The sequence below is a fragment of the Hibiscus syriacus genome, unplaced genomic scaffold (assembly GCF_006381635.1).
Source record: "Hibiscus syriacus cultivar Baekdansim isolate YM2019G1 unplaced genomic scaffold, ASM638163v2 tig00113724_pilon, whole genome shotgun sequence".
Classification (NCBI taxonomy): domain Eukaryota; kingdom Viridiplantae; phylum Streptophyta; class Magnoliopsida; order Malvales; family Malvaceae; genus Hibiscus; species Hibiscus syriacus.
Window position 1 is genome coordinate 1753295 of NW_024063470.1, and position 72089 is coordinate 1825383.

Here is a 72089-nt window from a genome sequence, read left to right on the forward strand (position 1 = left end):
CTTGTTTAGTAATCTGTGGTATTCAAATGGGTATTTTAGCTGACTGGTTTTTGTCGGTCCATGACAGGAAACTGGAGAGCCTTGAAGTAAGACTCCTTACTACACACATTCTTCAATATATTCTGCTTCAAGTGAAGAGTATAGCCTTATTACTCTTCTATCGTTATAATTTTTTTGTTCTTGTTATTTTAAATATAGGCACTGAGAAAACCTTCAAGAAATTGGACCATGATTTAAACATACAAGACTTTCTAGGTGCAACGTATGTGATATTTATTTCATTTTCTTCCAGATAATATGTTTCTTTTTAAGTAAGAGATTGGGAGGAATCTAATCTCTCTCTCTTTTTTTTCTTTTTTTTTAACCGTTGCAGCAGTCAATCTGTTGAGGTATGAAGTTTGCTTGCAACCTTTGTCCCATTTTATCTTAGGTTTTCTTGTAATTCTTATTTTTTTTAGGCTTCTTGGATATTGCTATTTTCAGGAAATGACTAATGAAGTATCAATGTTGCAAGCTCGGCTTAACGAAGTACATAAGAGACTGAGGTGCACCTTTGGAGCTTTTGGTTGTTAAAGTATTGCTTTTTCTTTTTGTTCCTGCTTATAAAATGTTTGAATGAGATAAGAAGAAGATTCACCATTTATAGTTTTATAGTAAATTATATTCTTAAACTCTAATGTACTGCAAGATATGCTAGCTTTGTCTATTAGAACATCCTCTAAACTGATCTTTAGACCCTGATTAACTACTTTTTCTGAGTTTGGTGTTTTAGGTTAATGTTTTCCTGAGGATAGAAAATACAAGATGCATTTTGAGGCCATTATGAAGTTTCAGCATTTGCTACATTAGCATTTTATGTGGCAAGTTTATTGCCAGTTTGATTGGAATTAAGATAGGGTGGGTGTAGGGGTGGAAGGAACTTGATTCATAGGTTTAATGTTGTTATATATTATCATATAGAGATATTATAATGAAAGATTATAATTTAAGGGATTGGCTTGTAGATAAATGCTAGATCATCCAGAATAATATAAGCTTACATTTTTAAGAAAATTATAATGCAACTGCATGAAAAGGAATAGTGCCTCTGGTGGTCAACTCATTCAGCTGTTAGTTTCTGATGTAACTCAAACTCTGTTAATAGCTCGCCTCTAACCTTTGGACGATAGCAATTTAAGTTGTTGTTTTGCGTTCTCTCTCTTTATTTTGGTTGTGTTCATGATTATTTGTTTTATGGAGTAATTTTAGGAATTCTTATGTTATCATGTGATGGTTTCAGCTACTGGAGTAATCCGGATAAAATTGACAACATAGAACATCTTAGGCAGATGGAAGATTCACTTAGAGAATCCATTGAGCGTATACGGATACACAAGGTACATTGTTTTCTTTCGAAGTTAAGACAAAAAGAGAAATGCATACAGACATGCATATATGTATTTGTTATGTATATGTTCCACATATAGAGTATAATCAAGTATCAACACATTGTACGTATTTGCTTGGTTCAAATGATAGTGTTTAACTCTGTTGTTCCGACTCTTCATTTTTCTTTAAGTATCCATGTATAGTACTCGTGTCCGGCACATAGATATGGAGATATGACCTCCAAGGATCCTCCAAATACATGGAAACATTTAGAAAATCTGACCCTAGCCGCTTTTGAAACATACTCGTATCCAACAATCACACCCAAGTTTGAGTCACATAGGTTTAACTACAATAAAGTTTAGCCGTACCAGATCCTGATGAAAACTGCTTGGTTATTTAGCCTCTTTGTACTTATAAGGTTACCAATTTAATAGAATCCGAGCCATAATTACGTATAAATTACTTACCCGTGCTACTATCTTGGCAGGAAAACTATGGAAAGCACCATCTTCTACCACTAGAATCCACTAGCCAGGTAGCAAAATATATAATCTCTTCCATCTCTCTTTCGTTTGGGGGGAATATCTTACAACTTATTTGGCTTACAGTTTCAGAATGCGATGCCTTTTCCCGTGATGATGGGTGGGGTGCAAGAAGGCCAACCTGTTACATGGCTTCCAAACAATGACAATCAGCAAATGTTATTGCAAAATGATCCAAATTTTCTCCCTAATCTGTAAGACCTTTATGGATATTTTCCTTCAAATTCCATTCCTATTAGTCTTCTTTGACATTCAACCTTATGAATAGAAATTTCTCTCGAAGCCAACTGGCCGACTTAATCTCAATATGAATTTTTGGTGTTCCTTTAATCCAGAGATACGGAGTGCCCTGCAGATGGATCCCTTGCCAGTTATTCTGGTTTCTTTGCCTCTGGTAAACAAACCGATATCGGCAGTTCAGTACAAGTTGATAATAATACTGTACAGGAAAGTAATGGCCTGAATGAGTTAGGGAGTAACTCGTACTTAAATTCCCAACTAAATAAGCAATTCTTGTACCCGCAATATAGTGCTGCAAACTTGCTAGAGGATGAGAAGTTGAAGCCTGAGATGGCAAGGAACTTTCAAGGAAATCCAGGAGTTTACCAAGTTATTACTGACTTCGAAGCCCCGAGACCAATGTCTAATAGTGGTCATCAATCTTGGATATCTTCCTCTGGCCCTTGTGGCATCGCCATTTTTGATGGGAATTCTTACCATCAGGTGAGGAAACATAATTTCTCTTGCTCTACTTACATCCTACTAAGTTAATGGATTCTTTATATTTGTATAGTCGAACTTGTTTTACTTCGATATAGTTTAAAGTCATTGATTTGGATCGTTGTTTATCGCAGCAAACGAAACCTACTTTCATGAATCAAACGCCTCCATCGGGACAATGCCATAATTCGTAGATGAAGTGACTCACAGATACGCACCCGAATCCGAACATTTCCTGTTTGACCTTTCTTCTGATAGAACTGAACTGATGCAACAATAGAGGTTTTATGATGGAATCTGATATCTGGCCATTGTTTCCTGCTGAACATGATTATTGACATCTGTATATGAACTTCCTTTTTCATTTCTTTGTTTTTTTTTTTGTTTAAGCACAGTTTTAATGGGGATGTGTTTGGAAAATATTTCCATAATCCCCCAAGTTGTACACTAAAAATACTCCTGTAGAAAAATTAAGATGAGCATTTTCTTTTTGTTCATAAACAAAATATGAATAAAATTAGATATGCAATATGAAATTCTGTTGTAAATTGAAGCATTTTTGTTTGCAATAGAACGTGCTTGGAAATCTTGACTCAAGCAAAAGGAAACTCGAACTCAAATTGAATTTACTAACCCCTGAATGTGTTGTGCCATGGGTCAAAAGTTCAATTTTAATTATCCCAATTTGGAGTAAAGCTATGGGTCAAAAATCAAAGGGTTAAAATTCAATTATTAAAATTGATCAAAGGGTTTAGTTAATTATTATAAATAAATAAAAGTCAAATATACAGTGGTAAATTATTTTTCTTATAAGAAACAAGTGTAATTTGTAGATAATTTGAAGTTGAAGTGATACACACACACACACACCAGAAGGGTATGGAAAAAAGAAAAGAAGCTTAATTTGGAGAGCAGAAACTTGTTTCCAACACTTTTAAAAATTCATTGAAATCAATTTGACCATCGAAATTATCATCAAACCCTTTAATCATCCTTTTACAGTCATCTTCCGAAGCCTCCTTGATGAACCCCAACGAAAACAAAGCATTCCTCAACTCCTTTGCATCGATGAATCCATTCTTGTTTTCGTCGAACACATCGAAAGCTTCTTTCACTTCCGTCAAACTCGGTTCTTCTTCCTCGAACAGCCAATCTATTGGAGCTATCCCCTCGTTCTCGATCACCGTTTTTAATTCCGAAAACGACAGGTTTATATGATGGTCGCTTGTCGTTTGGTCTGCCGCGGGTGCATTAGAAGTTCTCTCGCTGTTTGTGCAGATTTTCTTTGTTGTTGCAGAGGGAGAGACGCGGGTGCAAGAAATGATTACTAGGATAAGTTTGAATATACCGATGATGAAACAAATGCACGAATAGAAATCATGCAGTATGATCTCGAAGTTGAGAAAGATCAGAGATACAATGATTCCCCATAGCGGAATCATCTCGTTCGATGACGACGGTGATTTCTGCATTTTTTTGTTTATGAAGTTGAAGAAGAAGAAGAAGGTGGAAACAAGAAATCGCTGTGTAATGTATTAAAATTTGCAGAGAAATGGATGGAGTGTGGATGCCACACTGCTTTGACATATATATTTGAAGAGTCCACGAGGAAAATCCCAGGAAAAACAATGCGTTCATATTATATGCATTCACGTTGACTATTATTACCTTGTATAGTGTATGAACACTTTAATTATACCTTCCTTAAGGCCAAAGGGTGGAAGTTTGCAACTACTTACCACTTTCTTGGGTTTTGTGAATAAATGTATATGGAACATGTAGTTGTTCTTATAGAATAAGTTCATGGAAATTTCTATGAGGAATCACTTCACTACTTTTCATCACCTTGCAAATAAGTTCCTGCAAATGCATGTGAAAAACTATATTTTTGACTGCTCGGTTTAAAGCTAAGGATAAACTTGAAATCGAAGCTTATTAGAAGAAAAAGGTGAAAATTATTTGAAAGAAATTTAAAGGTGAATTTGATATTTTGTATATTCTTTTTTACGTAAATAGAACCAGCTAGTTTTACTAAAAAAGAAAATTTTAAAATTATAATAATAGTTTATCATCATAAGGGTAAAATAAACCCATAATTAAGATCAGGTGCAGAGGCAAGATTTTATATTAGGAGAGGCGAATTTGAATTTATAAAATTTCAGGGTGAGCTTGATTATAAAAGTCCTAGGACGAAAACATATTTTCAATAAAAAAAATACATAGGGGCAACTGCACCCACCCCCACCAGTCCATCCTTGGTTAAGACATTTCTTATAATCATTGACATGGAAATATCCGCTTAAGATCATATAAGAACCATATAAGGAAAATATTAAAAATTCATCCAAAAGAAAATTGAACGAAATAAAGATGTAAATAGATTTGATTACATCAGCAAATGAACCACAAAACAGGATCAAGCTACTAAAAAACCACAGAAAATCACGAATCAGTGTTGAGCATCGTGAAAAAACTATCTTTGAACGCAAATCGTATATCCCCAAATTCATCTGAGGGTCCAAAACAAGACAAATCACCAAGATAACAAACCAGAGTCATCTTGATCAATCGATGTGATGTTAAATCTAACCTTGAGAAAATTAAATAATAAAATCGACAAAACAATCAATAAAAAGATCAGAACGTGCCAAAAGGCAAACAAAAACGTGTCACGAAAGCAAAAAAATGCCATAAAGATAGAGTTATTAGAAATTTAAAAAAAAAATCAAATTTGTGACAGATTAATAATTTTGTTAAAGTATCACATCATCAATGTAATAAAATTTAACGATTCAATAATTAAATTAAAATATATTAATAACACAAGTGATTGAAATATAACTTTTCTTTAATTTCTATCAAAATATGACAAAACTCAAATAGAAATGACATTCCTCATAATTTACCCTAATTTTTATATATCATGTGTCCGTATTAAATTTGTACATAACTGACCCAAACTTATGGCTCGAATCGGCACATCCTGAAATCCCACAACCTTGTACGAGGATGTAAAAAATTGATTCGACCTGATTGAAATCGATTTGATTTAAAATTGATTGTAACCTGAGGTGGTAGTAATTTGACATCGATTCGAGTTTGAACTGGTGTTGACATGAACTTGAGTTGGACCTAAAAATTAGGAATTTGAACCTGACATGAGAAAGACCTAAACCGAATTGAACAGACAATATGATAATCGAACCCGAGTTACATCTGACTGATATCAACCTAAATCCCATATTAACTTAGTAAATAATTGATATTACCCTACCTGTTATCAGCTTAACCTGTTATGAATTAAACTCAACTTGTAAATGATCCGATTTGTTATTGAATTGATTTAACATTTACCTAACTTGATATTTATCTGACTTATAAGTTACAATTGATGAAATTGTAAGATTTTGAATTTATAATAAACTATGATAATTAATAAGATTATTTTTAAAAGTTGAAACAAATTGTTAGTTATGATAATTATATTAATAAATTTATTTTCTATATTAATTAAAATCTTTATATTATAAAACTTAATTATAATCATTAAATAATTTATTTATTAAATATGTTTTTAATATATTATATAAAATTAATTTAAATATTTATAAGTGTAATTTATGTTTTATGTAATAATTAATTCATAATTTAATTTAATTTAAAATTTTAATATATATATAAAATATGAATTTATTTGATCTTGAAAATTTGAATAATATAAAATTTATTACATTTTAATACATTAAAATTAAAAAAAATAAATTAAACAAATTTATGTTAAAATTTAAGCTCTCATAATAAAAGTATAATACAATTCTTTTAGAGTCCATTTATATATATAAAGTCTATTAAAATAAAAAATGATAACCTATTTATAAAAGCCCTAAAAGCCCACTTGTAGCCCAATTTGCTTTTGATTTTTAAAAGTTAAAAATTTTCCTCCTAGTTTCATCATTTGCCGTTGGTTTTGGAGAAGAATAAGAGAGGTGGGCCCTTGTACTTATGATGTTAATAGTTTTAAGGATTTGCCAAGACAATTCATGTGAACCAAACCTAATTAGTTACATGGGAGCCTTACAAGAAGATTTTTTAATAATTATAATTTTTATTATTTTTACTTTTGTTTTTTTAAAATTATGACATATAAATATATATATATACATGCATTATACATATATCATACATATGTACATATATACATATACTTATATACACTTATATACATACATCATTGATCATACATAATTACATATATACTTAATTACTTATATACACACACATTTATATATATATATATATATATATATATATATATATATATATATATATAAAAGTTGTCACACCCAAAATAAGACTTAGATTTTTTTTCTTATTATTAATTCTGAGGACTAAAATGAATTTTAATTAAATTCGGGACCAAAATAAACTTTTAATTTAATTCAAATCCAAATTCAATGATAAACAAAAGCCTATAGATCCCATGCATAATTCTATCTTTTTTTCTTTTGAATAGGGTTTAAAACCCAAAAACATAAATTTTCTATTTCTCGAAACCCAAAACTTTTCTCAACTTCAACCTTCCATTTTTGGAAACTTTTGGCCAAAAATCTTCATTTGATGTTTCATCACCGACCGTTACTCTATTTTCAACATCGCACATACATTTGGATTCCTTGAGTTGTCTCGAGTCCACCGGTGTTCATCTTGTCACTATTACCACCGGCGTATAGAAGGATGAGTAATATCAAGTTTTCGATGTATCGTAATTGAGTTCTCTGTCGTTCACTGTTGCGAACCTAGCTAGATAAGTGTCTCCAAACCCCTTAAAATTAGTTTAGAAATTTTTTTCGTTGCCAAACTAAATCGTACACGCCACCAGGCGTCGCCCATGCTCGTGGGGCTTGTCCACCGCCCGGTGGAGCTCCTAGAAGTGGGTCAACTCGACCCGCTAACCTGTACCCAACCCGATCGCCCGATCTAACTCGTTTGACCCATTCGTCCCAAATCCAAACTAGTCTAACCAAATCGGCCCATTTTTTAACCGAATTAAACTAGCCCCGTCAAAACGAACCGAACTGTTGACCATTGATCGTCGTCATTGGTCGATGTTGCCTTTAACCGTTGATCGGGTTGACTTTTTTCAAAATCCTCCCTTTTGACACTTTTTGATTTCCTAAGATTGATTTTGTGGTTTTTTTCACCAAATTCTAATCCGAAAGCCCTGAATCGAGCATGTTAAACAAAACAATTCTTAGTATTTTTAGCATTTTGACATTTTATTTGGGGTTTGATTATAAAATTGATTTGTGATTATATTTTTATGAAGGTGCTTATGATTCCCTTTACCGAGAGTCAACTAGGTCCGATGCTCCCCGTCCAGTAGATCCTTACGGTCCACGTTCTTCGAGAGCTACTCGTAGGTTTCTGTAAATAATTGAATTAAAGGTTATTATTTATTATGTTAGGATTTTGATATAGTTCCATCGATTCGTATGATCTAACACTGTCGTCGGTCGTGATAGGAAAACCTAAGAGTAGGTTACCATATCCAACTTCTCAGATTGATATATGTATGTTTCTATTGGTGTTATAGTACTGTGTTGAACTATCAGTCTGAACTGTTTTAAAATTATGATTATATTAAATATTCGGATTGTATAATATCTGATTTACGGTATATTTTCAACATGATCTCTGGTTATCGTATTTTCGTATCTGATTTTGGAATATGGCATGTTTTAATGTTTTAATAAATTAAACTACTATTTTTACGCAATTACATGCACATTTACTATCATTGGGGGTATGATTTGAGGAAGTATCTCGGGCCTAGTTTATGACTTATAAGACCTTACCGCAGGCTCCTCCGCTTTGTGTACAAGGTAAGTCCTTACCGTAGGCCCTTATGCTATCAATATAAGGTTTTTACCAGGTGTATGGTTCAGGGGAACCTACACATTTCGGTGATTGGATGAGGTTAGTGTTCATATTTTCAAAATCTATTATATAAATCAACTTTTACTGAAATATTTCATCTATATGTTTTTATACACCGTAAGGAGCACACTGAGATTTTTAGCTTATTCTTTATTTTTTACTTTTAGATAGTACCATACAATAGGCTAGCAAACTTGGCATCATAAGGATCGATCTCTCCTTACTTTTATACCACTATATATTTTTATGCCCTTTTTGTTATACTTTGTGACACGTGTTTTTACTAATGTTTTCACGTATCTGTATTATCGATATTTTGTTTTTGAGCATGTTTTATATGTTTTCTGGTGATGGTATATGCATATATTTACCGTATGAACTTTACCGTTGTGCATTTTCATATTTTGTTGTTATACAAATTTTATTCACTGAAAAATGATTTTTGTATATGACATATATCCATGTAGATCCTGTTGTAACGTCCATACCTGGTTTAGGGGGTTACATTTGGTAGTATCAGAGCCTTTAGTTTAAACACTGGAACTGTGAATGAGTCCTAAATATCGTATTTTCAAAATATATTTTCTGATGTTTTCAAACATCGTGTTATACTGCTTAACAAGTTTTAAATATATTTGATATTTCTGATGCCAGTCTAACTTAGGTTTAAATTATTCCTAAAAAGCCTTGTAGATCTATCAAATGAATGTTTGAGGTCGTAGGCCAGGTCGTGGACTTGGGATTGGATGAACGACTTGACCTTATATTTTTATTAACTATCCAACGCTAAAGCGAGATCGTTATACTGTGCGTGTTCATCTATCTACTTCCTGATATGATCCGATTACGCCCGCAAGATATCCTCCTATCACAAAGGATAAGTATACTGAAATGAATGAGAGTGCCTTTGATAGAACTGTCTATCGCATGTTTCGAAGGGCGACTAGAGCTTATATGAATATGTCTATTGTAGACATATCATCATCTCTTGTGGCTTCTGGAGTAGTTTCTTTTGAGGGTATTACTAGGGGACCTCCGACTGATGCTGAGTATTGGTTGAAGGATATTGTGAAGATTATGGATAAGATAGAGTTGAGACCTTAGTAGAAGTTGAAATGAGTACTAGCCTTGCTTTTGAATGAATGATTTAGATGCTGGAATTCGAATTCCAAGAGTAGCCTTGCTCTTTTATGTAGCATTTTCGAAGTTGCTACATAGAAGAGAGATACATACAAAAGTGACATCAGGAGTTTCAAAGTTTGAAGTATGGTGACATGTTTATCATGAATTATGAGGTTGAATTTATCAGGTTGAGTCGATATGCTACTGGGCTTGTGGACACTAAGTTGGATTGGTGCTTGATATTCGAGAATAGACTCAGTTTTGAGATCAAGAGTCGAGTTGCTATCCATATGGAGAGAAATATTGAAGCTTTGGTTGAGATAGCTAAAACTATTGAGGAGATTGAACGAGTGAGTTTAGAGTAGGAGAGGTTGAGATAGATATAGAGACCGATTCAAAGGACCTTTTGGTTTCAGTGACACTTTTGCGCGTCCCAACAAGTGAAGTAGGGGCGAGATTTTTTGGAGGGGTGATATGAGTTCTAGGCCTACGACATTAGCCATATTGACAGTTCCAGCTTCTAGTCATGGTGGTTTTTCTAAAGTATTGATATTTTCCACCTATGAGCATTGTGAGAGATGTCATTTTGGTGAGTGCTAGAAGAAGATACATACTTGTTTTAGATGTGGATTTAGATACCATTTCTTGAGAGATTGTCCTGAACCAACTCATACTGGTTAGGTACAAATTCAGAGTCCTGCTCGTACTCAAAGTATTGTTCAAACTCTAACTAGGGTCATAGTTAGCCAATAACATCTGGGTCTACTAGTAAAGGTCGACCTTTACAGAGTAAGGGCACAACTCAGACTGAGGCCAGATAACCTAGGTTAGTTTATGTTGCTAGACGTCGATATGATCGTTGAGTCTGATGTGATTGCAAGTACTATTACCATTTATTCAATTCCTTATTTTACTTTATTTGATCCTGAATTTACTCATTCCTATGTATCGTGTTCTGTATCTAGGGGTCTTAACATCACTATTAAGAATACCGAGAGTCATGTGACAGTTAAGAGTCATGTAGGTCAGTTCATTGACTTGGACCAAATTTTTAGAGGGTATCCTATAGAGATTCATAGGGATATCTTATTGGTTGATCTAATAGAGTTTCCTTTATAAGAGTTTGACTTGATTATTGGCATGGATTGGTTGGAAAAACATCGAGTTAGTCTTAATTGTGAGACTAAGAGAGTTGTTCTGAATACTCATGATGAAAGAAAAATAGTGATGATCGAAGAACATTGTGAGTTCTTAATGAATGTTGTGTCCGCTTTGGTAGCTGAAAGGATGATCAAGAAGGGTTCTAAGGCGTTTCTCACTTATATTCTAGATACGAGGGGTTCCTGATCTAATATAGAGAGAATTTAAATTGTTAAAGAATTTTCCCGATGTATTTCCTGAATAATTGCCTGGTTTACCATCGAATAGAAAAGTTGAGTTTGAGATTGAAGTCTATTCTGGTTCAACTCCAGTTTCAATGGATCATTACCATATGACCCCTAAAAAGCTTAAGAAACTAAAGGTTCAACTCCAGGAGTTGCTGGATAGGGGATTAATTCGACCAAGTATTTTACCGTGGGGGTGTTACAATTCTCTTTGTCAAAAAGAATGATGGGACATTGTGACTCTATATTGATTACAAGAAGTTGAATTAGCTCACGTTTAAAAGTAAATATCCACTGTCCAAGATCGATGATCTGTTTGGCCAGTTCTGAGGGGTTACCATATTTTCGAAGATAGACTTAAGATCTGGTTATTACCAACTCAAGGTGAAAGATTTTGACGTCCCAAAGACTTCATTCCATACTTGATATGGGCATTACAAGTTTTTAGTGATGTTATTCGAGTTAACCAATGCCCTTGATGCCTTTATGGATGTGGTGAATTGAGTATTTCAACCTTATCTGGAACAGTTTATGGTCATTTTTATAGACGACATATTAGTATATTCCCGTATTAAAGTAGAATACGATAAGCATTTGAAGACCATTTTGCAGACTTTAAGGGAGCATAAGATGTTTGCCAAGTTGAGCAATTGTAAGTTTTGGCTAAGTGAGGTGGTTTTCTTGGGATATATCGTATCTGATGAGGGTATTCGGGTGTATCCGAGTAAAGTAGATATTATTCTGAATTAGAAGCAACCTAAGAATGTCTCAGAGATCCGTAGTTTCTTAGGCTTGGCCGGTTATTATCGTCATTTTATTGAAGGTTTCTCTATCCTTACAGTTTCTTTGACGAAGCTTTTGAGGAATGTCGCTCTTTTTGTCTGGTCCGAAGCTCAACAATCTAGATTTTAGAAATTGAAGATAATTCTGACTGAAGCCCTTGTGTTTATTCAACCAGAGTTTGGGAAGAATTTTTTAGTTTACAACGATGTTTCTCACTCTGGGCTAGGATGTGTTCTGATGTAAGATGAGAAGGTTGTAGCTTATACGTCCCGTCAGTTAAAGCCTCATGAGCACAATTACCCCATCCACGATCTAGAGTTAGTTGGAGTGATCTTTTCTCTAAAGACCTGAAGATATTATCTCTATGGAGAGAAATATATGCTTACTCAAAGGAGCTAAATCTAAGGCAACGTCGTTGGTTGAAGCTTTTAAAGGATTATGATTGTAAGATAGAGTACCATCCGGGCAAGGCCAATGTGGTGGCTGGTGCCTTGAGCCATAAAACAACATATGCTTTGAGAGACTTTTTTTCCAGGTTGAGCTTTATGATGATAACAACTATTAGCAAAGTTACAGGTTAAACCGACATTAGCCGAGAAGATTAAGGCTAAGCAGGTTCTATATAGCTCGTTGCTTTCCGTTATTGAGAAAATTGAGCAGGGATCGAATTTGGATCATACTATTGATCAGAATGGTGTCCTATGTTTCCAAGACCATTATTGTGTTCTTAGAGATGGTGAGTTGAGGTAGACCATTCTTCAGGAGGCCCATAATAATCCTTACGATATGTATCTCGGTGGAGATAAGATGTACAAGAATCTCAATAAGCGTTACTATTGGGTTGGAATGAAGAAAGACATTTCTGATTACGTGGCGAGGTGCCTGACTTCTTAACAAGTCAAGGTAGAGCATCAACCCATTATGATTCCAGAGTGGAAATAGGAGAGCATCACGATGGATTTTGTGACTGGATTACCTCTAACTCCTTCTAGAAAGGATTTTTTTCTAGGTGATTGTTGATCAACTCGCTAAATTTGCTAACTTTATTTATGTTCGAGTTAATTATTCGGTGGACAAGCTGACTAGATTACATATCAATGAGATTGTTAGACTCATGGTGTTCCGTTGTCTATCATTTCTGACCGAGATCCGAGGTTCACTTCTAGATTCTGAAAATATCTACATGAGGTTATGGGTAATAGTCTAAACTTCAATACAACTTTTCAACTCCAGACTGATGGTTTGTCCGAGAGAGTGATACAAGTTCTGGAGGATATGCTACGGGGTTGTGTGATTGACTTCTGTGGTAGTTGGGAGGACTTTTTTCTGTTAGCTGAGTTTGCTTACAATAACAACTACCAAGCTAGTATCTGTATGGTACCATATGAGGCTCTATATGGATGTATATGTCATACTCCTATATGTTGGATTGATTTACATGATAGGAGGACGTTGGGTTCAGAGTTAGTCCATTAGACAGAGATATTGTCAGATTGATCTGTGATCGTTCGAGAGAGGCCTTTGATAAACAAAAATCTTATGCTGATCAGAGGATGAAAGATATCAAGTTTGAGGTTAGAAATAAGGTTTTTTTTAAGGTATCTCCATGAAAGAAGGTGTTGAGTTTTGGACGCAAGAGTAAGTTTAGTCCAAGATTTATTGGGTCATATCGTATTATGAAGAGAGTCGGGCATGTTGCTTATCAACTTGAGTTGCCTCCCCAGCTTAGCTATATTTATCATGCATTCCATGTATTTATGTTGAGACGATACCGTCCGGATTCAGGTCACGTTATTTAGATCGAAGATATAGAGTTGATACCTGATTTGTCTTATGAGGAGTAGCATGTTCAAATTTTAGACTAGGATGAGAGAGTTCTTCAGAATAGGCGTATCTCGATGGTAAAAGTTTAGTGGAGTAACCGTGGTCCAACAAAGGCTACCTAGTAGACGTTGGAGTCGACGGAGGCTCAGTTCCCACATCTGTTCGAACTAGGTAAATTTCAAGGACGGTATTTCTTTTAACTGGGGAGAATTGTCACTCCCCAAAGTAGGGCTTAGATTTTTTTTCTTAATATTAATTCTAAGGAATAAAATAAATTTTAATTAAATTCTAGGACCAAAATAAAATTTTAATTTAATTCAAATCCAAATTCGATGATAAGAAAAAGCCTAAGGACTCCATGCATAATTCTACCTTTTTCATTTGGATAAGGTTTTATAAAGTTTCCATTTCTAGAAACCCAAAACCGTTCTCAAACTTCAACCTTCCCTTTTTGGAAACTTTTGGAAAAAACCTTCAATCGATGTTTCATTGCCAACCGTTGCTCTGTTTTCGACACCAACCATACCTTTGGATTCCTTATGTCATCCTGAGTACACCGATGTTTGTCTTATCACCTTATCGTCGGTGCGTAGAGAAGTGAGCGATAATAAGTTTATGACATAGCGCAATTGAACTTCTCACCGTTCATTGTTGTGAACTGAGCTAGGTAAATGTCTCAAAACTCCTTAAAATTATTTTAGAAAATTTTTTGTAATTTTTTCGTCACCAAACTCCACTGCACGCGCCACCACACATCACCCATATGCGTGGGGCTTGTCCATCGCTTGGTGGAGCTTCTAGAAGCGAGTCAACCCAACCCACTGACCCGATCGCCCGATTCAAATTTTCTGGCCCATTCGGTCCAAATCCAAACTAGTTCAACCAGACCGACCCATTTCTGAATCGAATCGAACTGGTTCAACTGAACAGGACCAAACTGATTCAACCAAACCGAACTGAACTGTTGAAAATTGACCATTGAATGACGTTGACGTTTTTTTGAAAACTTCCCACTTGATGTTTTTCGACGTCCTTAGTCTAATTTTATGATTCATTTCACCAAATTCTGAATCGAAAGCCCCAAATCAAGCTACTTGTAGATCTGTACGGTCCACGTTCTTCGAGAGCTACTCGTAGGTTTCTGTAAATAATTGAATTAAAGTTTATTATTTATTATGTTAGGATTTTGATATAGTTCATTTGATTCGTAGGATCTAACACTACCGTCGATCGTGATAGACAGACCCAAGAGTAGGCTATCATATCCGACTTCTCAGACCGATACAATTATGTTCCTATTGGTTTTACAATATTGTGTTGAATTATCTGTCTGAACTATTTTTAAATTATAATTATATTAAATATTCAGACTGCATGATATATGATTTACCATATATTTTCTACATGATCTTTGATTATTGTATTTTTGTATCTGATTTTGGAATGTGTCATGTTTTAATAAATTAAACTACTGTTTTCACTCAAATACATACACATTTACTATAATTGGGGGTATGATTTGAGGAAGTATCTCGAGCCTAGTCTATGACTTGTAAGACCTTACCGTATGCTCTTCTGTTTTGTGCACATGGTAAGTCCTTACCGTAGACACTTATGCTATCAATATAAGGTCCTTACCGGGTGTATAGGTGGGTGTATGGTTTAAGGGAATCTACACATTTTGGTGATTGGATGGGAGTAATGTTCATGTTTTCAAAACCTATTTTATAAATCAACTTTTACCGAAGTATTTCATTTATATGTTTTTATACACCGCAAGGAGCACACTAGGTTTTTTAGCTCATTCTTTATTTTTAACCTTTCAGATAGTACCACACAGTAGGCTAGCGGACTTGACATCATAAAGATTGATCTCTCCTCACTTTTATATCACTGCATATTTTTGTATGCCCTTTTTGTTATACTTTGGCAACACATTTTTTTACTATTGTCTTCATGTATTTGTATTATTTGTATTTTATTTTTAGCATATTTTATACGTTTTTTTGGTGATGGTATATGTATATGTATATGTTTAGCGTATAAACTTTATCATCGCATATTTCCGTATTTTTACCGTTATACGAATTTTATTCACTGAAAAAGATTTTTTGTATACGACATGTGATCGCCTAAATTCGGTTGTAACGTCCAGGCCGGGTTTAGGGGTTACATAAGTTTGTGTATATATAAACACATATATATTACAAGTATAATGAATGTATAAGTGTAATATTATATATAGATAATTTGATTCTTGCATGTTATTTATTTACTTAAATTATAGTGTGTAATTTTATGTTTAATCAATTTAGTTCTTAAAATTATATTATAATATCTAAAACCTTATAAAATTTTGTTCCTAAACTTTTGAAATGAATGTGATTCAGTATATTTTTATATTAATTTTAGTTTCATTTTTTACAATTATTTCGATTTGATCCCCATGTGTTGTTTAATTTATTTAAATCTTAACTTGAAATTTAATATTTGTTCAATTTAATGCTTAAAATTATATTTTGTATATGAAATTGACTTATACTTATTTATATTTTTATAATTTACCTCAAACCCAATAAATCACATAATAAACTTCATTTCAAACTTTATAAATTATATCATAATCTCCAAACCATATAAACTTTTGTTCACCAACTTTTTAAATGGATTCAATTTAGTCTGTTTTTATATTAATTTCAACTTAACGTTTATAATTATTTCAATTTGATCCATCATCCATGTGTGTTGTTTAATTTATTTAAATTCCAATTTGTAATTTAATGTTTGTTTAATTTAGTCTTTAAAATTATATTTTTATTAAAATTGACCCGTAATTATTTATATTTTTTTTTAATTTACTCCAAATCATATACAATTACAAATTACAATTCATCATTCATGAAAGGAGAAAAATAATTAACCCAAAAATGACCCGACTTGAAGTCAATCCGTACCCGATAATATCCGACCTAAATTTTTACTTTCAATGATGTGACTCGATCTGAACGAGATCCAACCCGAGGTCCATTTGAACATGAATTAACATGGTATTTAACTAATTCAGACTTGAATCATTTTGACCTAAATTGACATCGATTCGAACTGAAATTAACCCGATCTGAATCTGAACTGAATCTGATGTCAAATCAACCTGAAAATAACTCGAACTGATTCGACCTGGATCTGACCTGATCTAGTCAAACCATCAAATTGACCCAGTACGATCTGTATCAGATTTGACCAAACCTAGAAGGATCCGACCGAAACCTAAACAGTTACCTGATTTCACATCCTTAACCCTAGACCCAAACCAATACAGACTTAAAAGTTGAGGAATCATATTGAAAAATGTTAAAGTTGAGTGATAAAAATGCGTAGTTTAACCTTATCTGGATTGGAAGAATTTAAGTGAGGTTCCCTCCTAACACCAACCAAATCCACAGAGACAAAAAAAGAAAAAATGATAATAGATGGCAAAGATTCCAAGCCCAAGGCACAATCAAAGTCCCGCCCATCTTCCCCGCGTCGTTCGCGTACATCAAAGTTTACGCCACCGTCGGCCTCTTTGGTCGACGGTGAATTCGCGGTGACGGAGCGAGAAGGGAGCCCTGCAATCACCGGTCTCTTTGAAGATCTCCAAATTTCACAGGATTCAAGCCCTAATCCCAGGAGCTTTCCTTACAGCGTCAAACAACAATGCTGGGAAAAAGCCGAGAAGGTCAAGGGACGAGACCCAACTCGCTGGCGGCGTGACGCTGTTCGTAACATTGTTTTCAGGAAGCTTGTTGGTTGTCCTGGTTGCTTGTGCCATGACTATGACCATATCATCCCTTACTCCAAGGTATGCTTTTGTTTTTCCCACTTGAATTGAAAGTTTCTGTTGTTTCTATGAACATGAATTTGGATTTAATTTGTTCTATGATTTGTGAATTGAAATGCATTAATTTTGTCTAAATTAATTGAGGTTCCATATTATCATATATTTTTTAAATCAAAAATATGAATTCTCAACTTCACAAGTATGTTTATGAATTTCACACTATTACTGAATAGGCACCCGATTTAATGAATATGAGAAGTCGTCATTACATTTGTATGTGTTTCATCACAAAAGTCACTTTTTTTTTAAACCCTGATCAATCTTTCGAAATCTAAGTTTCCAAAAGCTACCTTAAATTTTTGTTTTATCCTGTTTATTGAAGCTGTTTTCTGAAGTGGGTTTGGGTATCGTAGGTTTGTTCTGGCTTCATTTTGTACTTCCTGAGCATTTTTGTTATTATAATTATCTACTCGTAATCATGGAGAAATAGCTTTGAATTAGGTGGTTATTAGCTTGTATGATGCTAAGTTTTCGTGTTGTTTAGACCAATGGTACTCGGACTCAGGTTGTGTGTCAAATATATAGATATATCGGACTCAGGTTGTGTTGTTCTTTTGAAGTTTTTTCCATGTATTAGAAGGTTCTTTGAGAGTAATATCTTCATACTTGTATCCTGTTAATATTCATAAGATGTGTGTCAGGTACTTCAAGAAAAATAATTCGAGCAACATACTTTATACTATTTTGAAGGCACATCTTTCATTTCCTCTAAAATTATGGATAATTGTGTGAAAGTGCTCCTGCATAGTGTTATTTCTGATATGATTTTAGGTCATGCACCTTAGAATTTATTTCCAGAAAAAAAATGATTCTTGATCCATTATAGTTAAAGCAGATATTATAAAAAAAAGAAGAGAGAAAACAAGATTGAAGATTAAAGTTGATTTGTTGCTCCATTTCTTGTGTGAAAATATACCTCTGCTAATTGGTTGTTAGACTACAATGGAATTTGGGAATTTGATCACTAAATTGCAAAGAATTCCATTGCTATATTCTGTAGACTACGATGTTCAGACTTTGAATCTGCAGGGACCAAAATTGATCAGATCCCTTAGTGAAAGATATAATTCTAGTTCCGCACTGGTCATGACTTTTCCATTTCATAGTGGAAATGTTTTGTAGAACTATAGAGAAGTTCCATTTTAGATGAATAATTTATTCTTAATTACTCTAAATAAAGCAAAGCTTGAAGTGCTAGCGCTACTTATGGGAGGCAAAGAAATTCAATCTCTGTTGGGCGGGAATCATTTGGTAGAAGAATCTGGCTGTCATGATGTGTAGCAGTACTAATAAAACTCTAAAAGTAACAATAAGCGAAGATCAAAAGTTGGCCATAAGGTGGTAGAAAGCCATAGTAGTTGATGGGTCTGGAGGCAGCATGTGAAAGGTTCCCTGTTAAGCTGGACTGGTTCGTTTAATTGATGTTCACATTCAACATTTTTCACATACGAGATTATATAAGTTTCTAAGGAGGACCTTCTGAGCCCTGGGAACTTGAGGCTAATCTCACGCTGTAGGGTCATATGCTCAAAACGTTTAAATTTGTAGGGTCAAAGCATCATGTATTCACAGGACGCCTTCTAGCTTACTATAGAGTATAGACAAAGTTGATTTCTTTCCAAGATAGTCTCGTTGTTATTCAAGCTCTCAAAGACCGTCCCTGAACTTTCCAGCTCTTTTGAATATTGTGTAGTATTATAATATGCATGAAATCATGTATCTTTGTTCTGGAAATATAGAGCCTGACTCTTGATTAATATTCTTTTCATGAATTTCAGGGAGGAAAAAGCACGCTAGAAAACTGTCAGGTTTTACAGGTATGAGATTTTCCCTCTTATGGCATATTCAACATTAATTTTTCTTTCTGTTTTTCTAAATTTCCTAATGTCTTTTCAGGAAAAAAAACTAATATGCTTCTGTTTTTAAAATTTCATGCATCCTGCCAATATATATATATATATATATATATATATATATATATATATATATATTGTAATGCAGTAAGGCATGTCGGGCCAAGACCGATAGTGATATCAGTCTACTAAAAGTTGTTGATGTTTTCATGCATTTAGATAGCTAACAGGATTGACAGCTACTTTCCTTGAGTTTTTAATACACTTTGTTGACATGAATGATAGTAATGTTGCAATTTGAGGTCCGAGAATCATCTCTCTGGGCTCACATTTTCCTCTCATTGAACTGATTGCAAAGGTCTATTGAGTCGCAACTAGTCCACCTTGATTTGCCTTACCGTAGTGAAGCCATTATAAATTCCCCATAAGAAAAAGGATAGAAAAAGAAAAGAGCCAAGTATCAAGCTTGGTAATGGAACTTTTTAACTAAACATATTGAAGGATCCTAATCATTTTTACGTATTTTTTAGATGAATCTACATAATATGTTTTTGAATATAATCTTTCCTTTGGATACTATCTTAATTCTTGGTTTTGCGTCTCGCGCCAAAAAAAATCACCCGCCTGGGTCTGGGCGAAGCGGCATACGAGAGGCTCCTCGCCTCCGAGTTTGGCGGCGGGACCAGCGCTTGTGCGCTTTTGGAAGAAAACGTAGAGTAGATAAAAGAAGAAGATAGGAGAATAGCGGCAGAAGAACAGTGGTGAAGAACGGCTAGGGCAGACTCATTTTTCTCACTATCTTAACCCTAATACATAAAGTTACTTAACCTATTAATCAATCAGCCCAAGCCCATTATAACTTTTTCACATTTTGCCTGCTTTTAATCAAAAGCACTCTACTGCCGTCTATGCCCTCTCACCTTTTTTATTCTTTCTTTATACTAATAAAAAATAAGATCTATTATAATAAACTAATGTAATAAATATTATGCTACCGCCTATGCCCATCACCCTTCTTTATATAAAAAAATTATCTAATATATAAATAAATAAATAATAATTAATTAATTTTATAATTATAATAATTTTCTATAATTGAAATATAATATAATTATAATAGCAATGTTACCTTAGGATAGGTGTTATTGTTCATTTGTTAATTTGTGTGGAAAAATTATTGTTTCACCTAGTTGAAACATGCAACCATTAGTTTGTTATAGTGCAAGTGTGTAACCCTAATTGTTTTGAAATGTTTTGGAAGGTAAAGTTTTGTAAATGGTAGAAATAGGGCTGGACTCTTGAGGAGGGAATAAACAATAGTAAAGGAACATAGTGTGGGAAGGAAATTAAATGTTTTGGGAGTAAACCAGGAGTTAATAGACGTGGATCTGTTCTAAATTAATTTATAAAAAAATTTTACACAAAAAGTGTGCCTTGCATACGAAAGGCGCAAGCCTGCGCCTAGGCTCCGGAGACCTTTTGCGTCTCGGTGCACCTTGCTCTTTAAAAACCAAGTCTTAATTATGTTTGCATGGTATGAGTAGCCATAGAACAGTTGAAATTGCCATTATGAGTAGCCAAGAACAGTTGAAATTGCCATTCTCTGGCCTGATACCAGCCAGTGGTGAAACCAAAAGTTTAAGTTAGTGGGGGCAAAAGAATGTTAATTGTAATATTTTTACTAGTATTTGGTTAACTAAGAATTTTATTAAGGTCTCAATGGTATTATGGCACGTCTTTCTTAACATACAATAGACCAAGCAGACTTTCATCCACTAGTATTAGGTTAACTAAGAATTTGGTTAACTAGTAATATTTTTACTAGTATTTGGTTAACAATCTTCATTGCTGAAAATCTCATAATTGGTATTCCAACTGGTAAAAGTGAGTTAAATATCAGCTACATAAGATGATAAGTTGTGTCATTTGTTCTTTTCTAATAAAATGAAGGGTAGGCTACACATTTAGTACCTAAATTATCATTTTGGCCTGTTTTTAGTATGCAAACTTTCAATTTTTTCAAAATCATACCTAACATTTAGTTTTTGTTTCATTTTAGTACCCGCCGTTAAAAACTTAACACGTTTAATACCTAAACTATCAGTTTTGGTCTGTTTTAGTACCTAAACATTCAATTTTTTTCAAAATTGAACGTTAAATTTTGAACGGGTACTAAAATGAAACAAAAACTAAACTTTATGTATGATTTTGAAAAATTGAAAATTTAGGTACTAAAACGGACCAAAACTGATAGTTTAGGTACTAAACACATAATTTACCCTTAAATGAAAAAAAGAATTCCTTGCATGGAAATTGCGATCATCTACAAAGCTGCTTGCTCTGGTCTATCTTTTCTTTAGTTAGAAAGTGACTCCTGTTTTCAATGTGACATCAGTTGTCAATTTCCAATATAGAGATTTCGGGTTCAAACTCTGGGAATTGCATAATTTAGAGGATGATGGTTAAATCGGTTTCCAAAGGTTCAACCCCTAGGAAGTAAGTACATTGATTAGTAGATAACAGAGTTAAACCGGTTTCCAATAGATCTTAGGTTCAAACCTTGGGAAATGAATGGATTAGAAATGAGAGAGAACCACGTCCTGATGTGTTGTCGAAGTCTTAGTAGCACTGTTTTTTTCACCATAACATAACTAAGTGATCGTCTTCGGTGTGTCAATATTTTCTGTATTTTTAAGTGATAACTAACTCTTTCTATTAATGCAGTCAATCTTTATAGAGAAGACGACTATATAGGAAGAAGTATACAGCTAGAACTTAACCTATACTCAAGGATATAGATGAAAACCCATACATTACTAAGGATATGGATAAATGGTAGCCTATACATTCTTGTATGTGGATCTGCCTATGATGGCACTTCAAAGTGAGGACCATTTATTAGGGCTTTGGCTAACCCTCCAAATAGAGTTCATTGGGAACCTTTTTCCTCATCCAAACACAATTTTTAGAAGATATTGGTGTTTAAAGGAAATAGGGTTGTAAATGAGATGAGACAGATTGTGAGTTACTCGAGATCAACTCAGTCAAAGCTCGATAAATACTCGACTCGAATGGACTTGATTCAAGCTCGAGCTCGACTTAAGCTCTTAATGAGCCGAAATGAGCTACTTGATTCTTGACTCGAAAAGCTCGTGAGCAACTCGAAAATATAGTATATTAAGATTTTATTTTTAAAAAAATAAATTATTAATAATATTAATATTTATGTATTGATTTAAAAAAATGCAACATAACCTTTTCATGTATTTAAGGTTCGAGTTCGAGTTCGAGGCTTCAATCGAGTTAATTTTAAGATTTTTTTCATTTCGAGCTTTTATGAGGTTTTGAGTTTGAGTCAAGCTTCAAAATTTTAGGATCTTGAGTTTTCGAGTTAAGTTAAGCTCAGCAATACTCGAGTCGATTCAACTTGTTTGCAGCCCTAAACGGAAACATGTTGGTTCATATTTGAGTGCTTAATCTTTCACTATAATTCTTTGATTCCCATTTGTGAGGATCTGGGCTTCTCTTTTCCAGAATCAGCTGATTCAGAAAAAGCTGATCTAAAGTGTTCTGTATTAGTAGTACCATGGGGTTCAATAATAATTTTGAATCTGATGTTTGGGATCTTGTTTCGATAAATTTAGGCAACTGTTAATCGATCAAAGGGAAACCGGACTGAGTTGTCCAAAGCTGATCTTATTCAGAGAAGTTCTTATTGCCGGGTTTCAGGTAAATGTAATGTCGTACAATATATATTTTTTCCTGATAAGATGACTACCGAATTTTCTAATCCGTGACTTTCAACTGTTCCATCGAACTTTTAGGTCGGGACATGGATTTGATCGAACTTTCAGCTTATGGCAATGTTCACCATGGGGAGGACTCAGGTGGGTGTAGAATTCAATGATATGAATATCTGGTGTAGGAAGTTAATAATAGTGATTCCAGGATATATCTATATAGATGTACTAGTGAAATGATGATTGAGGTCAAAGATGAAATCCTGAAACAACTGTTTCTTAGTATTATGTGATTATAACGCCTCTTTGTCTCGGTATTTGTGATGAAATTGTTGAATGTTAAGAAAAAAAATTGAGATTCCAAAGTAAAAGGTGACCACTTGTAGGAGGATCGTACTGGGATAGAAAAGGGTTAAGTCTTTTTTTATATGTTGATAACATTTGTGTTCATCACTCTCTCTCACTTACACCCCCATCTTAAGCATGGCCTTTGTGGACTATCCTTGCAACCACTTCCCTAACTTTTTGGCTACTTTATAAACCAACCCAACTCAACAGATTAAGATAAGCGCATCAACCGATTCCATAAATTTTAGGGTTTTAATTAAGTTGCCATATGCTATTAAAATGTTTATTTGTTGATATTATAATTATTTAAATAAAAATATTAATATTTTTATAAAATAATACGATTATTTTTTTAACATGTTGAACGATCTCGTAATAAAAGGGAGTGTTATTCTTCATAAAAGTTTCTGGTTTAAGCAGTTATGTTTGCATGATATTTGGGTATTATCAAAAGAAAAGATTCTAAACAAGTATTATATTACCTCAAACTATTAAAAAAATACTTCTATTATTTTTATATTAAATAAATATAATTATTTATATATCGAATTTACAAATGTGAATAATTGTTGGATTAATAATAGTATTAATAATTTGTTAAGATTGAATTAAATTAATTTTTTAAATAAAAAAAATATTTCACTCTTCTTCAAAATTTACTCAATAGTTTTGAGATTTTTCTCTCTAAAATTATATTAATTTTAACTAAGACATTAGTGTTGTTTACTCGTAATCAAAAGTTGATATTATCTCTAATAATTAACAGTAAAACGTAATCATAGGTAGATGGCGTCTGAATTCCGAAAATTATTTATCTCAATTGTTAGAGATGAAAAACCAACTCTCTACATTTTGTTAATGGTGATGGACGATGAACAAGAGTCCGACAAACCCCTGTGATAGAGAACCCTTGTAAAAAAATCCAAATCAATGGCACGGCCACCACCTCCACCGGCAGAACATTGCGACTGAGCAGCCGTCACAGCCACTGCCGATGACACAAGCCTTCTCTTCTTGTAATTAGCCTTGAAAGAGGCTTGCCTGAGTCTCTTTGTATCATATCCCATATTCATGTCCGGCATCTCTTCCAGCATCTTCCTCTCCCTTTCCAATACCTCCACCGCTTCCCTCACTTTCCCTTCTCCTTCCTCCTCATCCCCCTCCCCCTCCTGCAACTCCTGCATTATCGATTCATATTTCCGGTCCATGATTTTATATTAGTAATAGTGAAAATAGATTATTAACAAAAAGTACAAAGAAAATACCTGAATGTTGTTGATAAGAGATAGGAGGCTCTTAAGTTTGCGGTGCGGCCACCGCCGGATTCCGAGCTCCCTGCACCTCTTCTTCAACAAAGTTAACCCAACGTTAAGCTCTTTGGCTGCTTGAGTTATAGGAAAGTAGAAATATTGTGAGATTACTTTCCTAGACAAATACTTTGCCCTAGTTTTGCATTGTTCTTCCCTATTATCACCAGAAACAATCTCTTTCTTCATCATTTGTTCTTCACCATTCATATCATGATTCTCGTCCACTGGCTTGTCGCATTTGCGTGGCTCGAATAAGAAACCAAGTTCATCCCAGAATCCATTCCCATTTTCTGTAACAAAATATATACATTAAGATTGATGATTGAATACATTTAATGAATTGCATTTAAGAAAAAAAGATCCAACCTTGAGATAAACTTGAACTTTGTTCAATGTCTAATGAAGCATATAAAGGATCAGGACACAAAGTGTCGGTCATCAACAATGGAACTTGATCGTAAAAACTTTGTTGCATGAAAAACTCATGGTACTGCAAATCCAGCGTATCGCAGTACACAGCACTTCCACTGCAAAATCATTTTAAACAGAAAATTCATGAGAAAGAACACAATGTTGCTTACAATCGCAGAGAAGAAGAAGATTTTACCTTGAATATTCTACTGGAAGTTGTGGTTGTAAGGGAGATGAGTGTTCTTCTTCTTTGGCGATTACTTCAGACTTCGGCATGTGATTTTCCATTTCTTTTTCTTTTTTCTTCTCTCGAGATTGAGAAGAAGAAGATTGCAGATTGAAAACGTGGCGATAAGAACAAATCAAGAGAAAATACTAGTGGAGATTATGGTTTTGGAAATCTGAAAAGGCGTTAATGGGAGTATATATAGGGCGACGAAGTGAAGCATATAATTGCATTGGAAGATGGTGCGCCGTCAATGGATATATAACTTGCCATGCACATGCATGGATCATGATGATGACCATGGCCTTGCTTATTTATTACCTGTCTTGTGTGCGCTTCTAGGTTTTATCATTTCATGGTAGCTTTCTCAAATATTGAATTTATATTGTTTTCTGTAATTTTTTAAATGTTATAATCTTATTCAAAATATTTTATTTTCATATAATTGTTTACATATATAAGTTTTAATAAATCCTGATGAACTAAAATGTTTATCATCATGATAGAAATAAAACTTTATTTTAAAATGCATAAATTTGTTCATTGACAATATATCAAATAAAAGAGAAATCTATTTAATTTATTTTTTATTTCTTCAACTTAAACAGCTCAACTTCTCTAACTTAGTCATAATCAAATTGCATTATTCTACTTATTTATACTACAGTTTCAAGTAAAATGGAAAAAAAATATTTATAACACTTTTATTAAATTTAAATAACTTTTTATTGGATAAATATAAATTTGGCACGAGTTATAAATGGGTCTAGTTCCAATGTACCTCCTATTAACATTAAAGCCTAAAAAGTGGGAAACAGAGCATATATATCATTATTATTTATTAATTCTGCAATTAATGGAATAATTTCTTTTTATCGTATGGATGAGTAGTTAATGGCATATTTAAGAGAAAAAGTGTACATCTTTGGAACGTATGTAACTGCTAATTATGAACAAATTATTTGATCTTCATATCTATTAAAATTTCTTATATGAATATATAATGAGTTGAGCCCGTAATCTAATTTTTATTGATGCGTTCCGTAGATATAATTCTAAATATATTATATTATTATTTGATTAGAAAATGCGTCAACTTCATTATTAGTTTAAGAGAGTGAAATCTAAATATACAGTAATGGGATGTGGAAGAGAACGGAGTAGAATCATTGAGAGGCAGTGTGTGTTTGTGGATGATCATGGATTTGCCTTTACGAAATGTTAAAGAAGTTTTGAGTGAGACGGATTGGATTGGATAACAATTCCCAACTCCAATTATGATCAAAGGAGACTGCTTTTTGGGATTTGGAGCTTAACCGGCACTACCACGCTTGCAATCTTCATCTTACCCATATGCAACCCACGTATCAACCATGCATGCACTCTTTTTTTCTTCTTTTGCTCAGTAATGTTTATTGTTCCATTTTAATTTTAATCGAATTAATTCATCCAACTAAAATTTAATTTGTTTAATCGATTGGTTAATGAAATGTTAGATTGATTAACAATTAAAAAAATTAATTTAGTTTGCGACTGATTAAGTAACTAAATCAATTAAAAATATTAAATATTAAATATATTATATTATATATATATTAAGCTCCAACAATGACGAAATTATGTATGGCTTAATTGGTTTTAAGTCCCCAATAGTTTTAAAATCATAACAATTAAGTTAGTGCCCCTCTCAAATTGACAAATTTAATTACATTTTAATACCTTTCAGTTCTAAAATGAAATTTTGAGTTCTAATTCTTTTTTGGTTTAGTTACATTTTAAGACTCTTTAATTTTAAAATTAGTAAAATTAAATGATAACTTCTTTAAATTTTATCATTTTTTTCAATTTCAAAGATCTTATTTATTTCAAAGTTGAACAACTTATCCCCTTATAGTTTAATCCAAACTCCGTCCCTCAATCCAAACTCGTTAAGGATTAAGATTCAACTATTATTTTAACCATTAGAGCCAAAAAAAACTTTAAAGACTGAATCAAATTTTAATCCAAATAAAAAAATCTCTATTAAACTCGAACTAATCTGACTAAAAATTTTGCAAAAAAATTCAATTAATTTGACTATTGCTAATTCGGTTCAATCGATGACTGAATTAACCATTTGAACAATCCTACTTGTTTGAGAAAAAAAAAACACTAATATTCTAATAACTGGGGTCTTTTATGGATACAAACCAACTCTCAAAATCCAAACGAATGTTAACGCTAGCCATAAAAGGAAAGCGCGATCTTAAGCTGAAACCAACCATATATCTTAAACACTTCCCAGGATTTTTAGCAAAGTGGATGAAAACACTATAGCTCGATGCACAAACATGGCAATCTGCACCCGGATTACATAGGCTCGTGGGAGGGAACGGCGGATGTTGATGAACTCATCTATGAGCTTCCAAACAACCTACCATGGATTTAGAGGAAATTGAACTCTTCCATCAATGCACCATGAAGAACATGGGGTGTGCTTATATGTTCAATTAGTACACAGTTCCCTTGTTGTGCCAAAAAAACTCTCAATGTTAAAAGTATATATAACCATGTCCAATTAGCATGAAAGAAACCCAATCAAGTATCCATAAAGGGCACAAAGTAAACGGCCAAGCATCCTGCCAAAAGGTCAACAGCATTAATACAGAAGCAATGACAATTTCTGCTGATAACGCATGAATCACAAAAATGCAAGCATTCAGACCAAAAGACCATATTTGAAAGTGTGTCAAGAAAGCACGAGAATCCTTCGAAACAAATTTCAAAAACAGCATATTAGGAAAACAAAGCCAAGTTTCACACTTCAAAGGTTAAAGAACTGAACGATAATATAGGTTCACCCTACAAAACAACGAAGATAGAACATCCAGTAAACGAGGAAAAAAAAGAAGAAGACTTCAAGCTTCACCATAAAAGCAGCAACCCTTGTTCATCTGCTGCATTCAAAGTATGCTTCCATTAGCAAAGTGATAATTAGGAAGTCTCTGAAAGTGGAAAAGAAGAGATATTAGCAAGCCAAAAGGATAAGAAAAGTGGATCCACATACGACAAAAAGTCATCTCATCCAGAACGAGGACCTCCATTTCCACGACGCTCATATGGTCCAGAACGATCACGATTATATCTTTCACTACCAGACCCCCCTCGACTACCTGCATCCCTGCTACGCCCACCAAACCGATCACCATTTCTATCAGGACCATGGCGACCACCATCACTGCCACCACCATAACGATCCCCCTTACCACCGTACTTATCCCCCCTAGCCCCATCACTAGGACACTCCCTAGCAAAATGTCCAGGTTTCCCACATTTAAAACATTCCCCGCCATTGGATCCACGACTTCTATCATAGCCACGTTTACGATCACGGTCACGGTCACGATCACGATCACGTCCATTATCACGGCTACGGTCACCATCATAATCTCTCCCTGACCCTTGTTGAGGCTTAGCTCTATCAACAGTTATATTCCGCCCATCCAAATCCATTCCATTCATTGCTTCAATAGCTTCTTCCATTGCAGCTTTCTCATCAAAAGTGACAAATCCAAATCCACGAGAACGGCCAGAAAACCTGTCAACAGCTACCTGAGTCAAACAAAAGTTTTCTGTGTCAAATCAAATTGATGATTAACTAAAACATGTAAAAATTAGTGAGAAGTGCAAGCCAAAATGTATTCGAAAAATGATGAATCACATGAGAGTGTATGATTATTCGTGCTTTAAAAAAACATGCTATTATGATTACCAGTTTGTCCCATAAAACATATTACTGTCACCTAAAGTACTTAATCATTGCAGCTTTTGAATTGCCTCCAATCTAAATTGGAGAATAAACTGACATCCAGAGGTAGAAAGAATATTTTTCATAAGGGAGATCGGTCAACAACGTGCAAACAAAGACACTAGAAAAGCTTATGAATTAAGGAAAACTACTACACTGTATAACTGCAACAATGAATAAAAATCAATGTTTGACCGGGATCAGATTTGATGGTGATAAATAGATAATCGGTAACTCCAGAATTTCATTTTATTTTAAAGAATATGAGATGCCCAGAAGAGAGGGTTTCAGGATTAATTACCTTAGCCTCAAGAAGATTTCCAAACTTGTCAAATGCATCTTTTAGGCCTCTATCAGATGTTGACCATGAAAGGTTACCAATAAAACAACGGTACTCGTCTTCCGGCATACTGTAAGCTGCATTGTAAAGCAAGGGAATACCAACAAAAAGTTAATTATCCAAAAGCAAATGCGTGCAAAATTGGTTTGAGATATCTTCTTGAAAAAACATGCCATCACTATATCGGCATTGGGGAATGGCAGAAACATGACCAAAAAATGGAATGATAGTGCGCAAGGATTAGTGTAAGCAACCAAAACAACAAAAAGAAGCTTATGACTATCAAAACTCATATGAAACGAAAAATCAATCGTAAACAAAAATGAATCAGATGAAACAAATCAGTTCATTCAATTCGCTTAAACAACTTCAATACAGAAAAGTGTAAGCACTACTAGGTTTCAATAAATGGGATACTAACTAACGGTGCCCCAAGCAAACTCTTAAAAGTAAAAATCAAGTTTTTAAGCTGTTATAGAAATTCTTGTTTTCAATTTTCAACTATTCAGAAGCATTTTTTTTGAATAGACAAACACACTTGTTGAACTTTGCTTCAAGGGAGAAACAACCACCAAAAAGCAAGCTGGGGCTACAATTGCTACAAATCTCCACAATAATCATGGTAAATAGCATTCCACAAACAGATTCTTTACTTCAAAACAAAACCCTTTCCTAAACCCCAAGTTAATAAACAGTACACGCAAATTAAAAAAGTTGCCTCAAAAATCCGGCGTTCCGGCAAAATCATAGAAACAGTACACGATAATAAGTATATATAGCGCTTAAACAATCAAATATAATTCCAGAAATTACCTAAATTTCCAATAACCCATTAAAGACAAAAGGTTACATTTAAAATCATTATAGAACAAAATCCATCATTCAGATCAGAAGGCAGAAAGAAATTAAACCTAATCGACAGAAAACAAAACTATAACATTGTATAATACAAGCAGATTTAAAGGAAAGCACGAGGAATCAACGGCAGAGAAAGAAAGAGGAAGTACCAGAGAAAAGCAGAGGCGAAAGAGAAGCAAACTCGAAAAGAGTAGTAATTTTGCTCTGTTTCCAAAGAAGCTCCAAAAAATACATAATAAAAAATAGGTTAAACTACATTCTTTAGTCCCTTTCTTTTTTCATGTATCTATTTTGGTTGCTCTTTCTTAAAACCTTTCCAATTTCATCATTAGAATTTCAAATTTCGCTTGCTTCAATCAACCACGAGGTGTTACCTAATTTGCCCCATTCTCACAGATCTCGCTTGAATTCATTTATTCTAATTTGCTTAATGAAAGTTACATAGCATTGAAAAAGAATTGACCCCAAGACACTTTGTATATTTATGGTGTATTTGGTGTTTCGGATAATCTAGTCCGATAACAAACAAGATTGATTTATCAATATCGTTACAACAAACAATCGTAGAATCATTTTTATGTATTATGGCATCTTCAATGGAGTGGAGAAAACATAATAAGTGATTGATGAATTTTTATTAGATATAATTAAAAAATTTAAGCCCTTAGACATTGTTCAAATTGTCATAGATAATGCAAGAATTACATAACTGCTAGAAAAGTAATTCGAAATGCTCATAAAACATATTCTTTGTTTTTCTTGTGTTTTTCTTATTTCAAACATGATTTTTAGAAATTTTGATCAGACTTTTCTATAGATGAAAAACATGTACGAATATAAAATATAAGTTGTGAACTTATTCACCAATCACAAATACTTATTAATATTACTTAAGGGCAAAACTGTCGAGATAATGAATGTGGAAATGTTGGGGTGTTTGTTACAGATAACATGCAAAGGTTGGGATCTCTTGGTGTCATCAGGGAAAGGGTTTAGGGTTTCTCGGCATATTCAGCTTACATTGGTTCAAAGGATCTCTCGACGTCTTCAGCATAAGAATTTCCATGCATCAAATGGATTGCTTGGCGTCTTATATGCAAATTATAGGTGGTTTGGCAGCCATGTATGTTGCACCTTGCATTCATTCAAAGGATCTCTCGGCGTCTTCAACACATAATGTCCATGCATGAAATGGATTGCTCGGCGTCTTCTATATTCGTTTAAAGGATGTCTTGGTGTCTTCAACAAAAAAATTTCTATGCATTAAAAGATCTCTCGGCGTCTTCATTGAAAAAAATTTCAATCAAACTTGGATTGCTCGGCGTCTTCTATCAAATATATGGAGTTCATACGTGGAAAGCAACGCTGCATGCATGCATGCGTTGGGTAGGGACTCACTCCTCTTCTTATTCTTTTAATAATCAGAGTTTCTTTATTGTGTGTTTTTCCTTAATTGTATCTTTTCACAAAACAGAACCCACGTGAAAAATAAGTAATCGAAGTGATCATTCGGTTGTTGGAATGGATTTTTCAATCTCATTAATTAAGTTTGGACTTTCTTGAGCGTCTATGGACCACACTACCTGATTAAATGAAACAACTATTAGAAAATATCAATAGTGTGGCTTCACTGCCCAATCCTTGTACAAAAGACGTTATAGTACTTTAAATAAGATTACAAATTTAAATTTGTACAGTGAATCAAGTAAAGTACATTATGAAAATCATCTATATGATAAAACTTTAAAATACAAGCAATGAAGTCACGTGTCCAAATTACAGGCTTCCACGTGGATATGTTAAACTTGATCCTAATTCGATTGTTCGAATCGGTTTTATCCAGTTTGATATCCGAAATAGTCTCAAAAATGATGATTAAATTTGATCCAAAACCCGAACTATACTCGACTCGAATAAAAATCGATCCAAATTGTAGTTGGACCATCTATAAACTTTTATAAAACTTATCAATATAAAATTTGAATTACATATTCTAACACGTATTATAAGATCGAGTTTGGGTTAAATTAACATCTCTAAATTATTGTTTAATTCAAAATATTAAATGATTAAAAGTTGAAATGAGCACGAATGATAAGATTGACAAACAAATAGACATATTTTTAACAATAATATATTAATAATTTTATATATACTTAGTTAGACTCATACCCGATTTAACCCTAATTGGCCGGATCTCTAAACCCTATGGCTAAACTCTAAACCCTAAACCCTATATGAACAAAATTAAATCGAATGTAATCTAGACACAAACTAAATTGATCTGAAATGATCCAACTTAAATCTAATACAAATGATCCGTTTGTCACCCCTACTTCTAATTAAACCTAAAAGCATTTTATAACATATACTCTTAATAAATAAATAAAATAATTATACGCAGAAGTAAGGGTGACAAACGGATCATTCGAATTAGATTTAAGTTGGATCATTTCAGATCAATTTAGTTTGTGTCTAGATTACATTCGATTTAATTTTGTTTATATAGGGTTTAGGGTTAAGTCAATATTAGATCAATTAATTTTTGGTTCAGGTCAATACGAATCGGTTAATTTTTTAAGGGTTGAAAACTTTCAGCAATTAAGTGGGTCACTACTCGGTAGCCTATGGGTAAAGTATAACGTATTAGCAGATTTGGTGATATCGACATTTCAGTAATTCTGTGTTTCTTCTTGTTTATTTTTTATATCTATATAAAATATAACGTGTTAATAGTTATACTTTAAAAGCCTATGGCTAAACCCTAAACTCTATATGAACAAAATTAAATCGAATGTAATCTAGACACAAACTAAATTGATCTGAAATGATCCAACTTAAATCTAATTCGAATGATCCGTTCGTCACCCCTACTTCTACGTATAATTATTTTCTTTATTTATTAAGAGTATATGTTATAAAATGCTTTTAGGTTTAAGTAGAAGTAGGGGTGACAAACAGATCATTCGTATTAGATTTAAGTTGAAACATTTCAGATCAAAGTTGAAACATTTTCAGATCAATTTACTTTGTGTCTAGATTATATTTGATTTAATTTTGTTCATATAGGGTTTAAGGTGGGTTTAAGGTTTAGAATTTAAGGTTTAAGGTTTAGCCATAGGGTTTAGCGATCGGGCCAATTTGGGTTAAATCGGGTATGAGTCTAATTAAGTTTATATAAAATTATTAATATATTATTGTTAAAAATATGTCTATTTGCTTGTATTATAAAGTTTTATCAGATAGATGATTTTCATAATGTACTTTACTTGATTCACTATACAAATTTAAATTTTTAATCTTATTTAAAGTACTATAACGTCTTTTGTACAAGGATTGGGCAGTGAGGCCACACTGTTGATATTTTCTAATAGTTGTTTCATTTAATCAGGTACTGTGACGCTCAAGAAAGTCCAAACTTAATTAATGAGATTGAAAAATCCATTCCAACAACCTAATGATCACTTCGATTACTTATTTTTCACGTGGTTCTATTTTGTGAAAAGATACAATTAAGGAAAAGCACCCAATAAAGAAACTCCGATAATTAAAATAATATGAAGAGGAGTGAGTCCCTACCCAACGCATGCATGCATGCAGATGAACTCCATATATTTGATAGAAGATGCCGAGCAATCCAAGTTTGATTGAAATTTTTGTCAATGAAGACGCTGAGAGATCTTTTAATGCATGGAAATTTTTTTGTTGAAGATGTCGAGACATCCTTTGAACGAACATAGAAGACGCCGAGCAATCCATTTCATGCATGGACATTCTGTGTTGAAGACACTGAGAGATCCTTTGAATGAATGCAAGCTGTAACATACATGGCTGCCAAATCACATATAATTTGCATATAAGACGCCGAGCAATCCATTTCATGCATGGAAATTCTTATGTTGAAGACGTTGTGAGATCCTTTGAACTAATTTAAGCTGAAGACGTCGAGAAACCCTAAACCCTTTCCCTGATAACGCTGAGAGATCCCAACCTTTGCATGTTATCTGTAGAAAACACCCCATTTGGAGAAATAATAGCCTGAGTTCATTATTTTGGGAATTAAACATTCCCACATGCATTATCTCGACAGTTTTTCCATTACTTAAGGTTAATTCAACTAGAATTTTGTTGAAAGTGGTTAAGATAAAATTTGATTCATATTACATAATGTTAAAGAAGTTGTTTTAATATAAAGAGTCCCTTGAAACTACTATAGTTTTAAGGTCATAGGAAGATTAAATTAACAAACAAATTGTAATAACTAAAACAATGATTTTTTTAGTTAAAAACATTCATGATGATAAGTTTTGGGACAATATTTAAAAAGATAGTAGAAATCATCGAATTTAATGTTGTTAAAATTTTATTATGGGAGAAATCTATTAGATGGTAGACAATATGTTACAAGAAATAAAATATATTATGGGTACTGTTGAGTCAAATGATCAAGGAAAGTGATCAAGAGGGGTGAATTGGTAATTTTAAAAAATTGTTGGAAGCTTTTGCAAGATGTAAGAAATTGACACAAGGGATTTAGATTGATTCAACTTCCTTAATAAAGTCAACATCTACTACCTTAGCTTCTTAACTAAGGATTTCAACAAATTCACTAATTTGTTCTAACCTTTTAGGACAAGATGTAACCTTACACAACACAAAGACTTATACCCCAGAGTCTTAAGTGTTCAACCCTTCCCAAGAAGTAATTACAAATTAGCAAACTTTGAATATCCTCAAAAAGATAGATTGTTTGCAAATTGAAGCTCTCACACACACCCAAGAACACTAGAATGAAAAAAATACAATGAATGAAATAATGTTTTATGTAAGAAAGACACAATGAAATACAAATTTAGCTCAAATTGCTCTTTGATCGTTGGAATATATTTCTTAACTTCTCTAGGCTATTTGAAGACCCTTTTTATATGCCCTCATTTATTTTTAATCGTTTGTGGTTGTTAGAGGAAGTTTGGAACCATTTGAAGAATTAAATTCACGCATTGAATGCAAACCTAGACAGAGGTTTCGAAACCACCTAGGGGTTTCAAAACTCTTCTTTTAAAAAAATTGACTTTTGAATAAGGGTTTTGAAACCTTTGAGGGGGATTTCGAAACCTTAAGGCTAATTTTGGCTACTGCCTTAGGGGTTTCAAAACCACCCAAGGGAGAGTTTCAAAACCAAGCTAAAAATTGCCTTGTTTCTTGTTACAAAAGAGTTTTAAGACTATAAATTTCAAAAACATTTTTAAATTTATTTTTTTACATTTTGATCCTTAAAAATTATTTTTACAAACTTGAAAATTCTTGAATTGAATAAAATATTAATTTAAAAATTCAATTTAGTTCTATGTTATATCAAAATCATTTAATTACATTTATCAATCTCATGGAAGCTGCTCTCAACCTGGCGTTGGGGGCAACCTACTATCCTACCTCCCCCTTACCCCATTACATATTAGAATAGGGTCAGCTAATTTTTTTAATCTCCCCCTTTTTGATATAACAAAACCATTTTGTAAAAACTTGTCAAAAAATAAAATTTGAAAATGTCAAAATTGTTATAAGTAAGATTTTTCATTTTTCTTCCCCTTTGAAAAAGAATTTAAGAGTATATGATTAAAAACATGCAAAGATGAAAGTTTGGCAAAACAAATTTTGACTAGAATTTTCTCCCCCTTATGGCCTCCAAAGCGTTACTACGAGCTCTTATGGCATTAAAGAGGTCATCGACATGATGAAGAACCTTATCAAAACGAGTGGCCATGTAGTCGTAAAGAAATTCTAAGATGACTGGAGGGCAAGGAGGAACAACATCGACAGGTGCATCATCGTTATGAGCTACAGGATCATCAACAGGAGGAGTGCCATCAAGACTTTTGATCCAATTTCTATTTTCAAATTCAAACTCCATTTTCTTAACTGAGGTAAAATCAAGCTTGCTTGAAAGAGGCACGAGAGGATCAAAAGAGGTATTGATGGAATGGGTATGAAAAATATGACTTAAGACGCAAGCGTAAGGCAAAAAGACAGAAGTGTTTGGTTATTTGATTATGGTGTTCACCGAGTCAAGGAAAATAATTTTGGCAAGGTTTAAACATTCCTTGGTACGAAAGTGATGAAGCCACCAATAGTCTAAGCGAAACATACGAGTGGTGCGACCACCTGAAGGATGAAGGAACCAAATGATGAAAAGTTGTAAAAGGTGTTCCTCAAATGGAAGAAATGTGGGATTATCATTATGAACTTCTTCAAAGGGAACGATGTCATTTTCATTAGAAGAGTCATTAAAAGGAATTCCTAAATCCCTAACAATAGATTTAGGAGTAAGTTCAAGCTCGACACCCATGAGATAAGACGATATGGCAAAAATCCTATCGAATGGAATTTTCCTACGAAATGTGGCGTTATAGAAAAATGTTCGAACAAATTGATGATGAATTGATTGGACAATTGAGATAAAAGGAATCCAATTCCAATCAAGAAGGGTACGATAAAAACTCAATTCATATTCACCTAAGCTAAGAAAATTGAAAACAAAATTATGTTCAGGACAAATGGGATGAGTGATAAAATGTTCGAGATAACGGGAAAAAGCTTCGGGATTAGGAAAGCATAAGCTTTCAAAAGTAGGAGGATTTGAAGTTTAACCGGTCCTAGAACTTTTTGTACGAAGTTTAGGTGCCATTTGAAGTTAGGAAAACAAGTATTTTTTAAATCGTTGAGGACTTTTTACAAACACTTGATGGGCAAGGAGGAATATTGGGTTTTTAATAAAAATGGATGTATGAGTGAACCTCTTGCATAAAAAAACATATATAAATAACCACAATAATTATCCCAATTTCAATAAATTCAAGTAACTTTTGCATAATTTAAAAAAATAATTCGAAACTCTAACTTTAAGAATTTTTCAAAATATCAAACTAAAAGACTTGAAATTAAATGAATAGAAAAAATTTAAGATAATCTAAAACATGTGAAAAAAATTAAATAGAAAATTTGAATGAAAACAATATAAAATTAAATATTTGAGAGAAAGCATATTTAAGGTTTTATTTGAAATTACCTTTAAAATAAATGAAAGAGGAAGAAATGAAGGTAAAATAAAGACTCCCAGAGTGAGCGACGATGGCCGGAGGGTGGATCAATCTTCCTCGGTATGACGATGGACGAATTTGTGGGAAAGGGATTTGGGTTTGAGTTTAAATGGTGAAGTAAGAGTGATATTTAAGGGTTTTAGGATTTAAAACACAAACCCCTAAAATTTTATAGGGGTTTCGAAACCTTTATACTTGAAACCGTTATGTCCAACTGGTTTCTAAACCATAAAGGGGGTTTCTAAACCTTTAGCCTGTGAAAACTTTATGTCTTATTGGTTTTGAAACCTACTCTTGAAAGAATAAAATGACCAAATTTGAGCAAGAAGTTAATCTAGAATAAGAATCTATCATGCATGATTATTATAAGGACTTAATAATTATGCTAAAATGTGATTAAAGATATATAACATGAGCTAAAGAAAATTTTCTAAAAGTATTGTTATGAAGAATTTTTATTTTGGCATACTTAATCAATTTTGAGATGTTCAAAATCTGTCTACAAGTCATGAAATGACATGCATATATCCCCCTCAATTTTTGCATTAGATAACCATATAGAATCACTCAAGCATATAAAAACCAATAATAATAGGATCATTCTTATTGGATTCATTTTTAAAGCCCTCTTTTCTTTGTTGGACTTCATGAACCTCTTGAATCTTTTGGCAAACATTGTCATTTCTTCATCTTCATCATCTTCATTTAAGTCACTCTCTTCTTTTGTAGACTTGAGAGCAAGACCAAACTTTTTCTTCTTTTCCATTTCTTTCTTTTCTTTATCTTTCTTCTCTTGTTCTTCTTATTCCTTCATCATCATCTCATGAGTGAGCAAAACCCAATGAGCTCATCTAGATTGAGAGTTTTTAGATTCTTTGCTTTAATAATGATGGTCTTCTTGGATTGCCATGACTTGGGAAGACTATAGATTATCTTCCTAACAAGCTTCTCATTAGGAATGAATTCTCAAAAGCATTTGAGACCATTGAAAATAACTGAAAATTGACCGGTCACACTCTTAATATCCTCATCCAGTCTCATCTTGAAGTTTTCATATTTATGATTGAGAAGACTAATCTTAGTTTCTCTTACCTCATTAGTTCCTTCTTGAGTACATTTAAGTTTATCCCAAATCTCATTGAAATTAGAACAAGATGAAACTATCCCATATTCATTGGGGCCAAGCGCACAAAATAAAATGTGTATTGCCTTTGCGTTGAGTTGGAACAATCTCATTTCTTCTTCACCCTATTCCGCCATAGCTTCAATTGGAGTAGAATGTCCACTCATCATGATGCTCCAAGCTCCCAAATCACTAGCTTGGATGAAAAGTATCATCCTATTTTTCTAATAGGCATAGTTGACTCCATTGAAGTAATGAGGCTTGTTGATAGGTTGAGAATCATCAACAACTTCGAAGCTTCATGTATGACTTGATTAGTGAATTGAATCTTCTAGGATCTTCTCAAGAGGTAGTAAAACCTTCCTATGAGTCTAGCTTTGATACCAATTGTTGAGTCAAAAGATCAAGGAAAGTGGCCAATAGGGGCTGAATTGGTAATTTAAAAAAATTGTTGGAAGTTTTTACAAGATGTAAGAAATTGATACAAGGGATTTAGAGTGGTTCACTTTTTTAATGAAGTCTACATCCACTACCTTAGCTTCCTAACTAAGGATTTCAACAAATTCACTAATTTATTCTAACCTTTTAGGACAAGGCGTAACCTTACACAACACTAAGACTTATACCCCAAAGTCTTAAGTGTTCAACTCTTCCCAAGAAGTAATTACAAATGAGCAAACTTTGAATATCATCACAAAGATAGGTTGTTTGCAAACTGAAGCTCTCACACACACCCAAGAATACTAGAATGAAAAAAATATACAATGAATGAAATAATGTTATATGTAAGAAAGACACAATGGAATATAAATTTGGCTCTAATTGCTCTTTGATTGTTGGAATAACTTTCTTAATTTCTCTTGGATGTTTGAAGACCACTTTTATATGCCCTCATTGATTTCTTGTCAGTTGTGGTTGTTGAAGGGAGTTTGGAGCAGTTTAAAGTATTAAATTCACACATTGAATGCAAACCTGCACAGAGGTTTCGAAATCACCTAAGGGGTTTCGAGACTCTTCTTTTTTAAAAAATTGACCGTTGAACAGGGGGGTTTCGAAATCTTAAGGTTAATTTTGGTTACTACCGTAGGGGTTTCTTGAAACTAGGTTAAACTTCTTAAAATTTGCCTTGTTTCTTGTTACAGAAGAGTTTTAAGACTTTATAAAATTTAAAAATATTTTTAAATTTATTTTTGATATTATGATCCTTAAAAAATTATTTTTACAAACTTGAAAGTTCTTGAATCAAATAAAATATTAATTTTATAAAATTTTCAATTTAGTCCTATATTATATCAAAATCATTTAATTACATTTCTCAGTTACTAGCAACTATAAGCATGAGTTCTCTAGTATTAAACTTTCAATTATTTTTGTGAATTTTTTTATCTAGTGACGATATCTTTTTACATATATTATATAATTATTTTTAATAATGTAAAAAATAATAATCATATATATGCATATATATATATATATATATATAAGATATGCTGACACATGATTTATATTTAATTAAAATTTGAACAATCTCAAATCTCAAATCATAAACCTTAAACCCCAAAATTATAAACCTTGAACTCTAAACTCTAAATCTTGAATCCTAACCCATATGTGTGTGTATATATAATGTAATATTTTTTTTATAGATTTATGATCGTCGGATGAATAAAAATAAATAATTGAAATTAATTATAAAAAATAAAATGATATTTATTGATAAAATAATAAATTAATCTCACCCATCACCTTTTAGTAGAAAATTAATCTCACCCATCACCTTTTAGTAGAAATTCCAATCTTATGATAGAAGTGCTCTTGTAAAGTGAACTAGTTAAACATTTTTACATCTTATGTTTTTTGGGATGAAAATTTCTTAGATGCATCGCTAAAAATAATAGAGACGTCATAAGGAAAAGGAAATAGTCAAAGTCAACAAATACAACAGAGTATTAGGAAGGGTTTTAGATTTTTAGTATTTGCAAATAACTTTGGGTAAACTACATAGATAGCCTCTCTATTATATCTTGTTTTCTAATTAGATCTGTAAACTGTTAAACATTATTAAATGATCAATTGAATTATCGAAAATTAGAAAACAATCATTGATTGTTTGTTTTTAGATAAAAAAAAATGTGATGAGACAGTTAATAAAATTATACATAACAATGATAAATTAAATCTCCAATTTTATATATTATTTTGATTTGATTATATTTTTGACAAATTTAAATGATTATTTTCTATTTTTATAATTGAATGATATAATTAGAAAATATATTCTACTCGAGAGACAATGTGGTTTACCATTTTTTTTAAAATAAAAAGATATTTAAAAATATACATGATAATGTTTAACGAAGAAAATTAAATATATTTCCCGCAGAGGTAGTTTGTGAAAAATGATGTGAATTAGATCTCTCCGGTATCCATTTGGTCTAAAAATTTTATTTGATAATAACTTATGAATATACATATTACTATAGTTTTGTAATATTATTTAAACAATAAAGGAGTTTTTAAACATGACTTGGTCAAAATCCATTAGCTCATTAACCCCTGGCCAAATATTATTGTATTTCTCTGCCCACCAGAACTGGAACGGGTCTAACACTCTTTTTCTCTTTTTATATTTTATATTACTAAGTTTTGGATTTAGTTAAAATTTAAATTACTAAAAAAGAAATCTTCAAAGTTCTCGATTTCAACCATACGATGCAAAAGACAGATTGCATTCTAATATCTAGTTGTCTAAACTTTGGGTTTTAAAATATATTTTTATATTAATAAAAATCTAATTTTCAATAGTTTTTGTATTTTTCATTTATATTTATTATCTTTTATTTATATCGGATGTGTTGTTATAGTGATTTACTTTTAATTCTAGAATTATATATTAATATTATTTATAAGAAAGAAATTTTTTATCAATTCGTGATTTTGCCGACAAGTATTAATTGTTTTCGTCCGAAATACAAAGAAAATAATTCCCGATCCTAACCTTTGACGTCCGCTATCCGAAAGGATAAAAAACCAAACGGCGACAAACTTCTAGAAATTACAAAGCTAGTCCTTGTCAATTCATTGGACGGACGTTATCAAATCTTCCGGTTCTTGTTTTAGCCAATAAGCCAAGTCACCAAGCCAAATCATTGTTGAAACGGAGACCCTCGTCTATGTCTATCTTCTTTTTTTTCTTTTTCTTTTTGTATGCAAAAAGGCATAAAAGATCTTTATATTTTTATAAAAAATTGATATGGTTTCGTATTATTATTTACTTAATGTAATCTTTTAAATTAAAATTAAGTTTAATTTAGTATTTTGATCAATATTTTTTTATTGTTTGATAGTTACGATGCTGACGTGATAGTTCATAACACTGATGTGACAATTATGATATTAACGTGACATTCACGATACTGACGTAGTAATTTATCTGTCATATTCGAGTTATTAATTTAATCTATCTATCATTTTATTCTTCACATTATCAATTACAGTGAATATTATATTAATATTATGAATCATAATGTCAATATTATAAATTATCACGTTAGTATGTATAAAAATTAGTCAAAAGACTACATTAAACTTATTTTCTAAATTGAAGCTTAATGAAAGAAATAAAACGAGTCTGTTTTTTCCCCTTCCTTTTTTACATTTAATTTTACACTAAAAATTATATTCTTTTATGTGAAAAAAGAAAATTTATTTGTCAATTTTGTTTAATTTCCAAGCAAAGAAAAGAAATGAATTAAAAGACTTTTCATTAAAGCATTATAAAAAGATAAGCGAAAACAACATTCCAGACTCCAAGATCAAAGCGCCAGTTACGGGTAATTTGTTTATGCTGTTATTTCTTGGTTTTAGTTTATGGATTGTTCGATTCTGATCATGATTCTGGTTTCTTTTCTTTTTCTTTTTTGGGTTTTGAATTGATTTTTCTCGAGTTTGGGAATTTTGGTCTGGGTTCGGTTGCTTTGTGTTCTTTTCCTTTCTCATTTTCTATGGAAATTGAAAAAAATGAAAATTTTGAGCAAAAATGGAATTTCCCCCCTGAATAACTAAAGATGAAACCCTCGGGGCTAGTCTGTTTATTTGGTTATTAATTATGGGGGCATAGCCTATATGAAGAAATTTTAAGAAATAAATAAAGAGAAAATTCAAATTTTGCATGATAATAAATAATAAAACAAGAGAGCTAATGAGAAATGGAATTTCACAGCATCTGATGTTCATAACCAAGGTTTTCAGTAATTACATAAAAAAAGGGAAAGATTTTGATATCATTTATCTTGCTTAGTTTTGTTATATTTCTAACTGTTAAATCTATCACTAAGTTTTAAGGTTAAAGCATTGTATGTTAATTTTGGAAGTACATTTTGCATTTAAAGCCTCAATTTTTAATCTGACTAACTGAAACTTTTGATGCATTGTTGTGTGTTATAAGGACCTTTCATTTTGGATAAAAATGGGTGATCATCTTGTTTTATGCGTCGACCATATTATAACACCTGAAAGTTTGCAATCAACGCAAGAAATGGAGGCTGCAGGATCTTCTGGTGAAGGCTCTTCCCAAGCCTCTGAGCTGGATGCTTGTGCTATTGGTGTTAAGGAAGTGGAAGAACATGGTTCCTGTGACGAAGAAGAACCACTTATACAGGCAGCTGAATGCCGAATCTGCCAGGAGGAGGATGACATTAAGAATTTGGAGACGCCTTGTACATGTAGTGGTAGTTTGAAGGTATTCTTTGTTTTGGGGTGTTTTGAAACTTATTCCTTGAAGCTTTCTATTTCAATTTATTCAGTAAATTAGTTTGGTTTGCTGCAATGATGGCTTTCTATTAGCTCTAAAAGTAACGATTATTAAATATGTATGTGAGCTAATGTTTTGAATGTTGTCAAGATGTGAGAAAAGCTTGACGGTTTTCCATCTAACTTCGAAGTACTTCTGTTTGAATTAAGATATGGCTTCATTGTCTTGTCTTATTGTTGTAGTGTAATAGCATTAGCTGACATGATTTCATTATCCAGTTTGCTCACAGGAAATGTGTTCAGCATTGGTGCAACGAGAAAGGTGATATAACTTGTGAGATTTGTCATCAGGTAAGCCCCTGCTTTCTAAAATGGTTCCATCTTCATTAGTTCACCTAGGAGGAAGAGATCTTCTACCTTATGTATTTGCATTCACCCATATCAATTCAGCTTCATTTTGCCACAAATCAATTTATTAGCAATGCTGTGAAGTTGCATATCTACCTGGTTGAATTTGAATTATGTATTTCTCATGCCCTTAAAAGGGAAAACGCCTTTATATTCTGGCAATTTTTAATTTCAGTTGAGAAAAGACTGCCTAGTCATATGATTATAGTCGTGCTACCTTAAATTTGACCCCCTTATCTTGACGAATTTCCTTTTTACTTTTTACCTTTTTGGTCCCTGTTTGTGTATCTTGACTTTTATTTGAAGTGTTCATTGTAATCTTTAGGCTAACAACATCCTAAACACAGAAATATTTTTTTTCTTTTCTTTGGTATCTTAGGGGAATATTTTTAATAGATTTTATTTCCATTTTTTGAAATAGAGGGTCCTTTGAGCTTGTTCCCTTTTCCTATTTTTGACTCGTTTAGGCTGCATTGTTTAACCCCAAATGCAAGATCCTTAAATCCTCAAGGATTTTAAGTATGAATGCGTTGACTTTGATGTTCGTAATATGGATAATATTTCTGTTTGATGGCGTCTGAATGAAACCATTCAAGTACATGGAACAGTAACTCAGTTGTTATTGCATGGATGACAGCTTATATAGTCTATGATTCAATTAACATTTTATATTACTGAATTGTTCACTCGGTATTTCCCTATAACTTCATCTACCTGGTTGTCATTTTTAAATTAGCAAATTATATGCTCACTGAGTCACTCTCTACTGCCACATATGGTACTGAATTTGTTGAATATGATGTGGCAATATTATGACACATTTGTTATTTTAAATAAAATTTTCCTGCAAGTGGAAAATGAGATGAACATCAGCAGCTACCTTTTCAGCTCCGAGCTTTTGGAAGCCATGATTTGATCTAAAATTACCCAACAGATTGCTAGCTCCCTGTATGCAAGAATTTTTTTTTTGGTAAAATATCTTGTTTATCGCCTTTTTTGGTGTGTACTTCATGCCCAAGGTTGACTGCTGTTGATCTCTGTCTTTGTTCACGATGACATAAATTTTGCCTTATGTGCCCGGAGCAATTTGGGGTTTATGAAATGGAGTTTTACCAGGGTCTTATGCATCGGGTTTTGATAAATGTCGTGTTTTGTGTCACTTGTTTTCAAACGACAGTGCGCTCATGCTCATAACTCTTTGAGCCATAATCCTCTGTTCTCAAGGTAGACATTTCTTATAACTTCCTATATTTTCATATGAAATATGTTTCACGTTTTGTGTTGGGGACTTAAAAATGTCTGGTTCAAGGTGAAGTTTTGCCTGCCGATAAATATGGTCTTATCTTATCCATCGATCTTTTGATAAAATTGCTTGCTTTTCTGCTGAATGTTTTTAGATGACAGAAAAGTCTTTTTACAAATATTTGAGCCACAAATCTTTGGTAGTTATGCATTTGATAGCACTTTGCCACTAGCTGCTAGGTGGTGGTTTTGGCGTTGTATACATATGTGGTTATGTTTATTGTTGGAAAATGGAAGATTCATATGATGGCAATGTTACATTAACATTTTATTTTTCCTTCGGACATCGAACATAGTCATGTAATGTTTCATTCACTGAAACAAGTTTAGTATTGAGCTAAACTCTTGGGCCAATTTACTCACTTTTTCTGTTAAATATATTTACTTTTTGCAGCCTTACCGACCGGGATATACTGCACCACCACCGCCCCCTCAGTCAGAGGATGCTACAATTGATATCAGGCAAGTCTCACAAGTGCACTTACATAGCCAGAATATTGACATAATAAAGATCAGTGTTGCTTTAACTTTGATCTCTTCTTTCTTTCTCGGTTTTTGTTATTAATATTGGTCATGTAACCAAGAGCCTTCTCTGTTGGTGAGGATTTATCTATAAGTTCAGTAATCTGTAGGATGGTTTGCTACTATATGCTCATAACCTTTGATATCTTATTGTCCATTTTCTTTATGCTGATACAGTGAGGGTTGGACAATCTCTGGTGCACCTTTGGATTTGCGTGACCCTCAAATTATAGCAGTGGCAGCTGCAGAACGCCATCTTTTGGAAGCAGATTATGATGAATATGCTGATACCAATGCTAGTGGTGCTGCATTTTGCCGGTCTGTGGTCTTAATTGTAAGCTTAGATTTCTCTATAGAAATAAACAATTCATTACCCTTTTAAACTTTTGGCATGTGTTAATTATAAAATCTTCATGGCTCCTTCCTTTTATAGTTTTATGAAATATTTTTCCTGTTCTTATTATCCGTACCAATAAATAAAATGACATGTTGTAAATTTTCTTCTTCTATATCTGTTTGCATCTTATTTTCTCGGTTTATTTGCAGCTAATGGCTCTTCTACTCTTGCGACATGCTCTGTACCTAACAGCTGGAGATGGAGATGATGATGCATCTGCATTTTTCTCTGTAAGCATAGGATGAATTTTCATTAATCCTTTAGTAGTTCACATTGATTTATTTTTTTAACTGAAGCTCTTTTTTTAACGTTAACTTAGCTTTTCCTGCTTCGCGCTGCCGGCTTTCTTCTCCCATGTTACATTATGGCCTGGGCCATCAGCATATTGCAGCGCCGAAGGCAGAGACAGGTAATGTCTCTTTGGTTTCTTTAAAAAAATGGAAGAGCGTTACTTTCTTTTCTTATGCACGTCGAGGTTGATCTACATCAGAGACTGAAAAATGAATATTTGTGTCTGCCTTTTTGCCGTTTTTGGATTCATGAAGAAAATATCACATAAAAACTGTCTCGTATTAGTTATCGTGTTCATGCAGTGTAGTTAAACTAAAGCTAAATGATCTACTGTTAAGCTGGTTCAGGTATCCAGAATTGTTGATCTTTGGCAAATAATGTATTTTATTTTCCTTATTGAAACAGGAAGCAGCAGCTCTTGCGGCAGCCGAAGTTTCATTCATGATACAAGCGGGACAACGTCGCGGTCTACAGTTCACTATAGCACCGGGACCTGCGGCAACCCCTCATCAGGAGCTACTTCAATAATCTCCGGCCGGCAAGGGGCGATGGTAGGTTAGTGATGGAACTATGGGTAAACCGTTTTTACTCGTTCCACTAGCATTGAAAGAAAACGAGGTGGTTCGTTTCGCTAGCATTTATCATGTTGTACTTCATTTGTTACGAATTAAAATCAAATATTTTATTTTTGTTACGTGACGTTATGTGTGTCACATTATCAGGTAATAAGCATGATAAAAAGTGAAAATAATGATGATAAAGAAATAATTTCCATGAAATAATATTTTATCATTAAATTTGGAAGATTAGCATTTAATCTTTCTGAAATTGTAAAAATTTTATTTGGTCCATTTTTTTTTTTGAAAATTTTAAATTATAATTTTTAAACCTTTTGAAAGCCTCAAACTGTATTGTTAAGATCCGTTGTTGATTGTATTGGGCAAAGCCAATGGAAATAAAAGCATAAAGGGAAAGTAGGGGTTTTTGTTGAATGAAGAGCTTGGAATGGAATTCTGAAGTTTGGTTTATTGTTTTTTTCTCTTTATTTCGGGATATTTGTGTTGGACAGTCTTCCCTCTACTTTTAGTGGGGCTTTATTACCAATGTCACTTTAATCTAACATCAACTCCAAATTTTGTATCCCCTGTTAAGCTATTCCTAGATCTTCTGTTTTGTTAAATTATTTGCAAACATAAATATAAGATGATATATTGGATTTCCAAAAGCCAGGGAACATATGCGGAGCATAATTTCAGCTCATGTGAGCATGGTGGGGTGAGACGTGGTCTTTGTATGGTAAAAAAAAAAAAAAAGCAAGGAAAATGATAAGGAAGAAAAGATAGTTTGTGTTCCCAAGGACAGTGTTCAAACTCAACTTTTTTTGGGTTCAAACCAGTCCAGAATCCTGTAATGCATTGCTTCCATGGCAGGCTAATGGTTGAACTGAATCTTAAGCTTCCCTACAATGGGACCCAACATTGCTTTATTATTCTTTTTACACATCATATATAAGCTGCTGATTGTCTCTGTCTCGTTCACACGACAAAGTTCAAAATTTTCTGATATTTCTTGTCTTCTCTTTCAATTTCAAGCATGGGATTTTCAGTTGGCGCAAGAGGGTTCCTTCTTATTTCTTGTATTGCTCTCATGGTGTTTCATTCACACACCGTTTCCTCCATCAGAGGCAATGGTCTGGCACTCAAATGGGATAGAAACTCACGCATTCTCAAGGCTGTTAATTCTATTGATTCATTGCGAACCCAGCTGAGTCCGGCTCCGGCACCTTCGACGATGTTCGACCCGAATCAATCGAACAAAAGAAGTGTTGACAAAGGATCCGACCCAATTCACAACAGATGTTAAGACATTTGAATCTGTTTTTCTTTTCTTGTCCTTTTACAGATGGAACAAGTGGTGAGGCTGTTTGTCAGCATGGGGATATGATTCTACTATTCCTTGTATACACACACGCACAGTGTAGCAAGCTTTCCTAGTTTTCTGAAGATTTGTTTACTTAATTGGGTTTACTTTTATATTCCTGGACCGGGTTTGGATAAGGAGTTTGAAAAACGAAAAATTCGGGGTTGTAACCTTAATCCGATCAGTGGACAGGTTTAGTTCTTTGTGCTGTTTGAGTATACAATTGAGCCCATGGGTTTTGTTTTTCTCTTGCTTTCTCGGAAGAATCAAATGATGTTATTTGTGCAATCAGGAAAAAAAGAAAAAGAAAAAAAAACATGTTTGTTTCTCATGAAACCTAAACTATGTCATCCTTGAAAAAATATTATGTCAATAATTTTGTTAATTTTTTAGTAATGAGATACCAAATTGAAACCTAAACTAAATATTAAATATGATTTTAAAAAAATAAGTTTGAGTACCAAATGAAATAAAAAGAATAATTTATGTAAAACGTATAGTTTATCCTATATATAATACTAGATTCTTAAGTTTGACTCCTTCACAAAACATGTATAATACATAATTGAATTTGACTGTCTCACAAAACGTGTATGCTACTTTATAATCGAGAAACCACTTAAACATCATTTATCAAAAAAAAAGTTGACGTCTATTTTTTTTTATTATTGTTTTATTTTAAATGAACGAACTTCTACTTTAAAATTGAGAGACCACTTAAATGTCATTTATGAAATTTATATATAATTCTAAATAACATTATTATAGACTTATTTTATTTTTAAAATTTTTTATGTGAACAAATAAATTATGTTAGAAAGATTATTCCGTAATAAACTCTGAGGTGTTCATATATGAATTCAAAAATAATATAAATCTCCATCATTTAAATTAGTAAAAACTAAATCAAATATTTAGAAACATTCTACCCTTTTTTCTATATCTGAAATTCTTTTGTCTTTGATGGTAATATTTATAAATATATATCTAAATCACAGTATCCTCAATTAAAAGAAACAATGGGTATTGGCTGGGCGTCTGAAGGAAATATGGGTTCCATGACAATTTTATATTATAAATTACATAAAAAATGTTTAGGACAAATAAATAAGTGAGAAAATTATATGTATGTCTGCGTGTAATAAATTCATGTGGGATTTGGTTCGTTTTTCAGATGGAATTATAGGTACCCATAGAAGAAACCCTCCACATGTATTGCATTAAAGAGTTTTATTTGCATATTTCCATGAAATTTCAGAAAGGCGCTTGGATTTTCTTATCCAGTGTGTATATATATTCAATTTATTTATTTATTTATTTTTATATAATCGTAAATGCCATCAAAGATCAGAAACGTTGAATTTTGACATTGAAAGATTAAAGAAATAAAAACAAAAATATAAAATGGGATATTACACTAATTAATAATGCAATGGAGCTACCGTATCTTGTGTAATTAATTTCGAATTGAATAATGTGTTAATACACTCATAAAAATGGATCAAAACTTAATTATTTGCAAATCTAATGCTGACCATCTTTTGTATTAATTATGTTCAACAACTCCCAAACGAAATGCCACCATTACTTTTAATTGAGGTTTCAACGTCATGGTTAAGGATGAAACTCAACTTGCATCTCAATCCATATAATTTACGTGAATATAACATAAAATATTACGATTAATTTTAAAATTATCATCTTCTACACGATTCAAATTACCTTAACAGTTAAAGGAATGTAATGTTTGTTATTTTTAGAGGTCCCAAGTTCGAACACCAACGACTACAATATGGGTGATTGAACGTTCATTGTCAAATGATTGATAATATTTAGAACAAATACTACTTTGTAATCACCATAGCTTAGTAAAAAAAAACTATCATCTTCTCTAATCATCTTTTATTTTCATTTTCTTTCTTGTGCCTCACCTACTTATGAATATTATATTAACCCAAATTATAATTAATAATTAAGTTAGATTTTATTGTAACTTTAGTGGTTGAGGATCACACGAATAATAAATTTATGTAGGTAAATTTTTTTATAGAATAAAGATTATTTGTGACCAATTTATTTCCTCTATAAATATAGATTATCTTTTAACCTTTAGAATTATGAGATAAAGTTATTTTGGAGAGTGATAAATGTTTAATATTACATATATTTATTATTTACTCCTTATTTTTGATTGAATGTTAATGATTTATCTTTATTTTGCGTTTATTTTTTGACAGGAGCTTCGTAAGATTAATTAGTCCAAAATTTAACATATTTTGACGGTCCAATCAACATCTTCTAGAAGAAAGAGTGAAATTATCTTGAATATTTAATTTGAAATTTACTTGAGACAAGATTATCTAGAAGATAAAGCAGCATTCAACCATGACTATTAGACTTAAATATTTATTTTATCTTTTATGATAAACATTGTAGATTTAAGATTTTTAGTTTGATTATTTTATTATTATTTTATTTAAGAATTATTTATTTATTTATTTAGAACTTCTAGTAGAACTTTTAGTTTGATTATTTTATTTAGAAATTAGTTATTTTATTTACTTAGAACTCTCAGTTTATAAATACCCTTAGGATCAAAAGTTGAAAAACAAATTATAATTTATTTTCCCTTAGTTAATTATTGATGTTCTGCTTTTCTTTCATATCCATTTTTCTTTCTTTATTTTCTTTCTTTATTTTCTTTTCACAATGCTAAACATGATCCAATCCAAGCTTAGCTAAACTTCTAATTAGACAAAGGTTTTCACGAAACTCAATTCTAATCATGAGAATTGAGTATTGATCTTTATACCTTCATATTGTATTCTTCGATTCTCTGGATATTGGGAGTGACAATCGACCATTCCTTTAAAAGTTATTACTTCTTCAACTCAAAAGGTGCACGTTGATTTGAAGATTGTTTTGCTTGAAGTTTGGAAGTCAGATTGGTTGGTCGTAATTTGGTTTCTTGTGAAAAAACATAGCAGCGGTTCGTTAAGGGGAATCAAGATCGAGTTTGATTCTCGGTGAGATGCTATAACTCGAGTCAGGCTTTTCCATAACTTAAAGCTATTTTGGGTCTAACGACGATATATGTGGCTAGACCAACAAAGACCCAATTTTGGAGATAGACTTTGAAATTTTTGTTAACTGGAGAAAAGAGTTAGCAACAAGGGTTGGGCCCTGTTGACTGTAATCGGCGTACATCACGAAGAGAAAATTTTATTTTGATGATTCAAAATTGAGACTAAGCAAAACCTAAGGCTATATAACCACTATTGAATTCTTCTACTTTATTTAATTTATTTATTTTCTCATTATTTTTTATTCAGTATTTACTTTTTATTATTCACTTTCATTAAATTTTAAAATCGCCCTATTTTATTTTTTACAGTTGATTTAATCCGAGAAACTACATTATCAAACTTCCTTAGTCCTTGTGGATCGATCCTACAACTACTTTATTTATTTATTTGAGAATTAGGAATTCTTTTTATTTGGCAAATCCGACGCTTGTCAAATTGGCACCGTTGTTGGGGACTTCGACAAAGTTACTAATATTGTTTATTGTTTTGATCTATGACCAAGTCTCATCCAAGAGAATTAATAAATTACGAACATGAAATCGAAGCACTTACTCAAAAATTACGTGGTGAAACTCTTTAACGAAGGAGATAACAACAACAACATCAACTAAAACTCGATCCAGACTCTAGTGAAATCTCTTACACCGAAGCTTTATTCACATTTGACAGAGAAGAATCAATACATATGGTTGATAAGACGATTCTAGAGTTAGCTACTACACCTAATGAATAACAGTCACTTTGCATCACATTCTCGAATGGTGAAACGTTGTTCGAATTAAAGACGTGTTTGATCCATCTTCTACCAACCTTTCACATTTTGTAAAACGAGAACCCACATAAACATCTGAAAGATTTTCATATGGTTTGCATGAGTATGAAACCACAGGGAGTATTTGAAGACCAAATAAAACTCTATGCTTTTCCTTTTTCCTTAGCCGATTCGGTGAAAGATTAATTATTTTATTTACCTCCTAGTTCAGTTGTTACATGGGTTGATATGTCGTTTATTCCTTAACATGTTTTCCCTGCAACAAGAACGGGTGAATTAAGGAGAAATATTGTACGTATTCGACAAAAAGATAGTGAATTATTATACGATTACTAGGAATGCTTCAAGAAGTTGTGTGCAAGATGTTTATAAACACGGTTTATTGAATCAAACTCTCCTACAATTTTTCTACGAATGACTACTTCCCATGGAGATGAAAATTATAGATGTAGCAAGCGGAAGTGCCCTTGTAAACATGAACCCTCATATGACTAGAGATTTAATTTTAACTATGACCGCTAATACTCAACAATATCATTCTTCTAATGAACCCACTCGTCGGGTTCACGAGATAAATACTCATTCCTTTGAAGATAAGATTGATAAACTTATGAATATAGTTCAAACGCTTCTTGTAAGTAAAACAGGTTCGGCTCGCTTATGTAGAATTTGTACTATGCCAGATCGTCCGACAAATTGTTATCCAACTCTTCAAGAAAACAGTACGACACATGTAAATGTCGAATGGAATTTTCCTGGACCTCCTCAAAGGCATTATGAATCTCATTCAAATACATAATATTTGTTGGAGAGACTATCTGAATCTTATATATGGTTAAAATCCCATATACAATCAACCTTATCAATCGCAGCTACCTACGCCTTAACAACAATCGTAGAATTCATCTTTAGATTCAATAGTGGAAAGGCTTACACTTTCCCAAGAGAAATTCTAACAAAAGACTGGGACATTTTAAGAGATCGATAAATAAATGATCAACTTATATTATCTGTGAGTCGTTGGAATCCAATGGAAAACTTCAGTCTCGGAACCAAATCTGAGATAAAGTGCATGTGTAATTACCCTACAAAGTGAAGCTGTCATTAAATATAGATCCAAGAATATATTGGTACAAAACCCAAAAAGGAAAAGGAAAAACTGAAACTGCCAATGGATCCACATGTTCCATCTCAATATGTCGTGCCTCCCCCATTCCCAAGAAGACTCGTCAAATGTGACAAAGAGGCTAAATAAAAAGAGATTCTCAACGTTTTTTGAAAAGTCAGTATCAACATTCCACTTCTTGACATAATCAAAAAAGTTCTAAGGTATGAAAGATTTCTAAAAGATCTATGTACTAACAAGAGAAAGCTCACTGAGAATGAAAAGCTGAATTTAGGTGAGAAGGTTTCTGCTGTTATTTAACGAAAAATACCACCTAAATACAAGGACCAAAGTATATTTGTAATTCCTTGCAAAATCGATAAGGTTGGTATTAAAAGGCCATGTGTTATTTAGGAACTTCAATTAATGTTATGTCTTTATCTATTTTTAAGTTGCTTAACACATATCCTTTGAAAGAGACAAGTGTGATGATTCAACTTGCTCATAGATCGGTGGTATATCTAGGAGTGTTGGAAAATGTTCTTGTAAAAGTAAATGAATTGATATTTCCAGTCGACTTCTATGCCATTGATATGGAGGATGATCGATGCAATAATTTTTTCGAAATTCTGCTTGGAAGGTCGTTTCTAACTACGACACAAACAAAGATTGATGTTCGAAGTGGAATACTCACAATGGAGTTTGACGGTGAAATAGTGAAGTTTGATGTTTACAAGGCCATGAAATATCCTAATTTTTTGGCATATGTTAGATTTATCAATGTTATTGAACCATTTATTGAGCATAAATTTTCTGACGAATTTGCATAGAGAATTGAATAATGAAGTTGACGTGTTAATAGAGTTAGAAAATATTTCTAACTTTTATTTAGATTTGAGCTTAAAGCCTTAATCTAAAATTTTTCCATTTATCTTGCATGCTCCAAAATTAGAGTTGAAACCATTGCCAGAACATTTGAAGTACAATTATTGGTGAAGGAGATATATTGCTAGTTATTATTTCAAACAAGTTGGAAAAGCTCTGAAAAATGCGTACGTGAATCGTAGAATTTCTTATAAGGAAAATCTCAGTTGGAAAAAACAAATGAAGTATAGAAAGTATCTTTCACGAAACCTGTATTCTGAGCCAAGTTGCCAAGCTAACGATGTTAAACAAAAACACTCTAATGGGAGACAACTCATTTCATTGTTATTTACTTTTTCTTATTTTTTTGTTATTTATTTCGTTATATTTTTTAGGTACACCAGTTTTTTTCTAATCGAGATCAAAATTATGAAGATGATAGTGATTCAAATAAAGGTTAATGTTTATATACCACTAGATTCTAGATAGCCCACTGACACTAGACATGAGGAGTATTTCTATCCCTTCTCCTTTACTTTATTTATTTCGTATTAGAGTAATGCTCTTTAAGTGATGGAGAGTGGAATCAAATAAAAATTTTCCTTGTTTGTTTATATGTTTGAATTTTGGTATGCTTTAGTTCGAATATGTTGAATTTTCTATTGAATATCTTAAGTTTTGTTGAATATCTTAGAATGCAATGAAAGTTTCGAACTCATTTTTGTTTGGATTGAAATACATGAAAGTGGATATTGTGATTAGTGTTTTTGAAATACTGCGATGATAACTCATCAGTTCATTCATTAAAAATTCACTTGACTTAATGCTAAAAATAAACATTTTTGGTAAGATTTGAGCATATTGAGCAATTCCTTATATTCTTGCTCATATTTCTTGTCTTAAGTGTGTCGAACTCAACATATATATTCTAGAACTTATTTGTGAATACATGTTGAGACTACAGTTTGGATTTGATACTTTAAAATGATAGGGGCAATTAGGATTAACCCATTTCTCATACCTTTAGAAAAATGGCTACCCATTTATTTCCAGTAGTTATCCACTTTGAGCAATTTTCTCTTTTCTTTTTTTACCACACTTTAAACCAGAAACCTTTGATTTGATCTCTTTTTTGCTAAATTTGTTGAGACAATAGAAAAAGTTTTTTCACAAAAAAAGATGTTCGAAAATAAAAAACAAAAAAAAGGAGAGAAAAATGTTCGAAAAGAAAAGAACAAAAAAGATTAAAATGTGAAGAAAAAGAAAAAAAAGGGTTGTAGTTTGGATGTTGGAATTCTTTTGATTGATTGAGTTTTGTTTGATATTATTTTGCGGATTTATTCTTGTCTTGATTTTATAATCATATTCATATATAGTGGTGGAGATTTTATTCACTTGCAACCTTATAGTAATATTATGTTATGTTATAACTTTGAGAGTTGGTTACACCCTAAACACTTTGAGAATATTGAGTGAATCTATGTAAGGGTGTTAAGTCTTGTTGCATTTGAAATTAGTGAATTAATAGGATGTTCTGATTTTGCAATAAATTTATCTTATTCTTGATCTTCTACTTGATTATTGTTTTGGTTAAAATATTTGATGTGGACTTGACTTTATTAGTATTCTAAGATGTGAAATGAGACGATAGAGTGTAAATAGAAAAGATAGTATGTTGAATTGATGCATGTTTGAGGACAAACATTGAATAAGTGACGAGGGATTTGATAAATGTTTAATATTACATATATTTGTTATTATTTACTCCTTATTTTCGATTGGATATTACCTATTTATCTTTATTTTGGGCTTATTTTAGACATGAGCTACGTTAGATTAATTAGCCCAAAAACTAGCAGATTTCGATGGTCTAATCAATATCTTCTAGAAGACGAGAAGAATCATCTTGAATATTTAATTTGCAATTTACCTGGGGCAACATTATTGTTGAGATTTTTGAAGCTCAATTGATCAACCAAAATTGTTTCCAAGAGGGGGTGAATTGGTCTTTTTAAAAATTTGGGAATTTAGGAGAAAGGATAGGAAAATTTGCTCAATGATTTATAGTGGTTCAACTTCCTCAATGAAGTCTACATCCACTACCTTAGCTCTTCACTAAGGATTTCCAACAAATTCACTAATTTGTTCTTTCTATTTCTAGGCTCAAGAGTAACCTTTACAAATTCCATATCTTTTACAATGGCTAAGAAAGAACCAAAAACCCTTTTCAATAAGGATAAAAGATTGTAAACAAGAAGCCTCTCAAAGGAAGGTGTTTACACAATTTAGCTCACTAAAACATTTTATTTACAAGATAAAAGGAAAAATAAGATTGAAAGAGCTTTTATCTTGATGTGGATTGCTTGGATAGGTGTTGTAACCTTCTTTAAGTGTCCTCAACTTGTTTTATATGTTGCAAAGAGTTTCTAGCAGTTTATAACTGTTGGGGATGTTTTCGAGCGGTAAAACCCTTAATTTTGAGCAGTAAATGCTTACATGCAACTTTAGTATCGATACGGGAAGTTGGTATCGAGACCGAGCATGAAAAAAATTCAAAATTATGGTCGTTGAGGCCTCGGTATCGATACCATTTGAAGAAGTAGCGATACTAACACCACGATACAGATACCAGAAAAGCCTTATGGAATTATGGTCTCGAGACTGGCTAGTGTTTTAGACAAATTTCATGAGTTTTGATCTTTAGAACAATGTTTAAAAGTTTAACAAAGTTTAGAAAACATCTAGGATATATTTTTTCAAATTAATTTGGACTTTGAAATTTTTGAGCAAATTCAATTTAGTCCAAAAACATTTTGCCCTTATTTGTTATATCAAAATATAAGTTCAACAATCTCCCCCTTTTTGATATAAAAAATCCCTTTGAAAAATAGATTTTGGCAAAAGCTCCCCTTTATTAAAACAAGGTTGAATAGAAGAATAAATATGGAAAATATTTAAGCTCCCCCTATTTTTCATTTCTTGAAATTGAATTTTTCAAACCAATACTTCTCCCCCTTTTTGTTATGTAAAAATAATTCAAACATTTAGGTTCAAAAATAAAAATGGAGAGTAAGTAGAAATTTTAATATAAAAACCATTTGAAAATTAAAAGTTCCCACATAAACAAATGCATTCCAAAAACAATTTTGACTTTAAAAGCTTGACACTTAAAAACTTTTGAATTTCAACAAAGATGAGAAAACATGTTAGTAACACATGAAATTCAATAAATCCAAGTCTATACTGCTTTATGCAATATTAACATTAGACATTAAAGTTCATATGCATAAAGTTGTCCGAAAATGTTATGAATTTGAAAAATTGATATCAATTGTTAAAGAGACATCATTTGTAATAAAACCATATGCATAAAAATTTAAATTTAAGGTCAAAAATAAAAATTTGTAAAAAAAACATTAAAAGAAAATTTTACCAAAAACATTATGATGAACTAAAATTTGATAAAAATCATTGGAACTTTAAAATGTTCACCACAACACATTTTAACATACATGAGATGAAAAACAACATATAATCATTTATGCTCAAAACTCATGTATGTATAAAATAAAAATAGGCAACCAAAAATATGAAAACATAAACATTAAGCTTAGCGGTTACCCATTCCTCATTTTGTGTGGCTAGAGCATTTGAATTTATTCACTTGTGACACCTACAAGAGACATTTACTTTGTTTTTGGTACCCAAAATTTCTTTGGGTCCTTGAATGTTAGTTTTAATTCCCCTTGTTCCATTAGGAACCCATACTTGTCTAATTTTAAAACATTTTGTTTTCTTTATAGGACAAGTATGTTCCATGTGACCATAAAAACGACACTGTGAGCATTTTGTCATTTTTAAACATGATTAATTATTTTGATAAATTATTTCTTTTTCTTTTGTTAAGCATTCAAGCTTAACTTTCAAATAAAAATTTCCTTTTCTAAATCATTAATTTTGACTTTTGAAATATCAAAATCATTGCTCAAAATTTCATTTTTCTTTTCAAAATCCAAGTTTGTTTTCAAAAGAAAAATCATTGTCAACTTAAATTTTGAAATCAATTTCTTATATTTGGAATTCATGGTCTCAAAAACAAATAAAATTCATCATAGGTTTCTTGTAACTCTGTAAAAGAATAAGAATTTAAATCACAAGAGTTAGAAGTTACCCTTTAATCTTCTTCGATGGTCATGAGACATAGGTTGGCTACTTCATAATCATAGTTGTCTTCATCATTCCAAGCCACCACAAATGCCTTCTTTTTGCTTGATCTCTTCTTTTTTAGTAGAGGACATTCATATTTGACATGCCCCATTCTTTGGCATTCAAAGCACATTGGGGGACCCTTCTACTTGATCGATTCATGCTTCATTTCTTTTCCCTTGGAAGACATGAATTTTGTGAATCTTTTAATGAGATTGATCATCTCTTCATCTTCATCCATCTCTTCACTTGAGTCTTGATTACTCTCATTGGTGGATTTGAAGGCGATTCTCACCTCTTTCTTTTTTCCTTATTCTTTTATTTGGAGTTTCACCTCATGAGTGAGTAGAGAACCGATTACTTCATCAAGGGTGTGCAACTTGAAGTCCTTGACTTTTTCAATGGCGGTTGGTTTGCCTTCCCATGATGTAGGCAATGAGGCAAACATCTTTCTTACTACTTCTTCTTTGGGATAAACCTTCCCAAAGTTCTTGATGTGATCTAATTCAACATCATGTTTACAATGGCTATTTCACCCTTACAAGGGAATAAACTTTCTAAATTTACACATATATATGTTTATTTCAAATGTTTTAATATATTTATTTTGATATATATAATATCTATGGTTATTATAATAACTTCATCATCAACATATGAGATATAAGTTATTATATACTATAGTTCATATTCTTATATTATACATTATATAAGTTTATATACTTAGTTTATTTATTTATGTTATGCATGTAGGCATATTCGACCAATATTTTGGAGCTACATTGGAGCTAAATAGAGCATGCAACAGCAAGGAAACTTACATGGGAACGATTAGGAGAGCATACAGAGCAAATTGATGAAAAGTTGTCTAGAGGCCGTGAGCTCATAGCTGGATTGAGCTGAAGATTTGAGCTATAAGATAACCTCATTTCAGCTGGGGAGCTGCACCATCATAATCACCACTTAGGACACTTTCAATATGTCCTAAGTCAAAATTTGTGAAATCGTACCTTTTCGCGAATAGTGGCCATCTCAAGAGGTATTTTTTCACAAGAAGCTGCCATAATGTTCACCATGCTACAAGTCATCTATGGCCAACTCATCTTTAGCTCATTCACACTGTAAGTAGCTCAAACATGAAGGGTTACCTTTCCCAAACAATGTGACCTTTCATGAATGATGCTGCCCATGAAGATGCCTTTACATCTAAGAGCATGCTGGTGAAGACATTATAATCATTAGAAGCTTAAATCACCATGAGACATGATATAAAGCTTCATACATATTCGGCCAAAACACATGCTATGCACATGAGAGCATTTGGCGCCAACATGAGGAGGCACATTGTAACACCCTCAACCCGTACCCGACCCAGATACGAGTCTGATGTGTCACATTGACTTTTTGAACTTTGACTCTTGACGAAAAATCAAGGAAATTTAAAACTTTCATTAAAATAACATTGTTACTTTACACATGCCAAAACAAGACAAAACTGATCAGATCATTTGTAACTAACACTTTTATTACATGCCAACACACTATACAAGACAAAATACATACTTTATCTGTTACTTCTGATCTGATCTTCTAGCAATATTGCTGTTCTTGCCACCTTATTTATGATCTTCCTGATTATTTGTACCTACGTGTAAATCACTTACACGCTAAGTCACAGACTTAGTGAGGCATAAATAAACATATAGATATAACAATGCATTCATGAACATGCATTCTTATCATCGGATCATGACATCTTTATTTGCATGCATCTATTTCACTATAATATATATGATGATAACATTCACATATAAAACATATATTCTTATGCTAATTCCACTTTAATTTATCTTTGTATTGCCCATGTACATTATTGAGAACAAAGGTATGTGAGTACATAGAGGTTGTGTACTATGCTGTCACCACAGCTCGTATAATTCCCTCAAGGGGCACTGAATATTTGTCCTGAAGGACCACTATGTCCCGAAGGACCACTGATTGTTCCGAAGAACCACTATGTCCCGAAGGACCACTGATTATCCCTCGACTCTTGGCATGCCGATTATACCTACAACTCTCATATTATATAACATGGGCTTAATTATAAATACATTTCTTATTTCATATCTATTTCATCACTGTCCATGTAAACACATAAATCACTTCATATGATCATTTCTCTTATTTCACATACCTGGAAGGATTCTCTGATGATAGCATTCATTCATATAAGATCATGATAAATCATAAATGAATTATACATGAAGTTACTATAACATTAATACACATATATATGTATGCATGTGCATGAATATGGAATCATAAATTCAATTATAAGAGATAGACTTATCACAAGTCTTATCTCAATACAATTCTATCTAGGATAGGAACTCACCTTAGCCTTGCTTACTTTGACTCGATTCTAATCCTTCGATTGTTCCGGAACAAGATTACGTTCTATATCTATATAGTAATACATTGATACATGTCAATATACTAATTGATATATTTTAAACTGCTACTCCTTAGGCTAAAAATAAAGTTATTTTATATTTTAATGAAGTTATACATCGATGTACTCTACAGTGTATCGATGTATTCCTTAATGGGTGCATCGATGCACTACATATGCATCGGTACATAAATCCCATTCGATGTTTGTATTTTAAGTGGGTGCATCAATGCATTCCTTACGCATCGATGCACTAATTGCATTCGATGTTCCTTATTTGAGAGTGCATCGGTACACATTGAATGTGCATCGATACACACAACCCAGAAATGTTATTTTTGCACAAAAATTCCTTCAAAATCCTCTAAACACTTCATATTTCACCTCTTTTTATATTCTTAACTCTTATACACCTATTTAAACTAATTAATATCCATTCAATACCTCTTAAACTTAAAAATCCATTCCTCCACATGGAATTCAAGAATCTCACTCAAATTCCAACATGTTCCAAATCTAATTCTAACACTTCGTATATCTTAATTAAGTCGATGACAAGTCAAATTCAACCTCCGATTCCAAATATGAACTCTATTTCAAAATTCCATTCAAGAACTCCTAATCTTTCATTCTTCCTACACCCTTCATCTTGTTGTTTTATAGAAAATTAAGCTTTCCTTAAGCTTAATTAGCATCTAAGGAGCAAAACCAAACTTAAATTTCAACAAACAATTAGCTTATGAGAAATCTCACCTTTGTTTTGACCTCTTCACGTGTGGAGAAAGAAGAGAAAGAATAGAAGAAGAGAACTTTGGAACCTTGTGTTTTGCTTCCTTTTCTTCCACGTGGAGCTAATATATAAATCCCTTCTTTAATTATTATTTTTCCTTGCAAAAGACCATTATATCCTTATATTCTTTCTTCTTGCAATTTTTTTCCCTATAACCAATTACAATACTATTCAATTATTCTGTTTTAGTCATCAAATTCTAAATTTTTACAATTTAGTCACTAACCCAGTATTGAGGATGTTACAAATCTCCCCCAAAAGAAAATTTGTCCTCAAATTTTCATTGCACGAAAAGATAGGGGTACTGAATCCTCATATCCTCTTCACTCTCCCATGTTACTTCCTCTACTTTGTGATTTCTCCACAATACTTTGACTAATGGAATAGTATTGTTCCTTAATTGCTTAATCTCATGAGCTAAAATTTGAACCGGTTCTTCCTCATATGTTAAATCCGATTGAATCTCGATCTATTCTGGAGTCACAATGTGGGAGGGATCAGATCTATACTTCCGAAGCATTGAGACATGGAAGACATCATGAATCTTTTCCATTTCAAGTGGTAATGCCAATTGATATGCCACTGGTCCAACTCTCTTTACAATCTCATAAGGTCCAATGAATCGAGGACTTAACTTACCTCTTCGACCAAATCTCAAAACCTTCTTCCAAGGAGACACTTTGAGAAACACTTTATCTCCTATTTGATATTTGATCTCCTTTCTCTTTAGATCCGCATATGATTTATGTCTATCAACTGTTGCTTTGAGATTACTTTGAATTACTTGAAACTTTTCTTCCACTTCCTGGATCAACTCCGGACCAAGAATTTCTTTGTCTTTAAGTTCGAACCAATTTAGGGGTGTACAATATTTTCTTCCATAAAGAGCTTCATAAGGTGCCATTTTGATACTTGATTGATAACTATTGTTGTACGCAAATTCAGCAAGAGCAAGTACCTTTCCCATGATCCTTTGAACTCGATAACACAAGCTCTCAATATATCCTCCAAAATTTGGATTATTCTCTCGGATTTCCCATCGGTTTGTGGATGAAACGCTGTACTAAAATTCAACCGAGTTCCCAACGCTCTATGTAATGATTTCCAAAACTGTGATGTAAATCTAGGATCTTGATTCGAAACAATAGAAATAGGTACACCATGTAGACGTATAACCTCCCTGATATACAATTCAGCATACTTATCCATGGAAAAGTCAACTCGTACTGGAATAAAATGAGCTGACTTAGTCAATCTGTCTACAATCACCCAAATGGAATCTATTTTATTCGGGGTCAAAGGTAACCCCGTTACAAAATCCATTGTTACATTCTCCCATTTCCACTGAGTAATAGACATAGGTTGCAACAGTCCGGACAGAATCTAATGTTCAGTTTTGACTTGCTGACACGTCAAACATTTGGATACGAATTCCGTAATGTCTCTCTTCATTCCAGGTCACCAACATCGACTCTTGAGATCCATATACATTTTATTTCCTCCGAGGTGCATAGTCAGTAGACTACAATGAGCTTCCGTTAACAAGTCTTTCTTCCACTCATCATCATCTGAAATCACTAGCCTCCCATGATAATATAGGTTCCCATCAGCTTTCACTTCATAATCCGTAACCTCTTCATTCCTTATCTGCTGTAACTTCTTTAAACATTTTTCATCTCTAACATGTAATTGTTTAATTTGATCTAGCCATGATGGCTTGAGAGTCAATTCCACACATATGGAACCATCTTCTCTTAACGCTAATCTGGCATCCATAGCTCGTAAGGTTGCAAACGTCTTCTGACTTAAGGCATCTGCTACTACATGTACTTTTCTCGGATGAAAATCGATCATTACATCATAATCCTTTAAGAATTGCACCCATCTTCGTTGTCTTAAATTTAACTCCTTCCGAGTCATCAAATATTTCAAACTCTTATGATCCGTATACAAGTAACATCGCTCACCATACAAATAGTGACGCCAGATCTTAAGTGCAAATACTACTGCAGCCATCTCTACATCATATGTGGGATAATTCTTTTCATGTGATTTGAGTTGCCTCGATGCATAAGCTACCACTTTACTTTCTTGCATTAGCACGTATCCCAAGCCATTATGAGACGCATCACTATACACTACAAAGTTCTTGCAAGACTCGGGTTGAATCAACACTGGAGCTTCTGTTAAGACCTACTTTAGCCTTTCAAAACTTTCTTGGCGCTCCGGAGTCCACACAAATTTTACCTCTTTCCTCAATAATTTAGTTAGGGGTAATGCTATTATCGAAAAGTTTTTAACAAACCTTCGGTAATAATCAGATAACCCCAGAAAACTCCGGACTTCTGACACATTCTTTGGAACTTCCCACTCTAAAATGGCTTTAACCTTTTGGGAATCCACTCGAATTCCTTCTGCAGAAATCACATGTCCAAGAAACATCACTTCCTTCAACCAGAATTCACATTTGGAGAGTTTGGCATAAAGCTTCTTTTCTTTCAAAGTCTGTAGAACGATCTTCAAATACGTACGAACTATGCTCTTCTTTCGACTTTGAATACACTAAAATATTTTCAATGAATACCACAATGAATTGATCCAAATAGGGTTGAAATATTCAGTTAATAAGATCCATAAAAGCAGCTGTAGCATTTGTAACTCCAAACGGCATTACGATAAACTCATAGTGACCATATCTCGTTCTGAATACTGTATTTAGAATATGTTTATCTTGAATCTTCAATTGATGGTACCCAGAACGTAAATCAATATTTGAAAACACTGAAGCTCCCTTTAACTGATCAAACAAATCATCAATTTGGGGGAGGGGATACTTATTCTTGATGGTCACTTTATTGAGTTGCCTATAATCAATGCAAAGACGCATGTATTCATCATTCTTTTTAATAAACAAAACTGGGGCTCCCCATGGTTAAACACTCGGTCTGATAAACCCTTTATCCAATAATTCTTGCAATTGGATCTTTAATTCTTGTAACTCTTTTGGGGCCATTCTGTATGGTGACATGGCAATAGGTGCAGTTCCCGCATTACTTCAATCTGAAATTCTACCTCTCTATCTGGAGGCAAACCCGGTAACTCTACAGGAAAAACGTCAGAAAACTCTCTGACTATAGGAATTTCTCCAATCCCTTTTTCTTTTGCTCTCACATCCAGCACATTTGCAATAAACCATTGACATCCTTGTAGCAATAACTTCTTTGCCTACATCATTGTTATTACTTTAGCCAATGGGTTCCATCATTCACTAAATATAATAACTTCTATATATTCTGAACTTCTCAACATTACTCTTTTCAGTCTACAATCAACATTAGTGTAATAACGATATAACCAGTCCATTCCCAGTATCAAAAATCGTCAAAAGGTAATTCCATCAGATTAGCAGGGAATTTAATTCTCTGAATCCGTATGGGACACCCTTGACACACCATATTGACTCGAGCACTGCGTCCTAACGGATTAGTCACTATTACCTCACTGCTAGTAGATTCTAACAAAATATTCAATTTTTTCACTAACTTATTGCAAATGTAAGAATATATAGACCCCAAATCAATCAATACAAACACATTCTTTTCATACAACTGAAAGATACCTGCTATTATTTCTGGGTCATCTCTATCCTCGCTAGTCTTGAGATTATACACCTGAGCTGTAGAACGTATTTCTTGTGGAGTTGAGGATTCTGACTGACTTCTTCCTCTACCTCTACTTCTTCCTCTCTGTGTAGCCAAGGCAGACCTCTCTGGCTGAGCAGATTAACTCGCTAATATGGGACAATCCCGAACAAAATGTCTGGTGTCCCCATAATTAAAACAGGCTCCAAAAATCATTCTACATATCCTCGAATGGTTCCTTCCACAATGTGGACATTGTTTGACTTGGCTCGGGTTAGATCTCCCAGCTTTAGATCCCACTGACTGTGTCTGTCGACCCCTCATCTGATTTGATCCCCTTGCAGAAGATGTAACTGACTCTGATCTCGCTTGGGGTTGAGAACTCACATCTCTACCCCTTTTTGATGGTGCAGTACTCGATGATGCGCCCGATCTTTTCGAAGTCTGAACTCAGGAATCCCCAAACCTCTCATTTTGAGCTCTTTCCAGAGCTTTAGCACGATTCACCACTTCTTGAAACGAAGATAAATTCAACACAATAATCATCTCTTTCAGGCGAGGACACAATCCCTCAACAAACCAATCGCAAACATTATTCTCTATAGGAATTAACTCCGCAGCGAAACGGCTCAACTTGTTGAATTCATATTTGTACTCATACACTGTACGATTTTATTGCTTCAAATTCATGAACTCTTGCTTCATCTATCGGATGAACTGATCTCCAATATATTTATGCTTGAACTCTTCTAAGAATAAAAACCAAGTTACTTGATCACTGGGCATTCTCAATGTAACGTTGGTCCACCAAATCCTTGATTGCCCTCAGAGCAATGAAACTATTCCATCCAGCTTCTCTGGATCGGAACAATGAAGTCCCTCAAGCATGATTTTTACATCATTAAGCCAAATGTCCACAACAACAGAACCTTCTTCAGCTTCACCTCTAAATTATGGTGCTCCTAAACCCTTCAACTCCTTTGCAACATTCATTCTTGGAGTTGAAGTAACAGAAGGTTGAAAACGCGCCAATACCGCGTCTAGTGTTCTGAAGAACACATCTTGATCACTTACAGGCACTCCAGTGGGTGCCTGATCTTCACTCTGCCTGGCCAAGGCAGGTGAATTACTTGCTTTCAGTGGGCCTATCATCTCCCGCTTCACTTCTAGAGCTACCTTGTCCGGACATCTATAAAAACATACTCATACCATTCTATCAGCAAAACAACATACTATTATATCAGATCAGAAGTTTTCACTATTTTGTTGACATGTATACATTATAGGACACTATAGACTTCGGTTTATACCGAGAATCAACTTAACCGTAGCTCTGATACCATTAAATATAACACCCTTAACCCGTACCCGACCCGAATATAAGTTTGAGGTGTCACATTGACTTTTCAAACTTTGAATCTTGACAAAAAATCAAGGAAATTTAAAACTTTCATTAAAATAACATTGTTACTTTACACATGTTAACCAAAACAAGACAAAACTGATCAGAGCATTTGTAACTAACACTTTTTTTATATACCAACACACTATACAAGACAAAATACATACTTTATCACTTACTTTTAATCTGATCTTCTAGCAGTACTGCTATTCTCTCCACCTTATTTATGCTCTTCCTGATTATTGGTACCTATGTGTAAATCACTTACACGCTAAGTCACAGACTTAGTGAGGCATAAATAAACATATAGATATAACAATGCATTCATAAACATGCATTCTTACCATCAGATCATGACATCTTTATTTGAATGCATCTATTTCACTATAACATATATGATGGTAACCTTCACATATAAAACATATATTCTTATGCTAATTCCAATTTAATTTGTCTTTGGATTGCCCATGTACATTATTTAGAACAAAGGTATGTGAGTACATAGAGGTTGTGCATTATGCTGTCACCACAGCTCGTATAATTCCCTCAAGGGGCACTGAATATTTGTCCCGAAGGACCACTATGTCCTGAAGGACCACTGATTGTTCCGAAGAACCACTATGTCCCGAAGGACCACTGATTATCCCTCGACTCTTGGCATGCCAATTATACCTACAACTATCATATTACATAACATGGGCTTAATTATAAATACATTTCTCATTTCATATCTCTTTCATCACTGTCCATGTAAACACATAAATCACTTTATATGATCATTTCTCTTATTTCACATACCTGGAAGGATTCTTTGATGATAGCATTCATTCATATAAGATCATGATAAATCATAAATGAATTATACATGAAGCTACTATAACATTAATACACATATATATGTATACATGTGCATGAATATGGAATCATAAATTCAATTATAAGAGATAGACTTATCACAAGTCTTATCTCAATACAATTCTATCTAGGATAGGCACTCACCTTAACCTTTCTTACTTTGACTCGATTCTAATCCTTCGATTATTCCGGAATAAGATTACGTTCTATATCTATATAGTAATACATTGATACATGTCAATATACTAATTGATATATTCTAAACTACCACTCCTTAGGCTAAAAATAAAGCTATTTTATCTTTTAATGAAGATATGCATCGATGCACTACATATGCATCGGTACACAAATCCCATTCGATGTTTGTATTTAAGCGGGTGCATCGATGCACTCCTTATGCATCGATGCACTAATGGCATTCGATGTTCCTTATTTGAGAGTGCATCGGTACACATTGAATGTGCATCGATACACACAACCCAGAAATGTTATTTTTGCACGAAAATTCCTTCAAAATCCTCTCAACACTTCATATTTCACCTCTTTTTATATTCTTAACTCTTATACACCTATTTAAACTAATTAATAACCATTCAATACCTCTTAAACTTAAAAATTCATTCCTCCACATGGAATTCAAGAATCTCACTCAAATTCCAACATGTTCCAAATCTAATTCTAACACTTCGTATATCTTAATTAAGTCGATGACAAGTCAAATTCAACCTCCGATTCTAAATATGAACTCTATTTCAAAATTCCATTCAAGAACTCCTAATCTTTAATTCTTCCTACACCCTTCATCTTGTTGTTTTACAGCAAATTAAGCTTTCCGTAATCTTAATTAGCATCTAAGGAGCAAAACCAAACTTATATTTCAACAAACAATTAGCTTATGAGAAATCTCACATTTTTTTGACCTCTTCACATGTGGAGAAAGAAGAGAAAGAAGAGAAGAAGAGAACTCTGGAACCTTATGTTTTGCTTCATTTTCTTCCACGTGGAGCTAATATATAAATCCCTTCTTTAATTATTTTTTTCCTTGAAAAAGACCATTCTATCCTTCTATTCTTTCTTCTTACAATTTAACCCTATACCCAATTACAATACTATTCAATTATTCTGTTTTAGTCATTAAATTCTAAATTTTTACAATTTAGTCACTATCTCGGTATTGAGGATGTTACACACATAACCATTCGGCCCAAAGATAAGAAAATGGCGCCAAGATGAACAAGTATGCCCATTCGGCCAAGGGAGATGCCTTCCCATCCTTAGCCGAATCATTAAGTCCCTTTATGAAGGGTTAGACTAACCAACACTAAGCCTATAGACATGTTCTTTCATTTTGAAACATTATGTATCTTCCTAAAGACATGATCTAGCCGAAACATTATGTAACCATTCGGCCAAGCTATCTCATTTCCTATAAATTGAGAGTGCCATCATTTGTAATCATCTCATCTCATATATAAAAAATTACTCTTGTGAGTTAATTTCTCTTCAAAGTTCTTTGTGAACTTTATCGATTAAACAAGTATAATTCCTATACTTGTGGCGTCATTCCTTCCATCTTGATTCTAAAATTCCTAGATTGATATCTAGTGGGTTGAAGACACTATCACCACCCCTCAAACAAGTTTGTGAAGATCGGGATTGTGCTCCTTAGCATTATTTAATCTTTGGCGTGTTTGAGATACAACACCGCCTTCATCTCTATTTCATCATCAACACCATCAACTTCATCCATCAAGACCATCATTTACGCAACCATCTCTATCCCTATTTCTTTCATTTCATCATTTGTCTTATTCTTCCATTTATTATTCCAATATTAATCTTATTTCTTTCTTATCTTATTTCAAGCCTAAGCTTATAATTCAAGGACATCAGTACTTGTCAATCCTAGATCGGGGCACAATAAGGCTATCTACCCTCTTCCATCAAAGCGTGTAGATCACCTTACATCAAGCGGTAATCGGAGCATAGTTGGATTGATAACAAAAGTGTCATTGGCATGCAAAGCAAAAAGAAGTTCAAAAGAAAAAAGGCTCCTTCAACAAAATTGGAGTGCAAAAAGAAAAGAAAAAGACAAAAAGAAAAAAAAGAAAAAAGAAGAAAAAAAGAAAAGAAAATCAAAAGAAAATCAAAATGAGAAAACAAACCAAGGAAAATGCTTTACCATTGCAAAGTACATCAAAGAGGACATCTACACTAAGAGAAGATAACCTTATTGTTTCTTGAGAAAGGTTGCAGTAAGTGCTGTTTCTTGAATTATAAGTCACCTCTTCCTTTTCTATCATTTCATTTTTCTTGTCTTCAACCATTTCCTTCTTTTAATACCTTTGAATCCTTTCTTCTACCTTTTCATTTTCTTCTATTATTTCTACCCTAACCTATTTGCAGCCGACGCACAATCTTGAGTAAGTTCTTCAAAGGACTTAGCAAGAGAAATTGAGTGGAAAAAGGATATTTTGAGAGTGAGATCAAAAAGGGAATTGTTAAAAGTCAAGATATATTCCTGAGAGTAAACACGAGTGTTGAGTGGAGTGATCTTATCATTTCTTTAGAGTGAATTTTGAGAGGCTTTGTGAGTGTGCTGGTAAGGTTTATTTCTTTTATTTATTTACTAACCATGTCTCAAAGTCCTAAAGGAAATGCAGGTCAACCCAATTTGCAAATGCAAGCACTGATTGGAGAAATAATGAGAATGTTTCGAACAGAATTTGATGCTCTCCATGAGAAGCTAGACCAAAGACAAGATCAACCACAAACTCAGAACATGATACTCCTTGGAGGCAACAACCTCTTCCAGAAGATGATGTCCTAAATAATTATGATGAAGAAGAACCAACATTGATACATGGACCTAGGCGTTCCAATGTTGATGATAATATGAGCAACATAAAAATCAAGATTCCTCAATTTCAAGGAAAAACTGATCCGGAAGCATATATTGAATGGGAAAGCAAGGTGGAACATGTTTTCAGTTGCCACAACTATTATGAACTCAAGAAAGTAAGATTGGCAGCCATGGAGTTTGTCGATTATGCTTTTATATGGTGGGATTAACTTACCATTACCCGGAGGAGGAATGGAGAGAGACCAATCTCAGTATGGCTCGAAATGAAATGTATCATGCGTAAACGTTTTATTCCCACTCCTTATCACCGGGACATGTTTCAGAAATTGCAGAACCTGAAACAAGGCCAACGGAGTGTGGAGGATTATTATAAGGAAATGGAATTGGCAATGATCCGAGTCAATATTGAAGAGGATCGTGAAGCCACCATGGCTAGATTTCTTGCTGGACTCAATCCCGAGATTGCTAATACACTAGAGTTGTACCATTACATAGAACTTTGAACCTACATTTTACAGGAAGTATTTCTTAACTTTAATTTTGTTCAATCACATTACTAATGAAAGTTTTCTTTCTTTTCAGATCAATAACTTCAAAGGCATTCTTTAAAAAGATATGAACCTTTTCATAAAGGTACTTATCGAATGGAATGACTCAAGAAAAAGAAGATATTTCGATTTGAGGACAAATCGATTAAAAGAAGGGGAGGATGATGTGATCCAATTCAGCATCATGTTTACAATGGTTATTCCACCCTTACAAGGGAAGAAACTTTCTAACTTTACACATATATATGTTTATTTCAAATGTTTTAACATAGTTATTTTCATATATATAATATCTATGGTTATTATAATAACTTAATCATTAATATATGAGATATAAGTTATTATATACTATAGTTCACATTCTTATATTATACATTATATAAGTTTATATACTTAGTTTATTTCTTTATTTTATGTATGTAGGCATATTCGATCAATATTTGGGAGCTACATTGGAGCTAAATGGAGCATGCAACAGTAAGGAAACTTACATGGGAACGATTAGGAGAGCATACAGAGCAAATTGATGAAAAGTTGTCTAGAGGCCGTGAGCTCATAGCTGGATTAAGCTGAAGATTTGAGCTATAAGATGACCTCATTTCAACTGGGGAGCTGCATCATCATCATCACCACTTAGGACACTTTTAATATGTCCTAAGTCAAAATTTGTGAAATCGTACCTTTTCGTGAATAGTTGTCATCTCAAGAGGTATCTTTTCACAAGAAGCTGCCATAATGTTCACCATGCTACAAGTCATCTATGGCCAGCTCACCTTTAGCTCATTCACACTATAAGTACCTCAAACATGAAGGGTTACCTTTCCCAAACAATGTGACCTTTCATGAATGATGCTGCCCATGAAGATGCCTTTACATCTAAGAGCATGCTGGTGAAGACATTGTAATCATTGAAGGCTTAAATCACCATGGGACATGATATAAAGCTTCATACATATTCAACCACAACACATGCTATGCACATAAGAGCATTTGTCGCCAACATGAGGAGGCACATCACCATTTAGCCCAAAGATAAGAAAATGGCACCAAGATGAACAAGCATGCCCATTCGGCCAAGAGAGATGCCTTCCCATCCTTAGTCGAATCATCAAGTCCCTTTATGAAGGGTTAGCTGAACCAACACTAAGCCTATAGACATGTTCTTTTATTTTGAAACATTATGTATCTTCCTAAAGACATGTATCTAGCCGAAACATTATGTAACCATTCGGCCAAGCCCTCTCATTTCCTATAAA

General features: G+C 33.0%; 6 protein-coding genes across 7 annotated transcripts in view; 3 read left to right on the top strand and 3 right to left on the bottom strand.

Annotated features, from left to right (window-relative positions):
- Positions 1-3162, top strand: part of LOC120187264 (agamous-like MADS-box protein AGL65) — a 4875-nt gene extending 1713 nt beyond the window's left edge. The window contains exons 4-12 of the mRNA XM_039191017.1: positions 68-86; positions 207-262; positions 374-389; positions 484-545; positions 1280-1376; positions 1859-1906; positions 1980-2107; positions 2249-2636; positions 2768-3162. Coding sequence (XP_039046948.1) covers positions 68-86; positions 207-262; positions 374-389; positions 484-545; positions 1280-1376; positions 1859-1906; positions 1980-2107; positions 2249-2636; positions 2768-2827 — 874 coding nt within the window. The 3' untranslated portion in view covers positions 2828-3162. The remainder of the gene's footprint in view (positions 1-67; positions 87-206; positions 263-373; positions 390-483; positions 546-1279; positions 1377-1858; positions 1907-1979; positions 2108-2248; positions 2637-2767) is intronic.
- Positions 2838-4105, bottom strand: LOC120187235 (probable calcium-binding protein CML45). Its single transcript, XM_039190999.1, has 2 exons — positions 3615-4105; positions 2838-2898 (listed from the first exon to the last, which is right to left on the bottom strand). The coding sequence occupies exons 1-2, from the start codon at positions 4103-4105 to the stop codon at positions 2838-2840; spliced, it is 552 nt and encodes a 183-aa protein (XP_039046930.1).
- A 13005-nt stretch (positions 4106-17110) lies between these two features.
- LOC120187206 lies at positions 17111-23528 on the top strand. The gene is made up of 5 exons (XM_039190983.1): positions 17111-17525; positions 19343-19381; positions 23062-23146; positions 23242-23304; positions 23366-23528. The coding sequence occupies exons 1-5, from the start codon at positions 17145-17147 to the stop codon at positions 23395-23397; spliced, it is 600 nt and encodes a 199-aa protein (XP_039046914.1). The 5' UTR covers positions 17111-17144; the 3' UTR covers positions 23398-23528.
- Positions 23529-24350: 822 nt separating this feature from the next.
- Positions 24351-25514, bottom strand: LOC120187236 (protein RKD3-like). The gene is made up of 4 exons (XM_039191000.1): positions 25423-25514; positions 25182-25342; positions 24771-25105; positions 24351-24683 (listed from the first exon to the last, which is right to left on the bottom strand). Exons 1-4 carry the CDS (start codon positions 25512-25514, stop codon positions 24351-24353), a joined length of 921 nt encoding a protein of 306 aa, XP_039046931.1.
- Positions 25515-28346: 2832 nt separating this feature from the next.
- Positions 28347-30630, bottom strand: LOC120187205 (glycine-rich RNA-binding protein RZ1A-like). The gene is made up of 4 exons (XM_039190982.1): positions 30587-30630; positions 29541-29656; positions 28499-29043; positions 28347-28385 (listed from the first exon to the last, which is right to left on the bottom strand). Exons 2-3 carry the CDS (start codon positions 29646-29648, stop codon positions 28513-28515), a joined length of 639 nt encoding a protein of 212 aa, XP_039046913.1. The 5' UTR covers positions 29649-29656; positions 30587-30630; the 3' UTR covers positions 28347-28385; positions 28499-28512.
- Positions 30631-42404: 11774 nt separating this feature from the next.
- On the top strand, positions 42405-46858 carry LOC120187245. 2 transcript variants are annotated; one of them, XM_039191007.1, is made up of 8 exons: positions 42405-42490; positions 43105-43398; positions 43689-43760; positions 45514-45581; positions 45819-45975; positions 46188-46268; positions 46358-46447; positions 46735-46858. In XM_039191007.1, exons 2-8 carry the CDS (start codon positions 43126-43128, stop codon positions 46855-46857), a joined length of 864 nt encoding a protein of 287 aa, XP_039046938.1. In that variant the 5' UTR covers positions 42405-42490; positions 43105-43125; the 3' UTR covers position 46858. The 2 variants fall into 2 exon arrangements, with proteins under 2 accessions (XP_039046938.1, XP_039046939.1); XM_039191008.1 differs by lacking the exon at positions 42405-42490 and having other exon boundaries at positions 43074-43398.
- The last annotated feature ends 25231 nt before the right edge of the window (positions 46859-72089 follow it).

Bases quoted from the DNA above. Each gene is read 5' to 3' on its own strand.
- LOC120187206 (XM_039190983.1), top strand. From the start codon at position 17,145: ATGATAATAGATGGCAAAGATTCCAAGCCCAAGGCACAATCAAAGTCC. The intron at 19,382-23,061 runs GTATGAGATTTT...CGATAAATTTAG, and splicing joins AAAACTGTCAGGTTTTACAG to GCAACTGTTAATCGATCAAA. The intron at 23,147-23,241 runs GTAAATGTAATG...TCGAACTTTTAG, and splicing joins TTCTTATTGCCGGGTTTCAG to GTCGGGACATGGATTTGATC.
- LOC120187236 (XM_039191000.1), bottom strand. From the start codon at position 25,514: ATGGAAAATCACATGCCGAAGTCTGAAGTAATCGCCAAAGAAGAAGAA. The intron at 25,343-25,422 runs GTAAAATCTTCT...ATGATTTTGCAG, and splicing joins CTTCCAGTAGAATATTCAAG to TGGAAGTGCTGTGTACTGCG. The intron at 24,684-24,770 runs GTATTTTCTTTG...TCGATAATGCAG, and splicing joins CTCTTATCAACAACATTCAG to GAGTTGCAGGAGGGGGAGGG.
- LOC120187235 (XM_039190999.1), bottom strand. From the start codon at position 4,105: ATGCAGAAATCACCGTCGTCATCGAACGAGATGATTCCGCTATGGGGA. The intron at 2,899-3,614 runs GTTTGATGATAA...TTGTTGCATCAG, and splicing joins TGTAAAAGGATGATTAAAGG to TTCAGTTCTATCAGAAGAAA.
- LOC120187245 (XM_039191007.1), top strand. From the start codon at position 43,126: ATGGGTGATCATCTTGTTTTATGCGTCGACCATATTATAACACCTGAA. The intron at 43,399-43,688 runs GTATTCTTTGTT...TTCATTATCCAG, and splicing joins CATGTAGTGGTAGTTTGAAG to TTTGCTCACAGGAAATGTGT. The intron at 43,761-45,513 runs GTAAGCCCCTGC...TACTTTTTGCAG, and splicing joins CTTGTGAGATTTGTCATCAG to CCTTACCGACCGGGATATAC.
- LOC120187205 (XM_039190982.1), bottom strand. From the start codon at position 29,648: ATGCCGGAAGACGAGTACCGTTGTTTTATTGGTAACCTTTCATGGTCA. The intron at 29,044-29,540 runs GTAATTAATCCT...TGTTTGACTCAG, and splicing joins GAAATCTTCTTGAGGCTAAG to GTAGCTGTTGACAGGTTTTC.